The 66,981-nt window shown below is 41.2% G+C and overlaps 2 protein-coding genes across 4 annotated transcripts; both read left to right on the top strand.

Annotated features, from left to right (window-relative positions):
- The first annotated feature begins 23,294 nt into the window (after window positions 1-23,294).
- Window positions 23,295-46,499, top strand: nap1l1 (nucleosome assembly protein 1-like 1). 2 transcript variants are annotated; one of them, XM_085375433.1, is made up of 16 exons: window positions 23,295-23,392; window positions 27,162-27,200; window positions 28,242-28,330; window positions 31,069-31,171; window positions 33,352-33,493; window positions 35,825-35,905; window positions 36,273-36,401; window positions 36,556-36,627; window positions 36,703-36,842; window positions 37,311-37,456; window positions 37,558-37,577; window positions 38,064-38,186; window positions 38,314-38,346; window positions 38,433-38,483; window positions 41,968-42,004; window positions 44,673-46,499. In XM_085375433.1, exons 2-15 carry the CDS (start codon window positions 27,184-27,186, stop codon window positions 41,971-41,973), a joined length of 1,152 nt encoding a protein of 383 aa, XP_085231559.1. In that variant the 5' UTR covers window positions 23,295-23,392; window positions 27,162-27,183; the 3' UTR covers window positions 41,974-42,004; window positions 44,673-46,499. The 2 variants fall into 2 exon arrangements, with proteins under 2 accessions (XP_085231559.1, XP_085231557.1); XM_085375431.1 differs by lacking the exon at window positions 41,968-42,004.
- Window positions 46,500-47,689: 1,190 nt separating this feature from the next.
- On the top strand, window positions 47,690-55,311 carry phlda1 (pleckstrin homology-like domain, family A, member 1). 2 transcript variants are annotated; one of them, XR_014906990.1, is made up of 3 exons: window positions 47,690-48,337; window positions 49,487-49,663; window positions 55,271-55,311. XR_014906990.1 is itself a non-coding variant. In XM_085375434.1 (2 exons), exon 1 carries the CDS (start codon window positions 47,846-47,848, stop codon window positions 48,296-48,298), a length of 453 nt encoding a protein of 150 aa, XP_085231560.1. In that variant the 5' UTR covers window positions 47,690-47,845; the 3' UTR covers window positions 48,299-48,337; window positions 49,487-52,006. The 2 variants fall into 2 exon arrangements, 1 of the variants encoding a protein (XP_085231560.1); XM_085375434.1 differs by lacking the exon at window positions 55,271-55,311 and having other exon boundaries at window positions 49,487-52,006.
- The last annotated feature ends 11,670 nt before the right edge of the window (window positions 55,312-66,981 follow it).

Here is a 66,981-nt window from a genome sequence, read left to right as displayed (position 1 = left end):
ATCAGTGTTAGAATTTAAGAATCTGAATATTATTTTTGATTAATTTTAGCCTTTTTTAGGCAGTGGAGGGCAGAGAGTTTCAGAAGGTGGGTGTCGATACAATAGAGAGAAGTTCCAGACCCCTAAACTATCCGTGTGTCTCGTTTGGGTGGTACGCTATGCAGTATGTGGTGACTGATGATGGGCACTTATCTCACAGGTTGAGGGAAAGATAACAGCAACTCTAAAAGAAAGGAAAAAAGAAGTGTTGGTTTGGAATAGCAGGAACTATTTTTAACGTGGTGGGTGTTGTGGAAACAGATACAAATCCATCGTTAGCAGCTGAATATGTAGGTGCTTGGCTTAAAGGCTGCAAAAATAAATTTAACAACTTCGCATTACTGAAATATCAGCACCACATATTACTGCTGTGTATAGTACATATACAGGGAAGAAGAATCATTTTATCCCAAAAGATTTCTTTTAAAGGACACTATAATACACTTTCATCCATCTGCTGCTGTTTATCTGGGTCTAGTTTGCGGGAGCAGCAGTCTAAGCAGAAACGCAGGCCACCTCATCAGTCTCTTCTGGGGGAACACTTAAGCATTTCCAAGCTAGTTGTTACAACCCGGCTCAAAAGCTGCAACACAAATAAGGAGACGAATACCAGCGTATCTGTGAGAAGAGGTTTTATCTTAAAATGCATAGCAGGTTGGCTAAAATGGCTGGTCCCACCAAGGCAAAGACCAGCGAGCCTTCTTGAAAGCCTGCTTCAGGTATGCTTTTATCCACACCTGACTAGGTGTGATCAATTAGCACCATCTGAACACACTGAGGAGATTAGGGGCTGCAGAGGGGCGTAACACTAGTCAAGAGATATAATCTTTCCAGTGTGGCTTGGGTCTGGCCTGGACTTTCTCCTGGTAGGACATCCCTGAAACACCTCACCCTAGGAGGTCCCAGAAGGCATCCAAGTAAGATGCCTGAACTACCTACCTTGGATGTGGAGGAATGACTCTGAGTTCCTTATAAATGACGCAGCTTCTCTCGCTATCTCCAAGCCAGGTGCTAATTCTTATCCCAAACACTTCTCACGCAGCTGGACATTGTGGCTAGATGAACCCAACAGAACCACACTATCCTCAAAAAAGCAGACACAGGATCCTGGTCTTTCTCAGGTCAAAAATGTAGTCCACAAGAATTCTGTACTTTAGGCCAGTCTGAATCGGTCATTGTGGACATGTAAGCACAACAGCCTCCACCACTCACTGCCATTTCGTACAATATTTACTCCACAGTGATGGCTAAAAGTGAAAAACAAACCATGGGCATCACGTGTCAGTGAGAGCACATGTTGCAAGCTGCTTTGTTGAACGTTGAATATATCAGAGAACATCATTAGCCTTTGTTTGTAGCAGTAATAACAGTGATAAATGTGCTCTCAGGTGTTATCTCTGAAACGATAAGTGATGTTTTTCATAAAAGAAAAGGCCTTGGTGGGCAGCTGTGCCATCTGTGTGAAAACAGTGACTCATTTTTCCCTGTTTGACACTGACCTCACTCACTTCCTGCATTACACAGCTTTATACTTTCCCTTGAAGTTTATTCTTTTTTGTGTTGATTCAAAAATTGCACCTATACTTATGCATTTTTCAGATCCTTTTTCAGGAGCCTTTTTGTGTACTTTACTTAGCCTGATGGCGCACACAACGGCCTGCATGTTTGCAGTGTTCAGCAGCAGCTCTGGATGTAGCGTGAGAATACTCTCTCCCAACCAACCACAACCCACATGCCACTGACAATGACATCGCTCTGCCCGAACCAGCCGATGAAGCGCTTTTCATTGAACATGAGGATTAGAATCCAGTGGTCCCTCGCTTCCTCAGAGGCCCATCCAACTCACACAACACACATAACATCACATAAGATCAGTGGAAAAGCCGTAGACGGATACAGTGTTGCTGTGTATTTTATTTGGCTTAACGTTTCTAAAGAGGGTAAAATTGACTTCCAAGTCAGAATGTTTGGATATATTTCTGTTCCTTCTATTGTGACAGAATTGTGTGTAGTATTAGGTACAGCTAAATGCTTGCTAACAAGTTAACATCCCAGTATTAATGTAGTAGTAGTGCAGTAGTAGCATGCAGAGATTGGATTTTCTGCTGCAGAAGAAGAAAAACAAATCTTCCTCCACTGATTAACAAGACAAACTGGACCAGATGAAAACAAAACTTGTCCTGATTTTGTGCTGCACTGCATGGATATCTTCATTTTTTCCGCTCCTTCTGGGCTCAAGAATTGTAGTTAGAATATTTACAATTCGCTAACAATATATCATCAAATATATAAAGCAAGATATATGGAATTATGTAGCAAAAACAAATTCATAAATAACTCTAAGTCTTATATTTTAGATTCCACAAGGTAGCGACTCTTTGCTTTGTTGATAGTGCTGCAAACCTTCGGCCTTCTCTCAATGAGCTTCATGTTGTAGTCACCTGTCAGGGTTCATTTGTGGCATTTCTTGTCTTCTTAATGGGGTTGGGACCATCAGTTGTGTTGTGCAGAAGTCAGGTTGGTAAACAGCTGACAGTCCTATTTGACAACTGTTAGAATTCATATGATGACCTAGAACCAGTCAGCTAAGTCAAGACAAACGACAGTCCATCATTACTTTAAGAACTGAAGGTCAGTCAGTCGGAAAATTGCTACAACTTTGAACGTGTCCTCATGTGAAGTTGCAAAAACCATCAAACTGGCTCACACGAGGACCGCTCCAGGAAAGGACGACCAAGAGTCGACCTTTCCTGCTGAGGATAAATTCATCCAAGTCACCAGCCTCAGAAATGGCAGGTTCTATCTGTCAAACTCTTTTTTCACTTTCCCCTCATTCCTTGAACAAGACCTCAATATACTTTAACTTTTCCGCTTTGGATAGCAATTAGTTCCCGAACTGGAAGGGGCGCTCCATCTTTCCATATCTGCACCTCAGATTAGAGTCCAGATAAATGCCACACACAGTTCCAGTAGCAGACACATCTCTACACCAACTGTTCAGAGGAGACGAATGTGGTCTTCATAGTCAAATAGCTGCTAAATACTAAGGAAAAGCAACAAGCAGAAGAGATTTGTTTAGATTGGTGGAAATCTGTGCTTTGGTCTGATGAGTCCAAATTTGAGATCTTTGGTTCCACCTGAGGTGTCTTTGTGTGATACAGATATCAATATAAAAATGTTTTGCGTGATTTCACACTTTTTTGCTTACTACATACTTTCATATCTGCTCATAGTTTTGAAGAATTGCAGTGAGAATCTGCAATGTAAATAATCATGAAAATAAAGAAAAGCCATTAAATGAGAATGTGTGTCCAAACTTTTGACTGGTAGTGTATGCATAAAATTAGGCTTCTGGTAGTGCACACGCTTGAAGGATAACGAGCGTCCACAGGGCGAGTGGGAAATTTACACACACACACACACACACACACACACACACATATATATCTATGTATATACACTACTACTACTACTACTACTACTATTGTTCAGCTTGCTGCTTTGGGAGCTGCCATCGTTTTTTGGGGTTATTTTTCATGCTTGTTTGTTTTTTATAACCAAATGTGACTATATTTGGATAAGATGGTATCAAGTAGCGCTAGTTCTGGGTAGCTGACGTGTGACTAAAAGCAGCAGCTACACTTAATTTTACATACAGTTTGTAAGAAGGGGAAAATAGATTTTTTAGGTTTTGTATCAGATTGCATATTTTGTTTTGTTTTTTTTGTTGTTCTTTTACTGTAAAGATTATTTTAACATCTTGGCTGTGGGGACAAACTTTAGCATAAATTTTATATTTTTTGTGTCAGTTTTGTTTTAATTGTTGAGGAACTACAGTTTCACTGACGTTTTCTTCATCCCGAGGTTATTGCTTGTTAAAAAGCAATCCAAATGTAATGATCTAATCTTGGTATGAGTTTTGCTTATATTTTTATCAACACTATAATTACACGATCCATTAATCAGCCACAGCCAGGTTAAAAAAAGCCCAGCTGTTCTTCATTGTTGTTATTGTGTAAGAGGCTATGAATGGATTCATGTGCCTGTGAGGCGGCTTATAGATGAGCCTTGGCACTTCACCGTTCACGGCTAATGGATTCACGAGTGGCTCTAAATAGGCCATGGCACACGAGCAGTCCAATGGCAGCAGCCAGGCCATGAATAATGCATGGAGGTAGATTCAAAAATGACTTTCGGCTTCAAGGTTTTTACTGAAACACTGCTTTTGAAGAAGTAAAGAGGCAGAACTTTTAATGTTTATATAAGAGTTAAAAAATATTTAGATTTTTGTCCAAAGTATTTTCATGTTCTTGTTAAAAATGCCAGATACATTTTGCCATCATCAAATGATTCTTCACTTTACTGTCTTCTTTTATTATTTACACTGATATATGAGGGCTTTTAGCAAGTATCAGTCACCACACCCTCCATTGCTTTTCAAATCAATCATGTTTTCTTCTTACTGGTTTGTCTGTCTTCACACTGCAGCTGAAAATAACCGAGCTGAAATGGCTTAAACCCTTCTCAAGTACATAATATGCATATGCGCGCGCGCACACACACGCGCACACACACTTCAATCATAGCTTGACATTTTAAAATAGCAACATCCATAAGGTCATTTTAATATTCTCAGTCATCCTTGTCGGCTTCACAGATTAATGTCAGTGGAGCAGGGCTTACAGGAGTGACGCCGGCCTCTTATTCCGCTGGCCAGCGATGATGGTGGCAACTTATTGTAGTGACAGTGGTGAATGGGATTACAGAGGAGCTTCATGGCACAAACCAGAGCTCTGGAAGAGAGGCTTTTTCATTTCACTGAAGAGCTATTTTTAAGTGTTGTCAAACCTGCCTGCAAAGAGCGCAGTCCTTTGATGATTATGAAAGCTGTGTTTTTGTAGAGATGACAGTGAAAAAAAAGGGATTTTTTCTGTTGCCATTAGTCAATTTTTCTTTCTTATAAACTCAGAAACATTGGATTGGAAACATTGGACATAATGGCATCTAGTGTCTGATAAAGTCATGCCAGTATGCACAAAAGAGCAGTGAGATCAAACTGGTACAGTGTTAGCAGATAATATCAGCCAACATTTGCTTATTATCGTTAGGCAGGAACAAAGCAACATCAGCATTTCTTGCACTTGTGTCCGGTACAATCATCAAATGTACTACAGCTCTGACCTATACTGTGAAGTTTATTACCTGTTGCCAACAACAGATTCTAATTAAATGCTAATTTCTTTATTATTCATTCAGTAATTGTTAACTTTCTGCATATATTTCAGTGCTGGAGATGTAGTATACAGAAGGTAAGGCTTCTAGGTAGATCAATATTTTATTTCCTTTTAACCCCTGAAAGAATTTAGGTCTTTAGCTGCTAAATGTTAGACTATGTTCATCAGTTAGTCATTATCTTTACTGCTATTTCGGTGTCTCAGTGGGGTTATAAGATGCTTTTGGGGAGAAAAGTGGTAAAAGGACCAGTTCTTATGTAACGCTTTTCTACTCTGAGCATTCGAAGTGCTTTATACAACAACAATAATGTATGAATAACACCGTTGGTGCAAAAACGTTAGTTGCCTGTCAAACTGTGTTACCCTCAGCATTTGTTATAGATTCAGCTAAACAAAAACCACAAAACAACAACCAAAAGATGTGTTTTGTGACACAATTTGTTTCTGTGTTAAGCTGTCATCCTTGTAGTGCATGTAGATATAACACTGGTTTATCATTTTAGTTAAGTGGATTTTTTTTAATGCTTCAATGATTCATATGTCAGTGTTAAGCACTTTAGTAAACAAGCACACAAACAAACACTTTTTCACTGAAAATGAGTGAAAAAGAAGCCAATAAAAGCCTGGAGAACTATTGCTCAACACCACTGTAAACATGAAACACAAGAAAGTCAGTTTCCTTGGAAGCAGTAGTATACACAAGAAATATAGATCATAGACTGAATTTGTCACGGTGGGGTACACCGGTGTGTTTGTGATACAGACCCAAAAGCAGACACTAGAAAGATGAACTGAAGTTTAAAGCAAAGGCAAGACTAAAACCTGAACTGGGATAAACTAAACTCAACATGAACACATTGACATGACCGTGATGTCAATCTGAACGGGCACCTATGAAAACTGTGATTCGAAATATGAACAAGGACTTGATGTCATGATCAGGCTGTGTGGCAGGCAGGAAATAGGACCCAAACGCAAACTCACGGGAAAACAGGACTGAACTCAAAATACAGCTTTATTGCTGACAAAAGATGACAGCGATACAAAATAACATGAAACTAAACTGGGATGTACTAAGGAACTGACTTACGAGGAAACACACGGAGGGGCACACAGTCATGAGGGAGAACGCGACACCGAACTGAGGGAGACGCAGACATAAATACACAGAGGGTTAACGAGGGAAGTGGGAACACACGGGGAACACAGGTGACACTTATAATCATAACAAGACACGGCAGGAGTAAATGCAACACTGACGGGAGACTGTCAAAGTAAAACAGGAAGTACACAGGTTCAGACAGGAGGAGAGAGCACGGGGAGAACACAGACATAACGGGCTGGGGAAAACATGGAATAAAACACAAGGAGAGACGAGGGCTCACATATACACAGAGGGGCACACAGGGGGTAAGAGTCACAAGGGGAAAACACACAAGGAACAACGTAACAGAGAAACCCAGGAAGCATGGCCTAAATAAGGAACAATACACAAATACATGAAAACTAAGAATACTGGGCCACCATGGCCCAGGACCATGACACTTGAACAAACGCATGAAAACAATCCTGAAACCTACTGTGACCTGAGATAAGCAGACAGACCAACACTGAACAGAGGAAGACAGAGGACTTAAATACACCGAAGGGTAATAAGGGAAGTGGAAACACCTGGGAAGACACAGCTGACACAAATAATCATGACGTCACAGGGAAAAGTAAAACTAAGCACAAAGAACATAGAAACAAGACTTTCAAAATAAAACAGGAAACATGAAGAGACATGAACTGGGACACGCAAGCTTGACACAAGAGACAGAGGGACACAGGAGAGCGGCACAAGGGGAACCTATATAGATGAGGAAGCATAGAAAAAACAAACCAGTCTAAAACTCAGCCAAGACAAACTAATAATAGGAATAAGAATACTAGCACATGATTTTAACATAATATTAACACAAGAGATCAACAACACAAAATAACACAAAACACTGGGTCACAGATCCAGCCCCTGACAGAGTTCATTTTTATTTCAAACATATACGTTCACCAACATTTCATAATATCATTCCATGCAGTTGTTTGAAAAGGCAGAAGTGTTTAGCCCTACTTCCTGTTTACATCTTAATTATTTCCTCATCATCTAAATTTGAACAACAAAACTAAAACAATGGTTTCAACTTAGAACATAACATCACAAAAATATTTCCTCATATTCAAATAAAAATATGTTTGATTTACTGATTTGCAAAAGAAAATAAACATCACTTTGACATTTTCTTCATTCTTATACTTATTTGAAATTTCTTTTTTGAGTTTTATTTTAAACTAGTTTATATCACTACTGACCTTTATTTCTTCTTCTAACTCGTTCCAGAATTTAACTCCCGCTATTGAAACAGACATCCTTTTCAATGTTGTTCTTACTCTTTGTAGTTTTAAATTCCACTTCACTCTTAAATTATACCACCCTTCTCACTCTAAGAACCATTTACTTATTTCGATTGGGAGCATCCCTTTCCTTGCCTTATATATTATTTGCACTGTTTTAAACTTCACCAGATCCTGGAATTTTGTAGCTTGCGTCTTAAGAAAGAGTGCATTTGTGTGAGCCCTATACCCCTCCTGATTTATTAGTCTAATAGCCCTTTTCTGCATTATGATTATAGTCTGAATATTACTTTTATATGTATTTCCCCAAACCTCTACACAATAACTCATGTATGGTAATAGTAAAGCACAATATCACATGTACAATGTTTTCCTATCCAGGAATTGTTTTGCTTTCCCCAAGACAGCAATGCCCCGAGCTAACTTTCCCCTCACATGAGTGATGTGTGATTTCCAACAGGCCTCATGATCAGATAGATAGATAGATAGATAGATAGATAGATAGATAGATAGATAGATAGATAGATAGATAGATAGATAGATAGATACTTTTGGGAATTTGGTTTTAAGTGGACATTACATGATCATTACATGTGGCTTTTCTTATTTAGTTTCTGTACCTGTTAGGTTTGTTTGTGCTGCTGCAGAGAATCTGGTGATTATCGTGGTGCAGGCATGAGGCTGTGATGCAACATCAGAATAATGTCCTGAAGATCACAGCTGGAAGCTCTGCACAGACACAAACAGGCAGAGGATGTGACACAGTAGATGTAACCTCTCAGAACATTACCCCCTCTTCCTCGTCCCTGACCTGCACCATGCTGTCAGCCTCCCGTGCCTTATTCACTGATTGTTACCCAACAGGGGTTTATGCCATGTGCTACAAGCTAGTTAAGTATTTATCAAGCTTCTTGTGTAAGCTCCGGATGGCATGCACCTGCCAGTTGCTTCTCTCTCTTCTATATCTCCTGCCAAGCTCGATCTATTTTTCTTCTTATTTGCTGACTATGTGTGTGTTTACAGGATACCCAGATGTCACCACCAGATCTTCCAATTCAGCTGCGGTGTGTGCCGCCGCATGTGTTGAACTCAAGATGTGATATTTCATGATAATGCTTGATTCTGATGCAGCATCATAACTTTAACCTGCCATCCTCTGAGGGATGTGCCACGTTCCTCATAATGTGAGCTTAAGCCCAGCTGTAAATCACCACGGGACAAGTAGAAGCCGAGACAGAAAATCTAACAAGTAGTGATTGAGCTCCTCTGCTGCCACAAGTCAAGGTGGTTTTTATAGCGCTGGTTTGTGATGAAAATCTCGGCTGGCAGATCAAACTGAAATTCCCATTGTGCTCTGTGGTGGTAGATGGGGAGAGCAGGCCAGGATCCAGTCTGTCAAGAGATCAGTGGATTATACCCATCACAAGTCCTGTCAGCAGAGCCATTTGGAGAAGGGGCAGAGCAGTGAGTGAGAAGGTAAAACTCATCCCCAGGGTTCGGCTTTGTCTTATTGATGCAGTATGAGCAAGGTGAGGACTAAGGTTGTCCTATAGGAGCATTTGTAGAGGAATTAAAACTGTCTTGTAAAGATGTGGGCAGCCTGGTTGACCAAAGAAGAGAAAAAAAACAGAACTAAGTTGTTAATGGGCTAGTTTAAGGCTCTACTCAGTGTTTTCACTCACTTTATAACTCTCATACCTCTGTGCATCAATCAGAATTAGGTAATCATGAACGACTGTGTGTCCGTACCTGCAAAATAAGACTAAGTTTTGAGTCATGCCACATTTATTTGCAAAAACACTGTACTTCTCTGTATAGCACTTCCAGAACCAACCTGAGGAGGGCATTAAACAGGCAAAGGAAGCCTACAGGAGGAGGACAGGGGGGTTCTTCACTGATAACAACCCCCACCAAGTGTGGAGTGGCATCCAAGCATTCACCAACTGCAAAGGCCAAAGCCATGCATCCTCCAAAGCAGCCTCAAACTCACTGAGAAGCTAAACACCTTCTTTACTTGGTTTAAGACCACCCCTCCACCTTGATTCAAGTATTTAAAAGGGCACCTTAATCAAGGGATGGACCAATGTTCTGTCTACTATCTTTAGGAACATTGTTACTAGCAGCCTGCCAATAAATAAATAAATAAATAGAATTTCTAATGTTTCCCATTTCTTTCATTGTATCTATAAAATATGCCAACGATACCACAGTCTGACAGCCACTAAATAGTATTTATTTGAAACCCTAATGTATGTCAACACGGTCTTCAGTGTGAAGAACAGATAGCTGTAATAAAACATCTATAGCAGAAGAACAATATCTGAGAGAAATAGGAAAAAAACAGCAAAGACGTGACACAGGACCTAAGAGATGATTCTGGCCTTCCACTCATCCATCTGCTTTTTGCTAAAGCCACATCAGTGATGGTCTCAGTGGTCAAGTAGCTGTCAAGAAGCAATTGTTAAGAAAGGCAACTGGACTAAAAATCAGTGGTAACAGAAAGTGATCAATCCAAATGTAACTTTTTGGTTTAAATTATCATCAATATGTACAGAGGAGGTCTGAAGAGAGGTACAACAGTTAGAGTCTACAGCTGTGTGTAAAGCATGGTAGAGGCTCTATCATGGTTTGGGGCTGCCTTTCTAAATAGAGTTGGGAACACAGAGTACAGTCAGATTTTGATCCACTGTGGAATACCATCTGGAAAGTGTCTGTTTGTCCATGGCTTGACAATGATTCCAAACACACTGGCAATGGAGTAAACACATACTTGGATAATGGAACATCGGTCATGGATTGGCCACCCCAGAGACCGGGGCTCAACATTACTGAAACAGGATTGGATCATCTTGTGAGGTAACAGAACCAAAGCCAACATCCAAAGAAGAGTTTTGTAAAGTCAAGACAGAATTACACGTTACTTGCTTAAGAGAGTTCAGGCTGTGTTGAAGAATAAAGGTGGTCAAACCAAATGTTGACTTTGGGGTTGTGCCATGAAGGGTAAGTGCAGCCAGATGAAACATGCAGACCTACCTGTTTGTGATTAGGGGAGCCGAGAAAAGTAACTGCTAAATGAAGTTTCTGCTTGATAATCTGTGTTTGCATGTATGTTTGAACATGTTTCAATAAATAGGTCCACCTACAGGGAGTGCAGAATTATTAGGCAAGTTGTATTTTTGAGGAATAATGTTATTATTGAACAACAACCATGTTCTCAATGAACCCAAAAAACTCATTAATATCAAAGCTGAATGTTTTTGGAAGTAGTTTTTAGTTTGTTTTTAGTTTGAGCTATTTTAGGGGGATATCTGTGTGTGCAGGTGACTATTACTGTGCATAATTATTAGGCAACTTAACAAAAAACAAATATATACCCATTTCAATTATTTATTTTTACCAGTGAAACCAATATAACATCTCCACATTCACAAATATACATTTCTGACATTCAAAAACAAAACAAAAACAAATCAGCGACCAATATAGCCACCTTTCTTTGCAAGGACACTCAAAAGCCTGCCATCCATGGATTCTGTCAGTGTTTTGATCTGTTCACCATCAACATTGTGTGCAGCAGCAACCACAGCCTCCCAGACACTGTTCAGAGAGGTGTACTGTTTTCCCTCCTTGTAAATCTCACATTTGATGATGGACCACAGGTTCTCAATGGGGTTCAGATCAGGTGAACAAGGAGGCCATGTCATTAGTTTTTCTTCTTTTATACCCTTTCTTGCAGCCACGCTGTGGAGTACTTGGACGCGTGTGATGGAGCATTGTCCTGCATGAAAATCATGTTTTTCTTGAAGGATGCAGACTTCTTCCTGTACCACTGCTTGAAGAAGGTGTCTTCCAGAAACTGGCAGTAGGACTGGGAGTTGAGCTTGACTCCATCCTCAACCCGAAAAGGCCCCACAAGCTCATCTTTGATGATACCAGCCCAAACCAGTACTCCACCTCCACCTTGCTGGCGTCTGAGTCGGACTGGAGCTCTCTGCCCTTTACCAATCCAGCCACGGGCCCATCCATCTGGCCCATCAAGACTCACTCTCATTTCATCAGTCCATAAAACCTTAGAAAAACCAGTCTTGAGATATTTCTTGGCCCAGTCTTGACGTTTCAGCTTGTGTGTCTTGTTCAGTGGTGGTCGTCTTTCAGCCTTTCTTACCTTGGCCATGTCTCTGAGTATTGCACACCTTGTGCTTTTGGGCACTCCAGTGATGTTGCAGCTCTGAAATATGGCCAAACTGGTGGCAAGTGGCATCTTGGCAGCTGCACGCTTGACTTTTCTCAGTTCATGGGCAGTTATTTTGCGCCTTGGTTTTTCCACACGCTTCTTGCGACCCTGTTGACTATTTTGAATGAAACGCTTGATTGTTCGATGATCACGCTTCAGAAGCTTTGCAATTTTGAGACTGCTGCATCCCTCTGCAAGATATCTCACTATTTTTGACTTTTCTGAGCCTGTCAAGTCCTTCTTTTGACCCATTTTGCCAAAGGAAAGGACGTTGCCTAATAATTATGCACACCTGATATAGGGTGTTGATGTCATTAGACCACACCCCTTCTCATTACAGAGACGCACATCACCTAATATGCTTAATTGGTAGTAGGCTTTCGAGCCTATACAGCTTGGAGTAAGACAACATGCATGAAGAGGATGATGTGGACAAAATACTCATTTGCCTAATAATTCTGCACTCCCTGTATTTCCCATTTCCTAGCAAAATATCAAAAAATGAGGGATGGGTCCAGTTTTGCACAGTACTGTAGGCACAAAAGCAACCTGGTTACTGATGAAGGGAAGATCAAAGTTTGGTTAATTGGAGTTTAAATTGACCATAGATATAAACGTGTGACTGGTTGCCTGCTTGTCACAGACTCCTGACCTGTTGAGGGTCTACCCTGCCTTTCGCCTCATGATAGCTGGCATATGTTCCACCTGTTCAATTTATAACCCTAAATAAATGGAAGAAAATGAAGGATCAGTCAAGGTTTGGGTTAAGATACTGAACACGTGTTGTCATATTTACCACGATGTGGTTAAGGTTACAGGCTTTCATGATTAAATGGGAGACCAAACACCTTCTCTGTTGAAGTTCAATGTTTTGTTGACCCATTCATCCACCCCCACCCCAACATAGTGAGTGAGTTTGTCACTCACTTTATCACTAGTCCTAATAGCTCTAGAACTTAGTGAAGTCCTGAGATGAACTATCTCTGACTTTGGTGACCTCTTGGCTTATTATAACACTACCAAATTATGTCGTTTTTAGGTTTTAGACTGTGATACCACCCTGCTATTGTTGAGATTTTGGATTTGGGGGAGATGTGCTCGTTGCCTTTTAGGTGAGCCTCTGCACCCTGTGGTCACACTCTGATCTGTGTGTAAGTTTCTTTGTTGGTTTTTTAGTTCAGGCACAATTCCATTGTTAAACTTGTAAGGTTGAGTCTTAATCTCCATTAATGAACCAAATAAAGTTAATTACTAAGAATAAAATGAAGTTAATTTATTGTCTATGAAGCTTTTAAAAGTTCAACTTTGGCCATATCTACATATTTCAATATGTAGTTTTCAAGGCAAACCTTAATATAATAAAAAATCTGCATGTCCTACAATTCAACCTTTCCTGCCCTTAGTGGGTGGAATTCTTGTGGTGGATGCTTGTCACTCATCTTAATGAGATAAGTGTTCAGTCAGCTTGGCTGTGCCTTGTGGTTTTTGGTATCCATCTGAATAAGTTTGCAGATACTTTGTCCAGATATTATATAGAAAATCTATTTCATTTTTCCAAGAGTCCATTTGTTTTTTTTGTTTTTTTAGCATCCATTAATGAACTATAGGGCTGCTGATATAGGCTGATAACATAGCACCATCTTCATTACCTCCTGCTTGTTCATTCAGCAAATAACAGGTTTTCACCAGGCCAGTAATATCTATTATTGCTGTGGGAAAGAGAGGACGTTGAAAGCTGGGGAAAAGGGAGCTTTTAATTGCCATTAATATTTAAATATGCCTCGTCGAAGGCCATCTCTCCTTACAGCATCCATGAAGACGTCGAGTGACATCTTTGCACTCGATGACAGTGGTGTCATCAGTTCCATCCTGCAGACCAAGAACCATTGAAACTGAGAATTACAACATCTAAAAATAAGTTCTGTTTACCAAGACTGACCTGTGCATAACCCTGTGTCAGGGTTTGTATCCTGAAACGTCCTGAAATTATAATTGTGAAAATGCACTAAAACATGTTGGACTTAGCTTACCTTGATGCCATGGTAACAATAATTAACATGCAGTTAAGGTTGTTTTCTGGGTACAAACCTAATTCAAATACCTCATTTTTGTTCACTACTTGCCAAGACGTCGATATACAGACAGAAACATGGCATACAAAGTCAATTTTTGGCTTATAGTTACAAACTGTGGAGAAATGTTGGAAATGCATACATTTTATATCAGTTTATTTGCCCACAGTTATTTGTAAAGTAGAGTTGTGTTTTAACCATTAGCTGCTGTTCATTTAGAGCGACCTAAATAAGTAATAAGAGGTCATTATTAGCAGCAATGCTGATAACAAGTCAGGTTAAGATAATATTGCTTCGATATTTAATGGATATAGCTGTTATTGTGTTATTTTACCCATTTACCTAACGTCAAGAGATCTTCTGAGCTTTATCATCTGTACACGTGTATGCTTCCACGGCATGTCTTTATCCTGTCTTCCTTCTCTCCCCCCAACCAATCACAGCAGATGGCCCCGCCCCTCCCTGAGCCTGGTTCTGCCGGAGGTTTCTTCCTGTTAAAAGGGAGTTTTTCCTTACAATATAAAGGTCATTGAGCCAATTGTTGTTGTGATTTGGTGCTGTATAGATAAAATGTTATTTAATGGAATTGAACATTGGGTTAATAGAGCTAATAAGCAAGTGTTAGCATGCCAGTACACCAAGAGGCAACCTTCAGTACTAGATGGGTACTGCCGGGGCCCCCATGGTCTAAGGCATCATGACAAGTACAGACCATCATCTCAGCAGATTAATAAAATCAAACTTTTATTTTATTTGTTTGATTTTTATGAACAGCAGTTGTTGCCATCTCTCACTATATACAGTGATATAATGAACATAAAAATAATTAACATAATAAATTAATATACATGTCTGTGTCTTCATACATGATGGAAGTGAACAAGCGCTTCTGGCCTGGCAAAGCTTCCAGTGGGGAGGTTATCTATACAGACTCGATGAGGCATTTTTTCCCCAGGTAAGAAAAATAGAAGGCTGACTCTAAACAGACTGTGAGCAGATGGTGGATTACTGTGTCAAGAATTAGCACTGCTAAATATTACAAATGAGAGTCAACACACACACACTCTCGCAAATAGGCTACTGAGAAAGATGCTAGCTATTGATCAGCTGGGATTTGAGTCTTCCTTTATGATTACTGTGACAGCAGTGCTTATCATTGTGCAATAACACCAGTCTGTGCTTCCCACAGTAATCACTCTGGAGCCAAGTGTTATGTCTACTAGCTGAATGGAAAATTGCAGAGGTGGAATATTCACCCCCACACACTCTCAAGCAGAATGCTTTGCCTGGGTGCTCAAGACTCACAACTAAGGTCCCATTTGCATTTGATGGTCTCATTAAACAGCCCATTAGGAAGCCTTGCTATGCGGACAGGAGACTTTTCGTGGCAATTTGCAGTCTGATGGCCATGGGGTGCGTTCCTGCGCTGCTCTACCAGGTGACCTTGAGAAGTTGATGGCATTTCTCCTCCTGATGAAGCCTTCACAGTTAGCATTTGGGAACAATGTTTAGTCTGAGAGGTTAATATCAGGCTGCACTTTGGACACAATTACAAATTCTGGCTCTGATAATGATGTCATCTAATTAGCATTAATAAATATATTATAAAGCTGCACTACAGCCAGGCTATGACAGTGCTTTTGTACTATCTTCCTCTAGATTCGAGTAATAGCCCAAGTTCTATATTTTAAGTGTGCTTGTGGCAGAATTTGAGTCCCATTGTTAATCCATAATGTTTAGCATGATGCCAGCCACCCTTTGTAGCTATAACAGGTTCTAGTATTCTGGGAAAGCTTTCCACAAGGTTTAGGAGTGTGTTTGTGGGAATCTTTGACCATTCATCCAGAAGCCTATTAATGAGGTCAAGAAGGCATCCAGAAACTTTAAATAATGAAGTTATGAGGACAAAAAAAGCCTGGCTTACAGTCTCTGCTCTAATTCATCCCCAAAGTTATTCTGTATCGGATTTAGGACAAGGACTCTGTGCAGACCAGTCAAGTTCTTCCACATCACACCAAACTCTCTTATCCATGTCTTTAAGGACATTTGCTTTTTACACTGATGTGTATTAGGAACATATTGGAAGAGGAAGGGGCCAGCCCCACACTGTTCCCACAAATTTGGGAGTCCAAAAGAAGTCATGAATGGACTTGTTGCACAGGTGGCATCCTATAACACTGGAATTCACTGAGTTCCTGACAGCGACCCGTTCTTTCACAGATATTTGCTAAACAGTTTGCTTGATTTTTATACACCTGTGTCCATGAGAATAAGTGTAAGCACAGTTAAACGGTCTCTGTGCTGTTTGGGTAATCTAATGCAGAAGTTTTGTACTTGAACTAATCATTTAAAGTAACTACAGATCTCAGATAATTGCAATGAGTTAAAAATGTTTTAAATGAAATATGCTTGCACCAGACAGTTTATTAATTACTTGTGGCAGCAAATATTTAAACAGCCAATCAGCATGCATTTAGTGGACTTAAGGCTTACAGATTAATATCCACTGAGTGGTGGTTCTCTTTCTTGGTGGTGGAGGTGAAAGAGGAATGGTGAGACACATTTATGCTGACAGAAAGGCTACACTCATTACAGTCAATTGATGCCAATGAGCCTACCTGGATGTACAACACATTTAACCCTTAAGGAGGTAGGCAACAGCAGCAGGTGCCACTCCTGTCAGATATGAACAGGAAACTGAAGGTACAGTTGCTATAAAGTCAGCAACACCAGATAATGGAAGACTGGACAAATGTACCAGCCTGGTCTGATACATCTTAATTTGTGCTGTACGAATAGTTCAGTTAGTGGATGGAGTTCTAATCATGTGGTGGATGACCAGTTTTGCACCAAATACTAATCAATGCCTTTATGTTTTACCCAGCTTCTATTGGTTATTTTCATTAGGAAATCATCTTGTGTCATGCATGACTGACCTCCACAGCCACCAGAAAAATGTCATGGTGAGTAGTAGTGAAGGGAAAATGAACACAAAGCGAAGCCTGGAGTCAGGGTCACCTTGTTAGATGCCCTTTGCTCAGGGAGCAGACCATTTTGGTGTGGGTCACTGCTTTCAGCCAATAGCAATTAATTCATGGGAGGAAACGGTTCACATCACAGGCCAACTTGTCAAACTAACTATTCTTTCTCACATAATTAAAGAGAGCTTAATTTTTTCTTATAACCAACTATAGTCCAATACTTTTTTGTACAAAATTCTGTAGAGCAATGCATTAGCAATAGAATGAAAGACAAAAATACAGGGAGAAACTTCAAAAAGCATCACTGTGTCACTTCTAAGAGGCCATAGTAAATAAGCAGCATTTGAGCTGTAAACTGCCTATCTGGGCCAGCACATGTGACAAGACACATGCTGGGAAGCAAAGCAGCGTAGAAGAGTGAGTCAGGCCTATTAAGAGAGCAGTTCTTTAGAGTTTTCTAAGTGGACTAGGTTAAGAAACACACCATATTAATTAGGCAGGTCTCTGAAGTTGTGAGAAATGCCACAGCAGCAGTACTTCAGTCAGTTCTTCTCTTTTTTTAGATCCACTATCATATTGTTAATGACAATTCAACAGAGCTATCAAGTGTTATGTCTATGAAGAGTCCTGCTTTGTGTACACACACTGACAGTGAGCTGACTGTGTGAGGAGGGGAGTGCACACCAGTTAGTTACTGCAAATGCACTCAAGTTGAAAATAAAATTTCCACCAATTCCCCACAGTATTACTAACAGAGGAAGGACACCGTGTGACTGAGAGGAGGCACGCCTGCAAGCTTCGGCAGCTAATTATGCATCAAATGAAGAATAACGTGTTGACAGTGTGCAAAAATTGTGACGTTATTCCTCTCCAATAAGCAGTAATATAATTACTTCTAGCAAGAACAGCACTCTTATCTGGCTCAAGAGTTGAATAGCTTCAGCCCCTATAAAACACTCACAAGTTTCAGAGATGTATAGTATATCTGTAGTTATTAAGTAACTTTTAAAATGAATTGTTAAAAATAAATTACCCAGGTTTTAACTTGGGCCCTATCACACAGGCATAGATACCCGTCAGTGACGTTTATTGGCGGTTGCTAGGGTGAAATTGCTTGCAAAGCCTCCTTGCAGTTGTTGGTAGCCTCGGTCACCAGTCGTTAGGAGACCTGGGTCGCTGACCCAGAGTTTTGAGTTTTCTTTACTATTGTACTTTGATTCTGCCATTATTTATTGTTTCTAGTCTTTTGGTTTCTTTATTAATGTTCTGGTTTCTGTCTGTGTTTCTTAGTTGCTCTGTCTCCCCTGTCTGCTGTGTCCCCTTGTCAAGTCCACGTCTCTGGGTTATGTTTCCTGTTTTACTTTGAAAGTCCGTGTCTCATGTTAATGTATCTGGTTTTGTTTCCCTTGTCTCGTTAGCCCTGATTTGCCACGGCATCTTTTTATGCTTGTCTGGTTAACTTAATGAAGTTTTCTCAGTGAATAAAATCAACTCAATAACTATTATTTTCACGAACTATGTTAGCATCTGTTTGTGTGCAATGCATCCCAAGGTTACAGTGTATATATAGTCCTTACTAAAATAACATTAGAAAAATTAAGCACATCCTCACTTTAAGAAGAAAAGTAGCAGATGGTGTATTCAGGTGTGTCTAAATACAGGGCAATAATCTTTCCAGAAGTGGACATTCTTGCAAATCCAACCCAAGGTAAGATTGTGCAATGCTTAGAAAAACTGCAAAATACCTAAGAGCTACCTCTCAGATTCTGAGGGCCCCAGTTAAACTAGAAAAGGTCTGAACGAATATGGGTTGTTTGGAAAGACTGCTGGGAGAAACAGACAAAAATGCCAAACTTAAGGCTTCAACATTTCAAATAGTACAGTCAGGTTCATCTGCTGGTGCTTTTACTGGAAAAACATGCATTCAAATTCAGAAATGCCACAAATTAAAGTCTTAAGCTGGACCATCCCATGCATAAAGATGCTACTGTGCCCCATCTCTGGTCAAGGTACATGTTATACTTTGGAATAATACTTTTTTGGGGGCAGATCAACCACAGCTATCTTATGGTTCAATCAATCAATCAATCAATCAATCAATCAATCAATCAATCAATCAATCAATCAATCAATCAATCAATCAGCACATTTAAAAAGAACACAGGTTGGCCAAAGTGCTGTACATAGTAAAAAAGTAGATCAAACACACACAAAGAACAAAACAAAACTCAGTCACAATTAAAAGCTAGAGAGTAAAAATGTGGTTGCCTCTAACTCGTGTCTGATGCTGACTTGACTTGCTCAGGTGTGCAGTTCAGCCTGTTTGCCTGTTTTTACTTTTTCTAGAGGAATGATTCTCAACAGCATGTGGTGGGGTCAGTGGTCTATGGGTTTACTTTGTACTGTCTGGATCTGCATGGTGGCTCAAAATCTGATTGTATTTTTCTGCATTAATAATTCTGTCAATTTTAAAAGATCCCCTCAAAATCACTGACTGAAATGCAGACAGACCCTTCACCACATCTGTAGACACTCTCTGCTAAGACCTCTTGTTTATATATATTCTTTGCTGAGATTTTTCCCGATTCTTAATGCCATGACTCTCAGATGCTGTAGAATCTTAGGCCTGCCACTTCTTCTTTTGTCCTCTACTGCACACCCATGATGAGATATGTCAAGTTTTTATCAAGAAGCTCTTTGGGAATCATCTTGTTGGTGCTACAATGCTATTTTATGCCTGTCAAATTCTGTTATTTTTAGTCTTAAAAAAAAAGATTTAACTGAAGAAATGGGAACAAATTATGTGTTTTTGCATCAGGCTGCTAATGACATAAAAATAAAGTCTCGTTGGAAGCAGGATATGAAGAAATGATGGCTGGCTTTTTCACAATACTATATTCCTACTGACTGGGAAAAAATGCTAAAAAATGGTTTGGGTCTTATTGACTGGTGGATATGTCACCAGATAACAGTCAGTGGTGTGAAAAACGATGACAAGAACAGGGCAGTTTCTTTGCAGCAGGCGAAGCTCCCATTTGTTGGAGCAGATTTGCAGTCTGGAGTCCCATATCCACACTCCAGCTAAAAGAGCATGTGGTGATATATTCAAATGTTAGTGAATAATCATTCCTGTACAACATAAAATGGATGAATAAAAATATAATGAAATGTAATTATTGTTTATAGAAATGCTGCTAACAGTGCAATGGAATAAGACATCATGGGTAGCCAGCGGGTCAGCCCCTGTTGGTTGGTTGACTACAGTTTTTAATGATGACCATTTTTTTGACATCAAAGCTCAAAGCTCACTCGCTCGGCTTTATTTACTTTTAAGGCAATAGTAGAATATTTCGTATATAAACATTATGTAGGAGTAGGAACTTAATATTGATTTGTAAATAACTGGACATGAATAACTGTCCCTAGGGTTAGGGTTAACCCTTACCCATAAAATGATACTACAGTATATTTCTAAGCAGCTCATTCTCTAGTCAAGGTTCTCTTTAAAGATATGACACATTTTGGGATCAACATGACAGGAAGCCAGAAATGTAAAAGTGAGGTCAGAGGTCAAAGGTGACATGATATTTGGATGTAAATCATGTCTAATGTTTTAAAAATAAAAGGCATTTCATGAAAGTTTGACTTTATTTGACCTTGAAGTAGAGGTAAGAGGTCCAAAGTAATGTGATATTTAAATTCCCACTATATTCCCTATATGCCTTATGCCTATATGTTGTAATTACAAACTATGGGAGTAAGAATTAAATAGCTTTACATCTAATTTGTATAGAATCATTTTGACCTTCGGATTAATCTGCTGACCTTGAAGGAGAGATAAGAAGTCAAACACTCATAGTTTCTAAGTTTAAGGTTTTTTGTCAATTTTTGACCAATGAATAGTTACGCTGCCCTTGAAGGCCTTGGTGGATGTAAAGCAAATTTTAATGGAGTTTTAACATCACCCCACTCTACAAAGTTTACCAGAATTAATTTAGAACTTTTTGAAATCCCACATTTGCAGACAGAATGAAACACATGCACACAAACACTACCAAAAACACAACCTCTCTGGCAGAAGTAATTGCTAACATTAATGGTGATTACATTCCATTCAGGGAGCAACTTTAAGGCCCCTGGTGTGAACTGTTTGTATAAAACTAGTAACTTAAGACACTGCACAAAACAGGAAAAAGAAAAGTCTTCAGCAGTAACTCAGAAACACAAGACAACAAACTGGGGGGAAAGCAGTCGGCAGGGCAGAAAAATAGAAGGACACACAAGAGGACAAAAACAGAGACACAGGGACAGACACAGAGACAGGAAGGAAAAGCGCAGAAGATGCATAATGTAAGTGACTTTTCAAAAGATGAAGGAAGTCACTGAAAAGAGAGAAGAAACAGAAAACACAAGCAAAGCACAAAACTTGCAAGAAAAAAGTAACACTAGAAATAAAAATGAATTAATATAACAGAAATGGATATAGGTGTCCTTGGGGGGGAAAAGGCTTTTGGTAGGTTTTGACAATAAAAATACACGTGTTTCAAAGTGGGGTTTACCTGGCAGCTCTCACGTGGACCTATAATGTGAAAGCTGGAAAACAATTCCTCTCACTGTTTTTATCTGCTTTCTGTTCCTGTGCTTCTGGCTGGCATGACTCAGGGAAATATTCACTTTTGAGTTTTGTGCCATCAAAGACACATGTGGGAAGGCTTTGTCTTCTGGGAAAGTGTGGAATGAGAGAGATCCGACCTCTGGGCTGGTGCCAGGTATTGCTCAGAGGAGGGTAGAAGCCAAGCAGTGTGCCTGGTGTTAGTAACACTGAGTCCGGTGCTGCCTGATGGATGAATCACAGTGAAATCCTTCCAGTCTTTGCTTCTGGCTTCATTCCGGGTCACTAGGAAGAGGTTTTCTATCCGGCTGTCTCTGTTTTGAGATATGTCATCACTCAAATGTGTGTAGGCTATTTTTTTTAACCGGCGGCATACACTTTCCCTCAAAAACCACCTGATAAATTTTCGCTTATATGGTGGGACATTGATGGACAGAATCACCACTCGACCTAACCCCACTAACTGCATGCCTTTAGACTGTGGGAGGAACCAGAGCACCCAGAGGGAGAACTCACACAGACAAAGGGGAACATGCAAACTCCACACAGGAAGGCCCTGGCCAGATGGTGGATTTGAACCCAGCACCTACTTGCTGCCAGGCAAGAGTGCTAACCATTGCTAACCATTACCTATCTCAGATTTTAAGTCCTCAATCTATAAAAAAAACTTTTTTGGGTGTGCTATTGTTCAGTGTAACAGCGGTGTACACACAGTTCATTTTTAAGCAAACCACCATAAAGTGTGAGTACGTTGTTGGGTCACCATGTAAGTAAAGTAAAAAGTAAGTAACATTTTATTTGCATAACACCTTTCAAGATAAAAACCACAAAGTGCTTCACAGAAAAGCTAAAACATAGCTAGAACAGCTGAAACACACATTAGCATTGAAGTCTGAGAGTTTTTATGACTAAAATAGATACCGCCAACAAAAGGTCCCAAAGTGTGGTTTGTTGTAGTCAAAGTGGCTGGGGATGCTGGTGAAGACATGGTGATTTTGATGCTAATAACAGGGGGAGCACGAATCTTGCTGGGGAAACTGAGAATGAAGATTATGGCAAAAGGACGAGCGTCACAACGTCCATGACGTCCGTGGCACCCAGACTCTGGAATAACCTCCCCGTTCATATTCGCACTGCCGAGTCTATCCAGTCTTTTAAATTACGTCTTAAAACTTATTTTTTTACTTTGGCTTTTGATTCTGTCTAGTTGGCTGTTTTAGCTTGTTGCGCTGTTACCTATTGTTTGTTGTCCTCTTCTATTGTTTGTTTTAACTGTCTCATGTTTTTATTGACAGTGAAGCACTATGGTCAACACTGTTGTTTTTAATATGTGCTATATAAATAAATTTTGATTTGATTTGATGATGAGTGTAATCAGTTCCCCAGGCAGTGATGATGAAGACGACTGCTTGCACGATGAAGGCAATGGAGCTGGTAGCTGCGATCATGACAATCGTGGTATAAGATAATGACTGGAAATGACATGGTGAAGAAGTTTAAGACGCTGATTAAGAGAGAGTTGTGACGATAATGAATGAATGAGGTGATGAAGAGCAGCAACCAGATGATTAGAAGACTATAAGGAGGACTGGAACGATGTTTCCTCATCCTCTGCTTTCCCCCCCTAGGGGCAACCTCACCGCCGCCCCTCCCATGCACAGCGTTGCCTCGGTGATTGCCGGTTTACGTGATGACGTCGGATGTATATGAGCGCAGGCGGCGGGATCTCTCTCCCTTTTACCGCCATCGGAGCGGAGTCTCTTTCTTCCCCGAGACCGCTTCACTGCGTAGCGCCGCTAACCAAACCAGCCTCCGGCTAGACAGCGAAGGTAAGAGACGGGAGTTGGGAATGGCTTCGGCGCTAACGCCCCAAACTTGGTCGTCGTCCCCGAAGTTGAATTTCAGTCCCACTGTATGAGCGAACGGTGGCAAGAGGGTGACAGCGCTGCTTTTGCTAATGCTAGTCAAGTCAGACAGTGGCAGCAGCCATTGAGACTGGCTCCACCATGATGTGTGTTAACGTTACACGCGATTTGGGAAAAAAAAACAATAAAACAGCGTTTATGTTCGTCCGCTTCCACCGGACTGTTTGACCAGTCATTGCATTCGCAGAGAGGACAAAACGCTGGCTAAGTCCGGCACTTGTCGGCGTTTTTCGACATTTGTTGACACGTGTCTCCTTTCTTGTAATTTTGGACTTGACCTTATTTTTATTTTTGTGGAGGATGGGTGGGTGGAGATGGAGGGGGACGGGGGACTGTTCACGAGACTGAGCTTTACTGATAACGGCACGCGGCGTTTGGTTGAATTGGATAGTCGGTTCTATTACATAAGGGGAAGCTGGTTAAAACGGGGTGCTGGAGCGTTGACACCACTTCCTAACTGGCCCATATTTTCTAGTTACAGCACCGTGTCTGTCGAAGCTGTTCCTCCCACTTGCTCTCCCCGAGTAGTGCGCATCGAGCTAGCAGCACGCAAGCTAGCTTTAACTAGCAGCGCACACACAAGAGCTCTTTGATACTAGACTGAGGCAGGCCGGCTAAAGTTGGTCTGTACACTAGCCGGAGTCCGGCTTGTTTTATGTGGGTAAAATGAGTAAACGTTTCAAGAGGTTGGCTGCCAAATGAAGCCGAAATGTGGTTTCAGCAGGCAGGCATCCACCCGGGGCTTTTTGTTAGTCATGAATGGGTCGACATGACTTCAGCATGCAACACGTGGTCGCTGGGCAGGGATAGAAGAAATGGCTATCTTGAGTAAGGGTCTGTCTTTGGGCCAGTTTGATGGTTTTAGGAGAATGTAATCAATTAGCTGCTCCGTGTTGCAATTAGTCTTCTCTAGGGAAGACGTAGGTGGGTTTAAGTTGTCTTTTTTTTCTTTTTTAATGGCAATTACACACCATACAAAGTGGGAGCAGCTTAAATCTTTTTTGTTCAAATGAATCGCCACATATAGCTCTGGAAGCGCTGATGTTGTTATCACTTTTCACAATGAAAAAACAAGTTGAGGTATTTTAGGGACTTAAACAATGAGGCATGCTGTTGATATTGACGCAGGTTGGCCTGGGCAATTTGATAGAAAATGCTCCAGGCTGGTATTATCCTGTGCGTAATATACCCAAGTCTTTGTTTCGTGCATTATAAGTCAACTACCCCAACTAAAAACACTGTCATCTCATTCTGCACAGTGGAAGTTTTTTTTCTTTTCTTTTTTTGTCCTAAGAGCTTTCTCCAGTACTTATCAATAATTTGGAGAAATAGAGAGGTGGTAGGGATGGTGGGTGTCATCCTAGAGTAACAAAGCACATGTGCTTTTATTATTCCTAGACACTTTCAGATTTATTCATTTGTCAGTGTAAACTTAAAAAGTGAAAGCCTAAAAACGTTTCTTGCTATTCCAAAAGTGGCAGACTGCAGGTTTCATTTGAGAAATGGGATGTAATTAAAGTCACAAACCAGCCAACAAGGCAGGCTTCTCCCTAAATCAGTTATCCTCTGCAAGAGGGAAGAAACACATTGATCTGTCATGTGACTTTTCCAAACTAAAAGTGTCACATCAGCTCTGCAGCTGAATAATCTTGGCGTATCGGCTGAATATAGCCCACCTGAGATAAACAGTTATGATATGCTGCTTTGTTGAAATAATTTCCTTGCTCTGTTGAAAGACCTACATAGATTTTTGGTTTCGATTCTAATTTGTCAAAAGTTAAGTGTAATAGATTATAAGCTCCTGGGCTTTAGTTCTTGAAGCCCTGCAGCTGCTAGTGTTACAGGCTAACAAGGGACAGATTTGCCCCTGGGATGACAGTTGAATGTAGTTAATGAGTTGGGACAGCAGCAAGAACATGGCAGTCAGGAAAAGGATTATGGACCTTTTACCATCATCTGCACTCTGCTGAAATGCCGTCGTGTCATTCATGTGTTGCTAGGTCAGTGATGATTCATATAAAATGTGTCTTGTAACATTGTCATGATAAAATAGTGGTAGTCAAAGTCCATTAGACTTTTAAAAAATTGAATAATTGTTTTTTTTTTTTTCTTAATGGGGAAAAAAATACTTTGGCTCATGTGTTCCTCCATGGCACTCAGCTGCCTCTTCAGTGAGTCTCGGGTCCATCCTTTATGGGTTTTAGCAGCAATTGCATGCAAGTCTCATCCTAGAGCTGGTGGAGAACTGGTTCCTGTAGTGCTAAACCAAACTGTACCAGGCTACAGGAGTAGAAAAGGGACTGCTGTCAAGCAGCTAAACTCCCAGCTGGTGGAGTTGGAATATGTCTGTAGGGAGAGGCAACTGAATTGCATCAAGGACCCGCCACCCTAATCAGTCTCTCAGGGGAAGGTGGCCTTGGCTGAGTGGCAAGGGGGTGACTGACTAACAGCCAGGGTTGATCCCATGTAGACTGGGATGGGACTCTTAAAATAAGCATGTGATGGATTTAGACAAATCCTGAGTGTTTAATAAAAATTCTTTGGAAAAAGAAGTTAATTATTTATTTACTAAATTATTTGGGGATGGGCGTGTTATTAGAGATTAGTAAAGTTTAGTAAAGGGTTCCTTTTATATGCATTTTTCATGCATTTCCTCTGGAGTGGAGGGTAGTGCTGTGTGTGCACTATTTTCAGGAGTAGCATTACTTATACAGCCAGTTTAGTTTCATTTGCATCAAAATGGTGAGGCTGCAGTTTTACATTTTTAAAATTATACAATAAAAACTATATCATTTTAGTTTTGTGGTAATAAGAAGGGAAAGGGACTTGATATGAAGTAACTCGAGTTTTTGTGGTTTATTATTAGCGTTCTCTAACAACATTGTGGGGCGCTTATTGCAGAAATTTTTCTATTTATTTTTTTTACTGTGGAGGTGCTCAGTAACATTCCAGTAGCTGTTTAACAACACAATGAAGGACTGTTAAATTTAAACCAGTATCTTTATATTAGCTTAGAAGTTGGTTGTAAACGGTGTTCAACAGAAATCTTAGTGTACTAATTAAAAACATGAATGCACATTAATATCCTCAATGCCCCCGCAGATACCTTTCCTTTCTGCAAGTTCTTAATATTAGTGGACATGCCAGGCTTTTTGTTTTTAAGTATATTACATAAAATTGTTCAGAGTGGTGGTATTCACCCTTTAACTGCTTACTAGAAAAAGATGTGTAAAGGTAGAGATGAGGCTCAACAGACGGATGAACTACTGATAAGAGCCGCATTTTGGTTGTGGTCATTACTCCTGAACTTTCCACTGTGAGAACAGAAGTTGCATAACATAAAGTGTGCTCTAGCTCAATCATGCGTAACCTCATGCATGTGTCTTCGGTGCCCTCTGGTACTTATACAAATTGCACTACACCTTTGTGCGTATGAAATTTCTATTGTCATTAAATGATTTACTCTGGCTCTTGCAGCCAGTTTTTAAACTGAAACTAGTCATTTTGAGCAGGTTGTGTTAATAAGTTGCCATCTCCTAACCTGGTTAGGATAGATGCAGCTTTGCCTTTAGGCTGAACAATTTTGCAAAAAGCCTGTGTAGTGCACCCCTCTGGTAACAATAACATGTAATCCAGGATTTCTAAGCTAACTGGTTCTGTTCTTTCTTTCTAGCATCACTTGAGACTCGGTTAATATGGCAGACATCGACAAGTAAGTACATTATGTGGTGTTGATAACTAAAATTAAACATTGGGCCTCTCTGTCAACTCGTTTTTTGTTTTTTTTTTTCTTTTCTAAGTTGAAGGTGACATTTTTTGTGCTTATAAGGTAAACCTTGAATATACCAAAAGCAGAACCATGGAGAGGTCCAGATTAGTTGCGGTAAAGCCTGACAAAGGGTTTGCTGCAGGTGGGACACCTGTCAAAGCATCCACACCCCAGCCTTTTATTCTAAAATTCCTGTGTCGTTGTTGCAAAAGAGGCAGTGATTTATAGTTGCACACTCATTATGATATGAAATGGGACTTTTTAACATGAAGCCTACAGTAGTTGGACTTGTTTTTGGAGCCAGCTTCATGTGGTCATTGGAGGAACTGCAGTTTCTGGTACTGAGTTTTCAGATTCAGAAAGTGCCCCTCAGGTTAAATCTAAGGGTGCAGTGCAGTAGGAGCTCCTCCACACACCTCTCCAACACCTAGGGTTACTTTTTTTCCCCCTTTAAATGAGTGTTTTACAGGCCACCTTTAAAACATGTATGGCTCTGTAACAATGGCCCAATCGGATGGAAGCTGTCTCTTTGACTCTTAAATTCTTCCACTCTTGGGCATTGATTTTTCACAATAGTCTGCAGCCTGATGGAAGGATGAGACGGGCTAGTGAAGCTGTGTTATGTTCGGTATTGAACTGTGATAGTGCTGCATCTTGAAGTTGGGCATCATGTTTCACTGCTTTGAGCAGCATCATGGGTAAAGGCAGACTCCAGTTTTGTTTACTAGTGAATTTTTCGAGCTGCACCGCATCACTGCTGGCCCTCACTCAGTATCAGGATGATCTTGGGCAAGGTGTGTCAGCATGGCAGTTGGCTCTTCATTGTTAGTCATGCTATTACTGCCACATGTGGCTGGCATAGTGGTCAGTGATCAGCCAAAAGATGGCAGGAGTGTTTGGCCAATCTTAAATGTTCCTTCATAAGTACTGCTTTGTTTTGGCTAACATTTCCACCCTCTGTCCTTCCCCTCTCTCTTTGAGCAGCAAAGATCAGGCTGAGATGGACCCAGCAGATATGGAGGATGTTGAGGAAGTGGAAGAGGAGGAGACGGGAGAAGATGAAAACAGCAAAGGTAAGGCAGTCTCAGTATACTTACAGTCTAGAGTTGAATTGCGCATATTCTGTGGTTTAGGTGAAATGTAGAAGTGGGGGAATGTGGGGTCACATGTGCCCCCCCTCAAAAAAAGCTATTTAGCCAGTGCCAAAGGAATATCAATAGCCAAGTGATAACATTGAGAAGATGGCAATTCAAACACTCAGTATCAGTGGGTGAACAAAGTGGCACATAAACTTGAATACAGCATAATAGACTTAACAGTTGAGAGCTGGGAGCACTGATCCGTTTTATTTTGGGATCTCGATGCTGTTTATGTATTCTTTGATCCTCAATGGTTCTGACGACTCCTCACATATTGGCCTACTCCCGGCTTATTGTGGCTAGATATAGATTGCTGCTTGGGCCTATCTTTTTATAGCTAGTTTGAGCAGTGTTTTAAAAGCCAGACTTGAAAGAAGACTGATTCTGGCTGCCTACGTCTGATCTGTCACAGCGGCCACACTTTAAGGAAGTCTGTACACAAGACCTAGAAGCTGGGGGAGGATTATAAATGCATGAGTAATACATGGTTGCAGCCTGCTGGCGTTAACATGCAGTGTAGACCCTCATTAAGAAATCTTTTGAGATTTCACACATGAGGGCTGTTGTGGAACACCTGTAACTTGGGAATCACAAGCTCTGAACATTTGAGATTTTTAACTGATGTTTGAGATGAATGTAAATCTATTAATTACATGAAGCACCCCACGCCCTGCAGATACTCCTCTGCTTTATTGTAGGGTTTCAGTAATGCTGTAGCTTCAGTTGCACAGGTACTGTGGTGTAGTACAGTTTCTGTAGTGTGTGGATGCACTATAGAGCAGTTCCTGTGGTTGGTAGATTTGGTAATGATTAAAAACAAGTTTTTATTGCTGGTTGTGTAGTAGCGGCACCTTGGTTGAAATTCAGTTACTACTACAGTTGTGCGATATGACCAAAATCTCATCTCCCGATATAAAACATCTGTCGTCCGATAACGATATAAATCACAAAAATGTAACATTTTCTGTAAATTCTGTGAATCTCGGGCAGCTCGACTTGCGTGAAGTGTTTCCAGCTGCGCGTAGCTGGAGTCGAGTGTTTTAGCCGATGCATGAAACGATACATTTTTAGACATGAGTTGTAACGGCGCCGTTTTCTTTGTGAGTATTTATTACACGGCGTGCTGCGGGGAGAAGCCTGTTCTAACGTTTGAGTCTAAGGTTTATTTTTTAGCACCTGGCGGCTCTTTTTTTACTTCTCATCCGTAAACATTCTGCATCTTTCACGTGATTCAGTTTATTTTGAAAAGTCTCAACAGGATCTTGAGCTTTATTGTGAAAGGTTTATGTGGAAAATAAACAAGCGGACATGCGATGGTGTTACCGTCGTTGTTGCATCGACGATGCATAAAAACAGGCGCTTGTCCATCTGTGTGGTTATATTAAATATAAGAGAAAGAGAGAACTTTAAGAAATGAATACAGCCACTACAGGGACATCAGAACCATGAAAAAACATTACCGTAAACAGTTTATTTTGCAACACCACGAAACAAACGATAGCGTAAAATGAAACGATAGATGTTTTTATATCGTCATCCGATATATATCGTTATATCGAGCAGCCCTACCTACAGTCGTTCCAGTAAGCTGAGCCGATAGACTTTGACTTGAGGTTTTGTTTTTTGTTTTTTTTGGTGTCAGTTTAACAACATGGGCAGTTATAGTTGCTCAACTTGCCCCTGCATTTACATAACTTGAGGAATGTGCTACAGCTGCTAGTTAACTTAATTCTGACAGTGCTGCAAATGGGTTTTAACATAATTCAAATCCCCCTCAGTGACCCGGTTTAAGTGTGTATAGCTTTAAAACCTCAAATGTAACAGTTGAAGACTACAGGGGGATCAGTTTGTAAAGGTGTAGTGATGCTTCTCTAAAACAATCTAATGTGGTGGTTTACACACAGCTCAGTGGTTCAGTTTCAGTCAGAGACACAAATCCACTTTCAGGTTTCTTCAGAAAGGTTATCCAGGGTTAAACTATACCAAATAAAAACATGTGGCGCTGCCTGCTGTGGTGACCCCTTGTCACAAGGGGAGCAACATTTGTTTTGTCACTTCATAACAGCCCCCTTCTTGTGTTTTTGGTCTACTACAGAATTCTACATTAAAGCATCTGCTTAAGGAGCTGATTTTGTCTAAATTCAGAGAAGCTTATTTATTTGACTCGGTGCAGCATCCCAGACAGCTCGCTGATTTTTGGCTTGTAACACAAGGAAAATGTCCAGGATGTGCCAGCAGAGAAAAGTGACTTCCAGTCTTTTTAATCTTCTCACCTGCCAGCAGCAATCTGACTGAGCTTTGATAGGTGTGAGCAATGTGTCGGACACTTGGGTTGTACCATCTGTCACCTGTCTGGCTGCACAAAGAGCACTCTTTGACTGCTGAGCATATATGTATATGCAACATTCATAATGCACATAACCAGACATCAACCTCTGTTTCCACACTTTAAAGCATACAACAAGCAAAGTACTTAAGAGCACTCCACCGAGCAGTGATGGAATGGTTACAAAAACAATCGTGAAATTGTTATTGTGCAGCTCCTGATTTGGGTTTCAATTATAAATCAGTATATTTGAGTGTAGTTTTAAGTGAATCCCGCTCAACATCAGTTCTGAGATGATGCTCAAGTTCTGCTCATAGATTTCTTTTCACTGTATGTTTCTCTTCAGCTCGTCAGCTGACTGTCCAGATGATGCAGAATCCACAGATCCTGGCTGCGCTGCAGGAGAGGCTGGATGGTTTGAATGGCTCACCATCAGGGTACATGGAGAGGTGAGGGATGGCTCATTTGTCTTGCCTGAGCAGCACACAGGCAGCTCTGAATTGAGAATAATGTACAGACTTTGTTTTTGTTTTTATATTAAGGTTTTTATGCAAGAGTGGTATTCACTAAATTTTGTTCAGTAGATCCTGCTTTTTTTTTTTTTAAGTCTGGCTGTTGGCAACTGTTGCTGTGGGCTTTCCATCAGTTACAGCAATCACTTCCTTGCAAATAGACAATCAAAAACATCCACCTACAATCTACATGCTTCAGCATACTGATGAGTATCTGAAATGGTGACGACACCTTGTTGAGTAGAAATGCAAATGACTTTGAAGTTGAGGTCAACACCAACGGTGCAGTCAAAACCAGCGAGTCATGAGTTGATGAGCATCTACCGGTGTGACACTACATGGCTCAAGAAATACAACCGGGTTTCAGTGTGAAGCAGGTGGGCTTCTTACATTGAAGTGGGAAGCCTCAGCCCCTGGCGAGGTCAGCTATTATCGTCTCGGATGCGATGAAGGAAGAACGCATGTTGAGTTTCAAACATCACTTTGTAAGGACAGCTGGTTTTAAATTAGGTATGCTGAGGCACATAAAGGTGAGATGTATGGTAATAGGAAAACCCATTTAATGTCTTACAGACCACTTCCAGACTGTAGGCAGTGAAACATTAAACAGAAGTTCAAACAAGACAAAATTGTCTGTTCGTTTTAAAATGCAAAATCCAAAGTCTAGCTCTGCTTTCTCAGTGTAAGTGGCTGTGAGCACCTGGTGTCCTTCATAAAACAGCATACCAGAGAGCCTTTAAAATAAATGCATACAATGATGTTGTGGAAAAAGGACAGTGGGGCACCGCATTTCAGGGCATAGTACTGGCATCAGTTGTAAATAATGAGGGCTGCTTTAGTGGGCGAATAGCTGCACAAAGACTTTATTTTGTGTAGTCACTTGAGTTAACATGGATCAATTTGTTGCCTGAGTCCAGGAAATGTAATCGCAGCTGACGTGAGTCATAGTTAAAACGAAAACAATCCAAGTGGAGGAGATACTTTTAACAAAAACCACACTGAAGGATGCTTGCTGAAACGGCGACAGTTCAGTCAGTGGTTGGGGCTTCTGAGATGCTAGGTTGTGAGCGTCGCTGTGCATCTTGGCTACAGGGCTGAGCCACCCACTGCTCCTCTCTTCAGCAAAACCATCAGCAAGCAGCTCTTTAATCAACATGTCAAGTGTTTGGCAGTCACCACCAAACTCACCGGTTGCATCCCAGCACTTGGGACTCAAACACGCATTCCCCTGCCAGACTAGTGCAGGCATCTCTAATTTACCACACTGCAGAGAAACTTGACTGGGTGCAGTCTCTCTGCACTTCTGAGTCTGGTTAACTGATCATTCAACAGATTCTAAAGATGTAATTAGGATGTTAAAGTTGCAGGGTGTCCAAATGGGACCGCAGAGATGTGCACCTTCAAAAGCAGAAACATGGGGTCTGATGTGAAAGAACAAGCAGAAAGAGCAGATTTGCATTACAGGAGAATTTATTCCACCATCAGATAAATGCACTATATTGAAAGCTAGCTGAATGGAATCGGTAGCATCCTACAAAATAAGTCTGCGATGAGTTGGAAATGAGAAGCATGGATGTGATGAAATGGTTTCATATTCATTTCAGTTTGCGTTTTAAAAATATAAACTGTCTGTCATTAAAAGCAAACATGGAAGTGACCTTGTAAGACATGAGGAGGAACCCCTCTCTCATCTACAGCAAGACCCAGGCCACAAGTTCCCCAAGTGTCCACCAAGTAAATCTGCAAAAGAAACCGACGCTGGTGTTAAATGAAGCAAATCTGAATAAAAGCAGTTCTCAGCATAGTTTTTTTTACTGTTTTTAAAATGTTTTCTTGGAAGGCCATCCTGACTCACTATGGATCCTCTGGGGAGAGTATGTCTGCACTTTGTTGCCATTCTCTAAAGCTCTCTGCAGATTAACTTCTGAAGAGGGGGCCGCTCTTTGCCTCAATCACTTTTTCCCCCCTGTGACTTAAATTTTTTTTGTAAGGGCTAGAAAACGAATGACAATCAAGTATATATATATTTATACTTACATTTTTTATTTGGAGTTTAAATATTACTTTTCAATAACCAGGATTGTCCTCATGTCTTCTGTTCATGTGTCCTCCCTCAGTTTACCAAAGGTCGTAAAGAGACGTGTCAATGCTCTCAAGAACCTGCAGGTCAAATGTGCCCACATTGAAGCGAAGTTCTACGAGGAAGTACATGAGCTGGAAAGAAAGTATGCTGCCCTCTACCAGCCCCTCTTCGACAAAGTATGTTTTTGGTCTTGTGTATGCTTTGTAAAGAAGTCATGGTTTGTCACCACAAAGTAAAACTTACTGCGTATTATGTGTTCCAGTGTGATGCAGCCACTCTTTAGTCACTCACAGTAAGACCAGAAGCCTAATTTTGTATGGCTCTTTCCTTTACAGAGACTTAGGACATAAATGACAATTTAAAAACTCTTTTTAGAATGTATTTATTTATTTTTGTTTTTTTGAAGAACGGTTGAATCACAAATTCTGCTCTTCAGAAGAAACTCTCATAAGCCTACAGGTTGCATATACATTTACCTAAACATTGATTAAATACAAGAATCTGCTGAGCGCTTCCTGAGGGCCAAAGCGCTCGATTTGAACAAGACTTGCAGCTCTCACGTTGTAACTGGACATGAGTAGGTTTAGACCTGCATTGATACTGATGTGTTTGACGCTTTCTCCTTGAGCGTCATTTGTCTCGAGTGCACACTTTCTTGAATCTGTGAAGCTACATCAGGATTTAGAAGCAGCTCAGGGAACTTGGAGCTTGCATAGAAAACGTATGGCTCTGGTCTGCTGTTTGAGCACACTCCATGTGTGTCAGTGTATCTATAGTAACCATAGCTCTTTCATCATTCTTCCATCTGTGGTGGAGCCAAGAAAGCAGCTTTTCTCAGATATGCTGCAAACCTTTGATAATCTGGGACCAGAATTTTTCTGGGAAATGAAATGAGTTGTTTTCTCAACTATAAAAATAGTTCCTCTTAAATGTTAACTGATAGTCAAGTAAATGCTTTAAGCTGACTTGTGTTGAAAGGTTTGCTTTGTGTTGCATCAGAAGGTGATGAAAGAAGAGGTTGTAAAAAGCCCCTTTATGGATTTGGATCACACTGTTGTACTGCGTGTAACATAAGTGCACGATCTAGGGCTGCTCGATTATGGCAAAAATGATAATCACGATTATTTTCACTGAAATTGAGATCACGATTATTTGACGATATTTATTTAACCCTTTAAGACCTACTATAGAACCAAGTCCACCAGAGCTTATATTATTTTTATTTATTTTTTTTACATGCTGTAGTGCCATTTGTGGGAGCATTTCAAGTTGCTATACATCAATACAACTGTTATAGCCCATATTTTAATAATATGTATGCATTAAGTCCATAGTAATTACATAAATTGCAAAAAAGTGCAATAAACTAAAAAAAATTGAAAATTGCTTTTGTTTTGTTTACATATATTTCTACTTGGAGAAATTTAAGAGGTTTATCCCTCAAAACTTTAAATACAATAAAGTTGCAAAAAATAGTTTCCCACCACGGGAAATTTACTTTGAGTGTCTTCATAGTTTTATTTTGGAGATACAGCAATTTTTATATACTGCAGGAAAAACAAAAAACAATCCTATGATGCAAATTTGCAAAGAAAACAGCATGTGCATCATTTCACTGTGGGAAGTGTTACGAACAGCTGATAGGAACGGCAAAGCGTGTTTCTGGAATATTATGCTTTTGTTCCTGCAAGAGCTTTTTATGCAGTTTTTGCAAAGCTATATGTGGAACGAAACTGTGACCGAGGACAAGCTGATGGCATCAGATGTAAGTACAACTCCTCCGGTTTCATATGCAAAACAAATTATTGCGCTAGCTTACACGGTTCAGGTTCTACAGGGATTTAAAAATAGTTACGCAAAACGGAGCGTGCTGCTCTGACCGGCTTTAAAGGGTTAACAATGACTTTAAAAAAATAATATAAAATAGTGTGCAACACCACTGAAGTTTTTTTTTTTTTTTTTTTTTAACTCTTTTCAACCAACGGCAGTCACTCTCCAAATAACTTCTGCTTAGCTTTCCGAGCTTCCCTCGGGTCCTCTTAATCAGCAGTCTCCACCCTTTTTTGCGCCACGGACGGTTTATGCCCGACAATATTTTCACGGACCGGCCTTTAAGGTGTTGCGGATAAATGAGGGAGGGGCTAATAATCGGCTCAGTCATTTTTAATGATCGTTAAAAGCCCAGATCGTAATCGTGATTAAAATTCGATTAATTGGGCAGCCCTAGCACGATCCTTCACCTTTGCAGTGAGGACTGCTTTCAAGCTGCTGTTCTGGGTGTTTCTGATGTCACTAATGCAGTGTTAAAGGCACCTTTTCCTGTAAAGTAACACTGTTTGAAATGACTACTTTGCCATTTGAATCCAGAGATCGCTTGTTCTCATACAACTCACAGAATGCAGGATTTGTTTATTTTGTAAGAACTGATTTGCTGTGGTATAACTTGCAGTATAAAATAAATGCATGTGTAAATATGTAATTCAGATGGTTCTCTCGTTTCCTCACAGAGAAGTGACATAGTGAAAGCAGCTTATGAGCCCACAGATGAGGAATGTGAATGGAAAGCGGATGAAGAGGAAGAGCTGACGGTACGTAAGCAGGGACAAATGACAAATACACCTGCATGCTTACTGTACAAATACTTGGCTTTCTGCATTTTTCTGCTTTCACATTTCATACGTGGACCAAATTGTCTTCCCAAAGTGACAGCACAGCATCCAACCATCACTGATTTCAGACAACTGCTTTTCAGAGTGGATTAAATCTGTACTATGGTGCTGCATGTGAAGCTAGGTTTTTTTTTTTTTGTTTTGTTTTGTTTTTTTTAACATCCCCTTTTGGTCATTACTGTTCAGTGCTGTGTGGTTGTATATGTGGACGGGGCATAAAATGTTTTGGTTTGTTTATTCACCAAACACACATACAAATACTTAAAAGAAAACCTCTTTTAACCAGGATGAGATGAAGGAGAAGGCCAAGTTGGAGGAAGAGAAGAAGGATGAGGAAAAAGAAGACCCCAAAGGCATTCCTGAATTCTGGTTAACGGTTTTCAAAAATGTGGATCTGCTCAGTGACATGCTGCAGGTATGTTTACGCACACAGAAAATGGGTCACAGACAGCGACTACTTCTCTAATTCAATAATCAGGGTTTGCTTCCACCTCCTGGCCAATAGCTGTATAGGCTGGCTCGTGTGGTTTTCTGTGTTTGCTTCTAAACCACTTCTTCCCTCCCCTCAGGAACATGATGAACCCATCCTTAAGCATTTACAAGACATTAAAGTAAAATTCTCAGATCCAGGACAGCCAATGGTAAGTGTGCTTCTCATACTTTAAATGGCTAAAACCAGTCTGACTGTTTGCTCATCAGCCTCTTGTGTTCACCAGAGCTTCACATTAGAGTTCCAGTTTGAGCCAAACGACTTCTTCACAAACACAGTGTTGACAAAAACCTACAAGATGAGGTCAGAGCCCGATGAGAACGACCCCTTCTCCTTCGATGGGCCAGAGATCATGAGCTGCACAGGGTGAGTGTCGGCGATTCTTTTTTTTTTTCTTTTCAGGTTTTTGTTTTCTAAGCAACTTTTGATGCACATAATGAAATGCTGCCAAAGAGCTTATCATTTCTTCAGTTTTGCACCTCAGCTGTCACAGGCTGATGGAGTGGTGCTGTTGAGTGGGCAACGTGGCAGCTTGTGAACTGACATAGGACTTTGAAAGTCATACCATAGGTGCACCGACCAAATATCTGAGATGAGTCTGAACTCTGTGACCTCGAGGTCACAATTTATAAATCAAATGTATACCAAACTCGTATTAACTTGGAGGTTGTGGGTGAGCACTGGTGGCCACCAGTATTGCTCTCCAACCAGAGAGGCAGAGGATAATTGAAAGTCCTTACTGGATAATTCGTACATCCCAGATGTTTTTTAGATTTGACACTTCAAATGCTGCCTCCTGACCTTGTTTCCATTGCTCCTTGTTTTTGACAACAGCTGCACGATTGAATGGACAAAGGGCAAGAACGTCACATTGAAAACAATCAAAAAGAAACAAAAGCACAAGGGCCGTGGCACGGTCAGGACGGTCACCAAAACGGTCCCCAACGACTCCTTTTTCAACTTCTTCACCCCACCAGAGGGTAAGAGTGACATGGCAGAGAAGTTGACCGTTGCTATACAGAGTTTGCTCCAGTCTGAGTTTGTTTGCATTGTTTCATTTTGATCTGTGCTTTCTTTGCAGTCCCAGAAAATGGCGAGTTGGTAAGTTGGTGCTTTTACATACCATTTCACCTGGGATGTCTTTTGATATTAACTTGAACTTCTTTATATGAGACGCACACTTCCATTAACCTCAAACATCATGTAGTGACTTAAAAACATGATTTGGTGACCCAGATAAGTAACTACAGTCAAGGTTGCCAGAGGGGCTGGTCTGTGAATCTTAATATTGAGTAATACTAGAAGCAAAGCCACTACAGTTTGGCAACAAACTGTTTTCTCAACTTTTGATTTTGACAAAATTCAAATTTTATCACACACTAACTCCAGCTGCATCTTGGCACATCTTAAAGGCAAACCTTAGTGCCTGACAGGCCAGAGGATTTGTAATCAGTTTTGTACCCATTCTTCCCTCCAAGGAGGAAACGCACTTCAGATGCCATTTGTATAGAAATGCTGAATCAGGGGCAGCTCTGGTTGCTTTCTCACTTTGTTCAGGAAATGCATGAATAAACTGTCTGATTTCAGGATGAGGATTCGGAAGCCATTCTGGCTGCTGACTTTGAAATTGGCCACTTCATCCGCGAACGTATCGTACCCCGAGCGGTGCTGTATTTCACAGGAGAGGCCATAGAGGATGATGACGATGATGTGAGTGTGGGCATTTGATATCTTGGGTGGGGTTACAAAGTGATTGAGTTGTAAGAATTAATTCAACTTAGATAAGCATTTTAATTTGGCATGATCCTGGCTCTTAACAAATGTTTTTCTTTTACAGTATGATGAAGAGGGAGAGGAGGCAGATGATGAGGTAAAACCACCAAAAAACTACCACAGGCCACTAAAGCTTACATTTTGGAAGTTGTAGACTGAAGTTGCCCTGTGCTGTGTGTTCAGGAAGGTGAAGAGGAGGCTGACGAGGAGAACGACCCCGACTATGATCCCAAGGTGAGAGAACATGTCTGTAAAGATCTCTGGTGCTGTGAGAAAAGACCTTACTCAGCAGTTCTCAACTTTGATGGCTCAGGATTTTCTTACTTAAGGCGATGGATAGCTTCACGAGTCACTGCGTTCAGAATCTTTCTGCATAATTTTCTGTCACCTGAGGATCCTGAGCTGCAGGTGGAGAACAGCTGATTTCAACATACAGAATACATACTGTCAACAAATGCATCTCATTTTACACCAGCTTTAATTTGCTTCAGCTTCTGTTCTGTTGTGACCTTGGTTTGGTTCTCTGGTTAAGACAGAAAATGCATCCAGTTGATATTTTGTCTTTTCAGCGCTCCATTTTCCGCTTGACTTTTACAAGTTGTTGAAATTTGAATGCTGCATGTTGTTGTTGTTAAAGCTAAAGTAACACAGATACAGTATGCCAGAAACAAAAGGACACAAGGAAAAAAAAAAGTCCTTCAAGTTTGTACAGAATTTTAGCCAATAGGCTTTCTGCCACATTTGGACACGATTTTACCTCATTTTATGGTAACTGCCCAGAAACGTATCAAAATCTATCTGCCAGTAAGCAATTTATCTTCATTCATTTATCTTTACTTCATCACCTAATGAACAAATTCATCTGGAAACCACGTCAATCTTAGTCTAAACCAGGGGTCGGCAACCCTAGGCACGGCACGCGAAGGGTTTACTGATGGCACGACCATAGCTGGACTGGCCAGATTTTTGGTGGAGGCCAGCAGGTGGATGAGGGAAGGAGAGGCAGGAGGAGGAGAGACCCGAGGCGGCCGCCGGTCTGAGTGTCAGGTGAACTGAAATTATGACCTGCAGTCTATCTGGGTCAGATATAAACCAAGTTTAGGTGCAGTTTATTTTTGTTGTGCTGACTTTTTACAGTCAGTTACAATAACTCGTACTGCGTGCTAGCTAGCATGATGGAGTTTCTATACAGCTGGGTGGGTGCTGTGATGTTACTGATAGTGAACTTTATTTTATTCATAAGGTTAGTTAGTAGAGTTGCCAACCGTCCCGTAAAAAGACAGAATCGTCCTGCATTCAGAGAAATTATTATGCGTTTCGTGTTGAGCTGAGAAGAGACGCAGTTTGTCCCGGACTTCAGCTACAATGAAAAAGACACAAAGCTGGATTTATTCTGTCGTTACGCTTCAGCTGCTTCTTCTCTCATTCTCTCTCATGAATGAGTTGAAGTTATGAGCTGTTTCTGAGAGCTAAATAACACCAGGATCCCTTTCTAAGTAGCTGACAGCTGGTAACTGTGCAGGGGCGGATCTAGGAAAGTTTTGCCAGGGGGCAGGTAGGGCATTAACAGGGAAAGGGGGGCACAAAGAAATACTTTCTTATTCTCATTTAAAATGTCTCGCTGTTATTAAATAATTATCTGAAGCTTACAACCAAAGTGTTTATCTGATGTAAAATGTATAGAAATCATACATATACCAACAAGACTGTACATCACTGTCACAGCAGCATTTGTTTTCATTCAAAGGCTTTATGGCTTTAATACCTGGTGGGCCGGTCTTTAGTCAAGCCTGGGCTGTGTTTTTGTCCCAGTCCAGCCCTGAGCACGACACGCAGTGAATTAATCTGAGAAGGTGCATCAAAAAATAAATGGCTGGGCCAGCGGGGCACATCGCAAATTAGCTCGCATAGACACATTAGTTGTGTCGCTTCTTAATGACGGTATCTTAGCTAACAACCCCAACTACCAGATTCAACTTGTATTTGGCTAAAAATAACTTAGAGGGACGTTGTTAGCTTTCCACATTCCGACACTTCAAAAGCTTCAGGAGCTGTCCGCTCAGCACAGCATCAGCACCACGGAGATACACGGATACATCCGTAGACTCGAGACACAATGCATTTTTGGGACTTTCAGGCGTTTGGACCAATGTTTTCTTTTCTGAACAAACCAGAAATCTTTAATGAGCAGCTGGATTTGTCTCGCATTAACTGGCTGAGGTAATGCCAGTTAATGCAACATCGAAGCAGCTGGAATCCACAGCTGTGCGTGTTCATGGAGCTGCATGTTTACCTGCTGGACATCACTACCTGACAAGCTTAACTGTCTTCAGAACATTGCAGAGGCCTTATTGACAGTATTTGGCTCTACATATCTGTGTGAGCAGATTTTCTCTCACATGAGTGTCCTCAGGTAGCTGTCCGCTGGACACCCGGAGACCTGTGTGTCTGAGTGGGAGACCAGAGATCACATTAACATGTCTCTGTATTAACAAACATGCCAAATTGGCCCAGTTTATTTTTCTTGTTGTTGTGAGGAGACCATAAATAGCGTTTGTATTTTCTGTTGTACAGTTCATTTGCTGTTATGGATAAAAAGTGTCTTTTTTTGTTTTTATTGTGTAACTTCATAGAGTGTTATTAAATTTATTCTTAATGCAATCATATGGCACACTGACTTCTGAGGAATTTTTAAATGGCACTCGCCATCAGAAAGGTTGCCGACCCCTGGTCTAAACCTTAGACTGGATATAAAACATTAATTTAAGTCACAAATGACTGCAATATTAAAGTCATCAATCAAGTTAAAGTAGGTGCTTTTCTCCCCCCTCACCCAGAGCTGCCGAGGCTGCCTACGTCCCAGGATTCCAAATTTACTGTAACCTGAACACACCAGCTGTGTTTATTGTGACAGTCCAATTACTACTATGTATCTTTACTACATTATGGTTACTCAGCAGGTTACTCAATGAGCCAGACCACTTTGTAAAGTATTGTGACTGAGAGCCAGGGGTCCTTCATCACCTGTCAGCAAACATTCACTGCATTAGAAATAAACTTGAAAATGCATGGAATGTAAAGACAACATTATACAGTATTTATCAGTTTAACATTGCTTGAACCACCCGTCATGGTCAGCAGCTTTTAATGGGCCAGAAATTCTGTGCCCATCTTTAACCATTTGAATAGAAGTGGGCATGCACACACCAAATGAAGTGCAAATCTGATGAGATTTGGCCTAGTCCCCCCGAGACACAAAATAACAGGTTGTCTCCTGCGGGGCTCTTTGTTCACTGAGATTCTCTGCATCCTTCTTGATGAAGGTAATGCAGCTGGAAAAAACTGAGTAAACAAAAGCACTGGAAACGGCAGCAAGATGCATGAACGTCTGTGATCAATGGACTCAAAGTGTCCTTTTGTAGGTAGTCATATTTGTACGGTTGGGTTTTTGAGGGGTTACCTGCATGACCTTGCGTGTTGACTCATTTGGCCTGAGACTAGTAACTTTGAATTACACCAAACTGAAGAAGCTGAGTTTGACACCACAGCATGTAAACAAGCATGAGCTCTGCTGCTGCTTTGCTCAACTAAAACATCTGACATTCTGTATTCTGCGAGTTTGGCTTTTTCTTTTTTTTCCTCCTATTCATTGATGTGTCTTCATCACCTGTCACTTTGGCATATTTTGTCAGCTACTCTTTAAATTTTTCCTCACTAGGTTTAAGTGGTGACTGTAGAAAAATAACCCTATCCTGGTAGGTACAGCTCATTAATTGTCAGCTTTTCCACCATCACACCCCCACCACCCTCCACCCCCACACCTTTTGATTTTGGGTTATGGCTTTTCCATCTTTGTCTCTCTCCACCCTTCCTCGGCTGCTGTGTTAACACTATCCTGACTTACTAACTCACTGGTTTGGCTTTTTTATTTTTTCTTTCATGAAGTTTAACCCATATTAGAGCTCTGCATTTGCACCTGTATCATTTCTGTATGTTGAAGCGAGCCCAACCTTCTTTGTTTTGTCCCCACCATGTTGAACTCTTCCCATGCACAAACACAGGCTAGTTCATCAGGGTGATGATTTGTTTGGCAAAAATGTCCTTTTTGTTTATGTGTGAGTTCCCATTTAAATGTCATTGGTCTGTTCGTCCATGAACGTCCTTTGTTTTCCTTCATGACCTCTGTTCATCTACATGCCCCCAATACAGGGCTGCTGTGATGTCTTAATGTCTGGTTAAATGGCTCTCAAATGTCCCCAAAAGTGCTTTTAATTCTAAAGGGCCTGTTACGATCCATTAGAAACTGGAGTTCTGGTAGTATATGGAGAAAGAAGCTCAGATGCTGCAGCAGTGGTGTTGGTTACAGACAGGGCATTCGTTTTTTGAATGTGTACTTTGAGTCGCTCATTAAAAGCCACATGTGTTGAACGGTGGCAGCAACGACCTCACTCTGTAGTAATGTGTGGCATCAGGCCATGAAGAGCAGCCTTGAACAGCTGCAGCGTGCCATCATCACCTCTGCAAGTGTGTAATGTCCAAGGATGTCCCACCCTGAGTGTGCCGGGGGCTTAATGATCCTCTGTGTGGTTTTAAACCTTAAGTTGCCCCAGTGTTTCATTTATTTGGCAGCTAATTGATTTGATCTGAAGTCCTTGAGTTTATGTTTAAAGTGTCGACATTTGTTATTTTGAAAGGGCTAATGGAAAATGGGCTCCTATGGCAGATGTTTGGGTCTCTCCCAAGTTTGTACTGTGGATACGGAGTCCCATTATTCAACTTTGCTGGTTTAAAAAAATATATACCCCAGCCATTGTTAATTTAATTAACCAGCGGAGATTCTGAAGCTAAATTTTCAGTCACTGAATCTCTGGCAGTTAGCTGGTTGGATGTTGGTATATCAGCCTCTAATCAACAAGTTACACAGAAATGTCTGATTTCTTTTTTTTGTTTTAGTGAACAATCATTATTATTTTGTCCTCCACAGGACTCATTATGAGATTATCTCACACAGTGATGGAGGCCTCGAAACTCCAGTATTTGTCTGCATTTGTTGAAGATTACTAAGCGAGTTTCTTTCCTCACCATAAGTCAAACTGAGGACAGCAGATTGTTCTGTTGACACACCCCATCAAGAAGATCCACCAGCTCGTCTTAAAATGAGATCTATCATGTCGTTAATGTTTCAGAGAGATCTGAAAGTTGTCATTTCCTAAGGCACCAAGATACATTTCGGCGTTCTCAAACGGCAACATTTAAGTCTCAGAAAAATGAGCAAACTGTTTATCTCATGAGGAATTACCTTTACCTGTCATTCCTGGTTGCTCAGAATGCATCAAGTAGACGAGTAGAAATGTGTTTACTGGATGAATGTGCTGATAAATGGAACAGAATAATCCTTTAATCCTTTGGCACAGCTGACAATAAGAGAATCAAAGTGTATTCTATGATGTTGGAAACCCTTCACACTGATTTCTGAAGTGCTTAGTAACATGCGAGTGCTGAAAGATGTCTGAGGGTGCTTTAAGAGTTGCATAAGATTGACATGCTCCTGGTAGATGCCAACTAATGTGCGTTAAAGCAGGAACCGTAATATTGCTGAAACTAGCATGTTAGGCTGGCATGTTGGGGATGCTGGCAGCTGATGGTTTTTGTGCAGTAGAGGCTGGTGGGTGGGGAAGTGGTCCTTACTCAGACATGAGCGCACAGCCCCCTGAAGTTTCCCAGTCACGACTGCAGTAAAGTAAAAATGACAGGAACCTCCTAGCTGTGTAAAAGAAACTTGCAATACCTACAGCTCGCTCAGGGCACTATAAAACTCCAAGCCATCCACATCGGGCTTTATTTTATCCATTTAAGCACTTTATCTCCCTCACACCTGTGGTCAGCTTAGCTTTCATCATGAGTGCTCTTACACTTACACTCCAGAAGAAAAACTTGAAATGGCCATCTAAGGTTTGTCACTATTTTGCCTCATGCTGATACAAAGACATATGGGGAAAGATTTATATGAAGCACTTAAAGGTCACAAGTTGCATATGATAATTAGAAAAAAATGTTAGCTTAGCAGAGCCAGCCTACTGCTAAGCTAACCTGCTGCTGGAGCTTCCCACGGGAGTGCACTCGATCCTCTGAAAGTCATGTCACTTTCAAATGGTCTCACCAGCACCCTAAAGAATCCCTGGCCTGATGTTTATTTGCATCAATACTGTTTAACAAAAAGTATTTTCATACTGCTGTCTGTCTAATGTGAATGTGTCAGTCATCACATCCTTGTCATTTCTGTTGCATTTAAAAATAGCTGAGGTGAGAAGTTTGAGTTTGTAGCTGCTTGAGTGGTGGAGTGGCGTGACTGCGTACGTGCCGTTTGAATGAGTCCGTATGGAGCGGCCTTCATCTTAACACCCACCATCCTGTTTCTTACAGAAGGATGCAGCCCCCCCAGCTGAGTGCAAGCAGCAGTGAAGCCTGACCCGGCTGCCTCGAGGATCAACTGCACTGTAACAGCTTCTCAAAAGAAGAAATATATAAATAAAAAAAATAAAAAAATAGTTACTTACCGCCTTATAATGTTTTGTATTTTTCTTGGTAGAGAACTTGGAGAAAAAAAGGTTTCAAGATTTTTGTTACAAAAACTCATGGTAATATACTGGGAGCAGTGTGGCTCGATATACATAGTATTTTACTAGACCTGTTTTCCCCTCTCTTCCTTCTCTGTACAATAGTTAGACTGCAGGAAGATAACCTCCCTCAAAAAGCATGAACTTGTTTCTTCACTGCTAAACTAGTTTGGGTTCTTGTGAAGTCTTTTGTTGTATTTGCTCTTAGACAACAGCTGTGGTTTAGACTGGCATTGCGGCGACACCAATCTATATATCCTCTCCTCCAAGCTAAATTCCAGGTTGTCCCAGTGATTTATTTTAGCTTTTGTTTTCTAAACTCTTAGCGGGGACTTGAGCACTTAAAAGAGAACTCACAAAGCACTGTAGCATTTCCAGACAGGATGGATGTGTTAGCTGCACCTGAGTGTCCAGTCCAGTTTATTCTGTGGGATCCACAGTTGCCACCCCCTCACCTGACTTTTCTTTTTCCCACTCCCCCACAATTTCTTTGGGAATTCCTGTGCCACCTGTGCTCCACTGCTTTCCGCTTAAACATTCCGGTAAACGGACTGGCTGGCCCCATTAGTGAACCTCTTAAAGAGTCTGCCATTCTTCCTCCGGACGGACTGTTAAAATGATATCAAAACTGACGTTTGCAGTGACTTCTTCGCTCCTGTGGCTCTCTACAGCTGACTCTCGAACATTCCTTATCTTAAGAAAACTCTGGAAGGTGGGGTGAGACAGTTTGTCAGGATGGCGTAGTAACCTCACGCTTCAGGCTCCTCGAAGGCTCGCAGTAGTGTGGCTGTCGTCTTTTTCTATAGCACTTTGTTACTTGTGTGGTGTACCAGTGGTGTCCTGTCCAATTATTCAATGTGAGCAGCCCTTTGACTCCTCCCACCCCATACCTGGGGGGATGTGAGAGGGGGTGCTGCTGTAGCCCCGCTCTGCAGAGTTCAAGTTGTGCTATTTGGTTTAAAGTGCATTACCGTTGTTGTCGAGGGAGGCACACTAGTCCCATTCAGGGAAGCTTTATAGGAACAGTGTTGGGCAGATGTAGCACGGTGGATGACAAGGGGAGGGGTGGAGTGTCAAGATTGGGCTCACCTCACTTTTTCCCTCTTCGGTTTGTTCACCCCCATCATGTAACCAATTCATGTCGCATGTGAACCTGAGCCCAGTAGCTGAGGTCACGGTTCATTTTTATCACTGTGAAAGAAATGGGGGAGTGTGATAAGGCCATTGTGTTGGCTCATGACCCACCACCCTGCCCACCCAAACCTGCTTCCTTTGTTACCCAGAATGCCTTGGAAAAGGTTGTCGGAGCAATACTTAAAGCCAGGAGAGGAACTGAAATGTAACAGCAGCCTTGCTCCCCCCAGTCCTTTAGCGTCTCTCCCCCCCCCCCTTCTCTCCCCTCGGTTGTGAGAACAGCCATCTGTTGGTTGTCATTGGGGCATCATCATGTCCACTGTGGAGATCCAGGGTACTTGGCATTTTGCAGGGAGTGTCCAGATCATGTTCATTGGAAATGGACTGACTGGATTTCTGTGGGGGCGTCCTTCTGAGCAGCTGTTGTCAAGGCAAAATGCTATGCTACAAAATACTAATGTACTCAATAACTGTACGTGTATGTTCATGAATAAATTGGTTAAACATGTATGTGATGGCTGACTTTTTCTCTCTCTCCTCCCCATCAAGTTTTTGTTTGTAGAATATTTCAATCTGTCACATCAACACAATGCTTTGCTTGTTATCACCCGGAAACTACAGCATGGTTATTAGGTTGCCATCAAAGTATATTTGCATGCCCTGACACTTATTTTTAAACTTGTAGTCGTGCATCATAAAATATCACAAATGGTCCTGACAAAGTGTTGTGTTTAAAATAAGCGTTCCAATTTAAACTGTCTTATGCACGTGAGTCGGCTTCATTTACTGCCTTGAATATACCTGTTCTTTGGGAAAGTGACTTGTATTTCCTTCATTTATCCTGTTAAAGTCTCATTGACATGAAAAAATGTCTTTTGTCAAAACAGATTTGGCCAAGAGTGTCAGAAATTCTGAATAACAAATATCACAGCAGTTTTATAAATGTCATTTAAGGGACCAAAAAAGAACTGGACTGGTTATAATGAAGCCATCATACTTGAAAAGCAGGTGATTTCTTTGTGTTATAAATAACCCACTCATTATGATTACCAACAAAACACACTGAATAAAAAAAAAAAAAACACAAGCCCCAGAAATTACTTTTCAAACTACACTGGGAATGTGGCCTATGAAGTGCTTGTTCCAGCAGATGGCGCAGTTGTGCAACATTTGAAACCATGTCCCCCGGGGAGTGCGGTTTGTAATAGAAACTGAACATGAGCACACAGAACCCCACACAAGAACCAAAAGGTCAATTGAATGGAGAGTGAAGGGCAGCAGTAGTGATGCAAATGAAAACTGAGTGCATGTAAAGCAGGCTGCAGGTGCTTACTGTCACTGTGATTCACTTGGAGGGCAGTGAATCTGAATGACTGACTACAATAATTTGCCTGCGTTTCAGTCTAGGCGGTGTTACAGTGTTTATGCATGAAGGCGAAATCTCAGCTCTGCGCAGTGCAACTTAAAGCACCTCTGATGCGTCTGCACATACTGGCAGACTTTCAATCTCTTCTTCCATACTAAACTGAAAATACTGACGTTATCAGTACTCTGCTTTGTGCTCATCCCAGGAGGCTGGATGTTACTCAGGGGGGCGGTGCACCTCTTCAGACCCCTCCCGCCCCCAACCCACTTCTCTCTCTCTCACACACACACATATACACACACAACACACAAACACCGCAAGCAGACAGGCAGGCTGGCAGCCTTCTCACTACAGCCAGCGCTTCTTGGAGCCGCAGTCACAAGCAGCATCCCATGCCTTTCACCTGCTTGGGAGTAAAACACGCGTCCAGTCCGTGAAGCAGCCACGAAGGGCAGGAGCACCGAGGCGTCCGGGTAAACATGCTGGAAAACGGGAGGAAAGTGTTCAAGGAGGGTCTGCTGGAGAAACGGAGCGACGGGCTGCTGCAGCTCTGGAAGAAGAAACACTGCGTCCTGACCGAGGACGGCGTGCTGCTGCTGCCGCCCAAGCAACACGACCACCAGCAGCATCACGGCGGCGGCGGGGACGCGGGCAAAGTCAAGGAGCTCCACTTCGCCAACATGAAGACTGTGGACTGCGTGGAGCGGAAGGGTAAATACGTGTACTTCACGGTGGTCATGACGGAGGGGAAGGAGATCGACTTCAGGTGCCCGCAAGACGAGGGCTGGAACGCGGAGATCACTCTGCAGATGGTCCAGTACAAGAACCGGCAGGCGATCCTGGCCGTCAAGTCCACCCGGCAGAAGCAGCAGCTGCTCGTGGTGCAGATGCCCGGACAAAAGACCGTGCGCAGCTCTCCGAACGTAGCGTGACCTGCGGCGAGTCCCGCAGACACTGGTGCACGATTTGCGGTAAGACAGCTACAGGAGAAAGCGGTGGAGGGGGCTCCCCCGGGTCCGCGGACCACCCGGGGGTACCCTTTAAATTAAAAAGCGTTTATCTTCTGGATGTTTGAACCAAGAGCAGGGACGCGTGTTTTACTGTCAGTGGTCCAACTAATCCCACGAAACCAGGATTTATTTTGGTGAAACAAAAAAGTTTAGGAGCCCCCCGCGCGCTTTAGGCTTCCTTGTACCCCCCCTCGTGGAGGTGAATTCGCTCGCAAGTAAAGAGACTTCGACGGCAGGTTTGACATTTTATAAAAGGGTTTCTCACCAAAACCTACCTTTCGCTCTGATAACCGTAAAATGAAATGATGCCCCTGACATAATCACTTACAGTTAAGTAATTCCGACAATTCACTTCATCCATACATAACCGAAAGACTCGTGTGCGATTTAAAATAGTAGTCCATCTGTCTAAATCTAAATTTAAGCTAACTTTAAACTGGTGTAAAGATTCATGCACTAAAGTTTAAGTAAAGCTGAAGTGAAACATCGCGTGCCAAATTACGCGTAGATATGCGCAGACTTTGCAGGCGTATTCGTGAAGGTGCGCGCGCACATGACGTGAAGCCCACAAATGCGTCTTAAAGTGTTCTGTAGGAGCAGCTGGACGGAGCACGTGCAGCTTTTGGTCCAGTCAAACACTCAAAGCCAGCCTGAACCAACACAGATGTTTGTTTTTCCCAATTCACGGTGAAAAATAATCCGCATCAATTACAAATATGGCACAAACCCTCTTACTGAAGAGTCATTAGAGTGCATTATCTTTAGTTTAAACCCAAACCGCTGTTAAAACACATTCACTGGTTTTGTAAGAGGAATAGATTTCAAAAGCGATCCTTCCCCCACAGTAAATGTCCATAGATCAGGATTTTGCTGTTCTGTGGTCTTAATTAAGTGCACTGCAGAGGAGGAGACTGAGGACATTATTTGGAGATTATAGCATTTGCTGATGCTAATACTGTTAGACTATGTGACAGCAGAAAAACTCAGCAGAAATATGACTTTTTGTATATTTTGCTATTTGTGTTTATTTCTTTCTTTTCCATGCAAAAGCATAATGATATAAATAATGCATACACGCGCAATAGCCTGACTAACTGATTGCATCTGCAGGTTAACTCAGCTGGTGGATGAATCTGAACCCGAGGTGCATCTCTCCCTGCCGCTTCCCCACCGAGCCTCCATTCTCCAGGAGAACCCCTCTTCCATGCGGTGGTTTCCACAGACCTGCGCCTCGCCCTTTTTCAGTACAGAGACTTGTTTCACAAAAGACTCATGGACAAAAAGCATGTGAGAAAAAAAGAGCTGTGTTCTACCATGCGATGGGTTTATCTCTTATTTATTAGAAGTGTATATATATATTTTCTATAAAAATGTTACATTGTTGATAAATGGAAGAGGAAGGAGTGGCTTTGCGGTTCATAGCCTACAAGGCCATTGGAAATAAGCTTGCATATGTATTAGGATGGATATCGTAGGTTAGCCAAACCAGTTCACTATTAGTAGAATGTGTCACTGTCCATTGTTTTATTTTTCAACTGAACCAAAGACTCATTTCAAAACAATTCTTTTTCGCTTGTGCAGTGTTATAACTCACAATACTGAAGATCTGTAGGGAGTCTATAAGCTGATATACCTGCTCAGTATATACAAACATTATTTTCCGCTCTTCATTTGTATAGCGGCAGTATATGGGAGTGTTTTACGGTGTAAATCGATCGTAATTTTGTTTTTGTTTTTTTGCTGCATTCATAGATACAGAAGTTGTCTGATATCTTTGCTTTATGTGAGTCTTAAAACTAAAGAAGATGCTAGCTTATCACACTCAGCTGGTTTTCAGTGGTTACAGAGCAGAGCTTAGTAACAGCAGAAGATTATTAGTGCAAAGTAAAGTGGATGTGTGTGAGTTACAACACCAGTTTGCAGAATCTGAGCTGCAATCTGAGACAGGTTCAGTGGTTGTGCTAAATCTTTTCTGGCATGGCTGAAACAGAGAAGGAAAACTTAAAGAAACAGCAGACAGTCCCAACGTTCTCAGAGTTGTGTGGAATCAGAGATTGTAAAGCTTCTGTTTTTGAGTTTTACTGTCCTGTTAGGGGCCAAGCGAGTCTTTGCAGAGAGCTCATGTGGCTTTTAAGTTATATTAAGTTTCTTACCAACTTCTGAAATTTCAGGTTCATAGGAAATCCAAGTCCTTATTACTTGGCGTATTAAGTGACTACATAAGCATGATTGGGTTAACAGTATTACTATAGTGATTGTAGTATGTCTGTATGGACCCTACCTCCTCCTTCAGGGGCGGGCCGATCTGAACGAAACTTTGCACAGACACTCATACAGAGATTATTGACATTTATACATAAAAAAAGACCTATTTTAAATGCCAGCTCTTTTGATTTCCATATTCATAGTCTCCCCAAATGCAATGTTACCTTCTCCACTTGCAATTGGTTTCATGTGTCACGTTAAACCTACTTGGCCCGTGTAAAACTTAATGGTCATCAGAATTTGATTCTTTTAGAAACTTTGTAACTGAAAGAATCAACTAGTAAAAACTAGTAAAGCGCTATACAAATACAGACCATTTACCATTTTACCATTTGTTCAAATCACTGCTAAAGACGGAGAAATTGAAAAAAGTGCTGCAGGTCCAGATTTTGAGTTGTTCACTGTGATACTTACTATCAGTAAGTAATGTATCAACAAGCATTGTAGTTGTACAAATGTTTCTCTAATGTCCATGTTGCACAACAAAATATTGTGGCATTTAGACCTGATAGGTTTTGTTTTCCCAGTTAGCTGTATTTTGATAGGAGTTTGTGAATTTAAGCTAGCCAGCCATCCAAGTAAAGCTAAAGCACCGTCATTCGCTGTGCTAACAGACATTTATCATGACCACTGAGATTCTTTCTGTCTCTGTAGCAGCTCTGCCTCTGAGAAATGTTTGTAAAACCACAACACTCGTTTGCAAAGTTTTAATAGGCATGACATACTTTTCATGTGAAAGCAAACAGACCGATAATACTTTGAAACGGTGTGGTACATGGCAACATTTACAGGGACATGCTGGGTAATGGGCTCAGAAATGTCCTTGATTGGTTTTCACGATGGAGGAATATCGTGCTGTCAGGAAACATTTTATCTCACTGTGGCTCATGTCGTTTCCTGTTAGCTGGCAGTTTCCCTCTGCTATCCCCACTTGCCAGCGTATCACCGGCAGACCAGCACATGTCTCCGTGTTGTTGTCATCTCCCACACAGGGTCACAGCTTTGCCCTTTATCTAATGCAACTGGTGTGATGCTTCTCTGACATTCCTTCCTGTTGCCATCATTACACACAGTTATAGCTGTGCCCTTTGTAGCCACTGTTCAATTTCTTATTTCAACGTGAGATCTATTTTCATACCTCGATACAAGATACATTCCATTAAAAAAAACAAAAAAGCAAGAAAAAACCAAACCAAACTCAGTCTGTTGTCTCCTGTGCTTTCTTCTCCTGTAGCGGCAGATGAATGTCAGCCCTGCAGGGACTTTTCCGTGACCTGTTTAACTAGCTGCTGCTCTGTCCGTCTCCAGCCTTTCAGTGCTTTACAACCCCTGAACCTCTCACCCCATGTTTCCTGCTCTAAAAGTAGAAACCACAGAGAGAATTGGGTTTCACTGGCAGTTGTCGTTGCTCAGATAAACTGAGCGTGTAATGTCAAAAGCGCACGTGGCTCCAGCTCCTCCTCTGTTCAAAGCAGAGTTAATTTCATTAAACATGGTGCATGTGACAGGCAGCACTCTCTCCAACACAGGAATGCTGGACTACTCTGTGTGAACCATGTCCTTCATTACCTGTTCTACTTAATGTTCTTATCAAACAGAGCAGAGGCTCTAAGGTGAAGGCTAAGTATGTTTTTATTTCCTTGATGATCAGTGCTACAAGCTGTGACAACAGCAGTACAGGCAGAATGGTTGCGTAATTATCAGTAAGTTTGTGACATTAGCCCACTGGTCATACCAGGACAAGTTTGGAACAGCAAAAATACTTAAGTTAAAAGGTTCTGTTGCTTCTGAGCCGAACTTGTACTTTCGTTGTTGTTTTTGGCAATTTACACATTATTCTGAACACCAACTTTGAACAAGAAGAGATAGAAAAGGGTAACAAACTCAGTGTTTGGCACTACTTATGGATACAGTTTTGAAAATACTCAGTTTGCTGAAGGAAAGAATAAAGTTTAACAAGTATCCAGAATGATCTTTCTAGTTAAAGAGATCGCATTGTTCATTTCCATCCAGTAACACGTTAATTCCAGAGTTTTACTGCTAACAATAAGTGCATCACAGTCAATGTTTTCTTCTTAACCTAACAAAAGTGGTTAGCTTCTGTGTTCATTTGTAGCTCTGTGTTCAGACTGTCCTACAAAGCAGAGAAAGGATCAACAAGGATACGATTACAGTTCTTGCTGTTGTTGGAGACCGTCCAACATGGCAGCCGGCCCCTCTGAACTAGCCGCGGCAGCTGCTCTTCAAACATTACTTAAGAAGCCTCTGTAGTTCCGTCTTGGCATGTAGGATGAGCGCTAACTCATTCCTCACCATCAGCAGCTCTCTTTGATCTGGAGTATGATGTGGGGGACTTGGTTTTCACGATGGAGGAATATCGTGCCACATATAGGTGCATGTGGCTGCGAGTGATTTAGGAAGAGCATCTAATCCAAACTTGTGGGGTCCCTTCGGGATACTCCGCTGCCATTGTTCCACCACCGGGCTACTCACAGGAAAGGACAATTAAAAAAAAAAAAAAAGGTTTCTTCTGTATCCAGCCTATTTATCAAGATGCTCACTCAATATCTCCAAACAAGAAGCTGATTCAAAACAAGACTATTTTGGGCGACTGGATTCTGGCTTATCCTTTATATGTCAAGTCCAGAAGTTAAAAGTTGACTGTGATATAAATTGAATCAGTATATCAGTGTCACATTTTAATACCTTCACCAGAGTTCTCTGTATTCTGTATTTTCCTACAGGTATCCCGCACAGACAAATTTGGGAATAATGAATAATTTCAGTTGTGACAAAAGGGCACGAAACAGAACAAAATCACACACATTGTACTGAAACTTGAAGCTCATCTTTGGTGCTGATGGAAGTTAATTCCACAGTGAGCGATTTCATAAGACCCTTTTGGATGAATAATACAAGTTTTAAGGTGTTGCACAAGCAATGCAATAAACAATGCAGCATAACAATTTAAGAATGAAGAGAGTAAGACACTAAACTAGCTCGTTGAAAGTCTTTATATGTTAAAAAAAGAACAGCTAATAGGATTTAAAGGTAGAAACTAAGCCAGCAAGTCTAAGATATTCAGGTCTATTTCCCAGACTTGAAGTTCACAGACAAATATATATATGTTTAAAGGTTGGTTTCATGTCCGACCACCTGCACAGGTTAAGATGGATGAAGACAGTGCAGGATTTTGTATGTTACATTTGAATGGAGCCTGCTTGCTTCAGGTGATGCTGTGATGAAGTTCAGCTGGCAGACATGCCTAGAAGTCTTTATCCCCTTCCCTTCTATAGTATAAACATGTAAAAAGAGCATAAACTCATCACTTAGTGTGTCTGTGTGTCCTTATCTGTTGCATTTAGTTTGTGTTGGATTTTCTGCCTACAACGCTTCAAGTCTTAAAAGTACATTCTTTACGAGATCCCTTCCAAAGCTGAGTCTTATATATTGCATTTGGAGCAGGTACACTCTGGCCCGGGATCTTTAAGCAGACCATTTGTATGTATGCCACAATACTGGCACTCAAATGGTGCATAAAAATTGTCAGGCCTTGTTGATTTTATAGTAGTGAATTCATGTGTCCATAAATTGCAGAATATTCCGGGTAACCAGCAACCTTCCCTGGATCCACTATTATATGATTAGGCTAAATGACTTTGTGAGAACTGCAGTATATGAGTGCCTCGGGCAGTCGTTGATCCTCAGACTGCATATCACTCATGTACAGTAGCTTATACGCTTGTTGAGAAAGTCGATTTAATTTAACCTAAGCTATAGTTCAGGTTAGCTTAGTATAACTTAGTATTCTAAACTGGTGTGACCACTTAAGTTGTTACAAATTTGCTACATTGTCTGTGTTTTACTTTAGCAGACAGTCGGGCGTTGTCTGCTCCTGCCACCAACTCTGTAAGGAAACACAGTTCCAGGAGAGTAAAAGCTGTGGAGCTGTGTTTCTGACCACCAGATGAATTTACGTCTATTAGTAAACTTGTTTCCTCCATAATGTTCTTTAGCTGTATTTGCTATTATCTTACTGGAAGTGGTGGCACTGGTTCCTGTCCACAAAAAGAGTAAGTCACTTGTCACACACTCTTCCGATTCTTTTAGAGGGTTGCCAATCAATATATGCCAGTCAGTGGTTTTCTTTACTCCCATTGGTTGTGGCTTCAATCGCAGTTCCTAGCTGAAGGTAGTTTGACTCAGTACCTGTTTAGTTTGTGTCACGAACGATTATGTAACCTGTTTTTGCTACAAGTCACTGAGGCTACATTCACACGTACACGGGTATTTTTGAAAACTGAGATTTTCCCTTTTCGTTTTAAAAAAAATATCCCGTCCACACGTGCAGTTTTGAAAAAATATCTCCGTTTTTTACCATGTAAACGCTAAAAACAAAATGTTGGCCAATCAGACGTCCAGGAGCCTAGGAGGGAAAGAGTAAACAGGGTTTTGTACCCTCACAAAACCTTAGGCAACTTTTCAGAAGTACTTAAGTACCAGCTCACCTCCACCGCTGCCTCTTGTGCCCCGTCCAAAAATGAGGGGTCCTCGGTGATGAAAAAAGGATTATGAATAGGCTCACACCGGGGGACTCTTTTTTTCATTCTTCTTCTTTTTTTGTTTTAGTTTCTGGGTTTTCTTGCCCGCGATGGCCTAGGATGCTGTGCAGCTTGTTGGAGTTTCCGTGCCTGTGCTCATCCGCTCCTTGAGCCCACTCTTCCCAGGGGAAACGAGGGTGCACCCTGTCGCCTGCTGGGACTGCTCCCCGATTTTGGCTCAACTTCCTGAACAGATTAACAGGCCAGACTGGAACTGTCCATCTTGGGGTTACTATAATGTTCAGCTAAATGATATGCTGCAGCTATACAAAGATATGCAACATGGATACAATAATCTCATTTCATTTGCAAATTGAGGAGTGTGGATTTGCATGCAGTCATCATGTTTGTTAGACTTTGCACAGCAGGCGTCTGAAACACCTCTGACACCTTCATACTTTAATACATAGAGTATATTTTTCCCTTTGATTGTTAGTTTTTAAGGATTTTTTTTCTTTATGCTCAGCAGTTATGAAAAGGTGAGGTCAGCAGACCAGGCAACCTCTGATTATACATTTATGAGCCACACATCCTGCCACTGGACCAGCAAACCAGTTTTCTTCCTCATGTAGTAACTATGCCCCGCCTTCATATAACATTTTGATTTTGCTAATGTGCCTCTGTTATCTGACGCACACAGCATACTTTAACTCACTGTTTATACAGTGTGCAGAAATATGGCATGGTTTTTACAAGTGACAGCATTTCACGAGCAGTATTGTGCTTTTCTTCATAAGCAGTCTGAGAGTCAAATGCTCTACTGCTTTACGCTTGCTCTGAACATTTCCTGGTTTGTTTTGCTTTTATTCTGATATTTGTTTGCTTGATCATAGAAAAAGGTTTGGTCCACAAGTGTTGTTAACCACTGTCTAAAAGCCATAATCATCCTTAGCTGCCACTCTTATTGTGCTACATCAACGTCGTATCACGGCTCGTGTAGCAGCCGCTCAGATTGCTTCGTTATTCAAAGTGGCGAAGCGATAACAGGTACACAAAGAAAGGCCCATTATTCTGGGACATCTGGCGTCAGCCCGACTCCACGGGCTTTGTCAGACGGGGAAACAGCTCATCAGCGGAGAGAACGGAGTGCAGATTGTCCACACAGTAGCTGTTTTATTTTCTCCCTGCTGTGTGGGTGGAAGATAGATAGGTGTAAGACTGCTATACGGTGCTTTGTTCATGCTGCACGTTACAATCAGAGCCAACTTGTTTGAGCTTTTGTCTGTATTCCTGATGGACTGCACACCAGCGAGTGCTCCACTCAAGTTGCTGTTTTTTTTTTGTTGGTTTAATCTAAGTTTCATTATTCTGTAGTCGGAACGCAAAATAAATGCTGCCATATTTTAGACCTTCATTTGAACTATTGAGCATTTTTAAACCATTATGCTTCATGTGATTAGCTATTAGCCGGCTGTGCAGTGTGGTAAAGCCATATAAAGAATCCAGGAATACTGAACCATCTGTTTAGTAGTACATAAACTGTGTGTTTTATAATTTCTATGTAAATGACCCAAATGGAAAGAAAAAAATAATAATTATAATGAGCAAGGCAAGCTGGCTCTTTGAGAAAGTATTTCAGCTTGTCAGTTTGCCCATTTCATTCCATGTGTGTATGTGTGGGCACAGACTGGAGTTTCAGTTATGCAAACATGTCTCCAGGCAAAAGTGCCGTGGAATATAAAATCATCGCTGGGCTTCTCTGTGATTCATAGACACTGTGACGTGTTTGTATTCCTTATAGCCTCTTTGCTTGAGTTATATCACAGATTTTCCTGTTAGAGAATGTTAGGTTAAGATAAAAGAGAAATAAGCAGCAACCTTTGGGGCTGAGAAGTGAAGCCAACATTGAAGTGTTTGAAATAGCTGTTGCTCTAGTGGCTACTTGAGGTTGGCTCCAAAGGCAATCAATCCCCGTTAAAACGTCGCACGGTTACCTCCTGATCCAAAACAAACAAACAGTTTTTGCATCTATGCATTATTTTAACAAAGTTGCTAAACTGAAAAGAAGCATGCACCATGGCCAAGATATATTTCTTCAATGCCCAAACTTCAAAATGTGACTTATCAAGGCAAGTTTCATCAAAGCAGAGGAAACAGCTGAGTCCAGCATTTTCAGACAAACTGCAGTTTTGTAATATTTGCCTTTTCAGTGCTGCCAGTTTGAGTTGTGATATTCAGGCTGTGAAAAATATGTGCGGCAACAAAATGAATATTTATTATTTTGCTTTTACATCTCAATACAGTGTTTCATTGATTGCTCCAAACTAGAACTGTGAGCTGGTTACAGATGAGGACAGAATCATTAGCCTGCTTTCCGTGTAAAATGTGAAATTCATTTAAAAAGTGCTGTTCAACAGAGCAGGACGTTTTGAGCTCTGCTTTTCCAAACATCTTGATTTTATTTCACATGCTTATATTTTACTTTTATTTTATTTTGCGGAAAGAAACAAAATGATCCACCCCACAGGACGTCACGGGACTCTCCAGGTTGTCCTTGGCATACTTCAGCCTCCCCCAAAGGTGTCTCATCTGGAGAAGTGGATTTTTTGGCAGTCCATTCCCGTGCTGGGTTCTGGTGAACATCTTTGTGACACTACAAAGTCACTCACTACTGTCTTGGCAGTTATTCCGGGGTCTTTAGAGACTTCTCTCACTAGTTTTCCTTCCAGAGTCTTTGAAGTCTTTCCTTTCCTACCTCTGCCAAGCTTGTTCTAAACTGTATGGCTTTCTTTGAATTTCAACTAGGAACACTTGAAGCCCTTTTCCACTAGTACCTACTCCTGCCGAGTACTAAAAACTACTACCTAATGGAAAACCCTAAAAACTGAGTCAAGTTGAGGCGAGCGAGCCAAGTAAGTGCTAGGACAACAATGGAGTAAATGCATCTTTTAATTTTGCGGGTGTTTTTGGGTTGCTGTCATCAGCTTGATTCTCTTGTTGATTCACTTTTTTGTAACTTGCATGTGATGGTGCCAAATATTTCTTTTGAAAATCAAAGTGTTTTGGAAATCCAGAGGGTGTAAAGGAGTTATTATTTTTTAATATTTAACACCGTGCCTTTATCTCTGCTTTTATGTTTGCTACTCAAATACACCTTTTCTCTGTGTCGCAAAAAGGAACTCCCAAAAGCCACGCTGCTTTGCAACAGTTTAGTGGCCTTTCATGCGATCAATAAAAAAAGCATGAATTTTAGATTAGAATTGAATAATGACACGGCACATTGAATAATTAAAGCCAGAAGGAAGTAGATTTTCTTTATCGACTCAGACAAATGTAATTTCTAAAATTCAACACAGTCAGGTGACCGTTAATGCACCTGTGGGTCTTTTTCTATTCAAACTCGTGCTGCTCTGTTTTCAAGCCTGTTTCTTTTATATTTGGACCAAAATGCATTTTCAGTCATTGCACCTTGTTAGATGTTGACATGCCCTCTAAAAAAAGTAAATACTGTGTCCTTAAATAGGAAAAGATGGTGTTTTTTTGCTCCAGCCCTGGGTGGTGTTGGTGTAATTCAAACTGTTCTTTACTCTGTGTATGTGTTGAGTCTGGAGCGTCTGTAGATTTGGCTTTGCTACCTGTCTCTGCACTTCAACCCTCTCCGTACTTGCTGGCTTTAGTCCTACATGACCTCCCACACACAGCAGCACCTGTTGCCAAACCACCCAGCAGAGGCAGAGCTGGTCAGCTGGCTCAGCTCTCCTTTCTCAGTGATTAGAGAAGAAAGTTGGTGATAAGAGTAGAAATGTCACCTTGGTCCTTCTTCCTGCTAAAAAACTCCATAAAATCCTGAGTGAGGGTTTACAGACACAGAGATGTGTTGGCTGTAAAACCGAACTTTATGAGATCAAATTTTTTATGACCAACCGACCTTTGGGAGTTACAGAAATCACAGAACTTGCAGTTTAGCTTCAGCACAGATCTGTCTCATCAAAGCCATTTTGTAAGAGGGCTACAAAATCAGTATTTCAGTTTAGTGAGTTGAAAAAGCAGATTCCAACCGGCTCCTGAATTAGGTTAATCAGTGTGGCCCTTATGCAATTAAGGGGGAAAAAGTACAAAATAATCACCCCAATCAAAATGTGAAGAAGGAAACTATCCACAGAAAGCAAAACTGTGATATGCGTGTAAGTGCTGCTGAGGCCATGGGCTGTGACTAGAGGAACTGCAGCTTTTGTCACTTTGGTGCTGGCTTTATTTTTCGGCTCCTGGGCTGCTCCTTGGCCATGACTGAGTGGATGTTAGGGGAAGGGAAAAAAAACGAGAAACATAGTGAGATATTTTTACTGACACATCTAGGTCAACACACTGACTTACCAGAGTCTCATGGTGATATTTATCAAATGAACTGAAGTTAACTAACCTGTTGACCTTCTCCCCACACATATTTAAATCCTTTGTAAGCGCTGCGTCATACAGACTGGTTTAAATACAAACTCCGTCCCAAACTCCACCAACTGGGACTTAACTCCTCTCTGTGCAACTGGATTGTGGACTTCCTCACTAACCGTAGACAGAGTGTCAGAGTGGGTAAGAACACCTCTTCTACCCTTGTGGTCAACACATCAGGGGTGTGTTCTGAGCCCTCTGCTATACACTCTCTTCACCCATGACTGTATTTCCTCCTGCGCGTCCAATCTCATTGTTAAGTTTGCAGATGACACTACAGTGCTCGGACTTATATCCAACAATGATGAGACAAACTATAGGACAGAGGTGCAACAACTAGAGTCATGGTGCCACGACAATAACTTGGTCTTAAACACCAAAAAGACCAAGGAGATCATTGTAGATTTCCGGAAGAGGGGTCATAACAACCATCTGCCTCTCTTCATTGGCAGTGAGGCGGTGGAGAGGGTGAGCAGTTTTAAATTCTTGGGGGTAACTGACCGAGGACCTGTCCTGGGGCAACCATATCACCTCAGTTGTACGGAAGGCCCAACAGCGCCTCTACTACCTGAGGAGACTGCGGAGCGCACACATTCCCAGATCTCTGATGTTGAACTTCTACAACTGTGCCATCAGCAGCGTTCTGACGTATGGATTTCTAGTGTGGTTCCCCAGCTGCACCAAGGCCGATCAGCAAGCACTCCAGCGGGTGGTGAAAGAAGCTGGCAGAATTATTGGAACAAGTCTGCCAGAGATCAGTAATATCTTCCCCACTCGCTGTCTGAGGAGGGTGCACAGTATCCTGCGGGACCAACATCACCCTGCGCGCCACCTTTTCCATCTGCTGCCCTCAGGGAGAAGGTACAGGTCTATACAGGCCAGAACATCCAGACTGGCCAACAGCCTGTATCCACAGGCTGTGAGGCTCCTGAACTCTCTGCCCCCCTCTCACGGACAATAACCATATCCAACTTCTTAATAGCAATGAACTGGTCTGCATTGGTGCATCATATCTTTATTCTCTTCCCCCTCCTGCCCCCCCCCCCCCTCTTTCTTAAATAGATAACTATCATATCTGATATCATATCTCACAGTACAATAATATTGAATGGGTTGCATTGTTGTATTTTGTCATGTTTCTCAGGTCTTTGTCTGAATTTCTACGAACATTATTGCTAAGGATTGTCTTATTGCATTGGAGTCACACTGGGTTAAATATGTACACTTGGGTTTTAAGGGGTATTTATTATTTTCTTCTTTTTTTTGGGTTGTATGGAAGCCCCAAACGCAATTTCATTGTTCTTGACAATGACAATAAATAAATAAATACTAAATACTAAATAAAAGAGCGTTACAAAACTTTTCATCCCTAAATCTGCATGAATGAAGATTTATTGAACCACACTGATATGAAATCATGTCATTTCAGGACTATTGCAGTAATAAAGAAAATACAATCACTTGGTACATGTTTGGTCTTGTCTGTCTCTTCTTCTTTTGTTGGCTGCTTTTTTCACACAGGCAGGTTTTTGACATATTGAAATATAGAAAGTCCAAAATGTTTGCAGATCTGAACAACAAAAAACCGTCATAAGTAGACACACAGCACTGAGGAAGGGCAAAGGGCAGGGGGCACTCAGACAACATAAACACAAGGTAATAAGACTAGTGGAAAACAAATTAAATGCAATACAAGGCACACAAGATCAGAGATGATCAAAATAAAACTAGAAGCAGCTTACACTGAGAGGAGAGGACTGGAGGAACATAGTGAAAAGAGCACAAATAACAGAGAGCAAGAGAAAAACACGATACACACAAAACCCAAAAGAAATCACAAACCCATACAACTTTAAACTCGGGGTTCAAGACCCGGGGCCATGACACTCCCTCTCTTGTCCCTGAACCTGGCTCTGCTGGAGGTTTCATCCTGTTAAAAGGTAGTTTTTCCTTCCCACTGTTTCCCAGTGACTACTTATAGGGCTTTGACTGTTGAGGTTTACCTAAAGCACCTTGAGGTGACTGTTATTGCAAATGGCTGCTTATATAGGAGAACTGAATTGAACTGATAGAAGTAGAATGGAGTAGAGCTGAACAGCAAGTGTCATATTATAGAGTGTGCTCTTTTATTTTTAATAGTATAGCAAAACTCTCAAAATATGTTTTTTGCATCGTCTTTGTGTGTGTTTTGTCCAGTACTGTGCGTACATGGGTGAGAAGAATGAAGTAAATCCTTCTGAAAATTATAGTGTTTTTCTTCCCTTTTAGCTGAGTGGTAACGAAAACACGAGGTCTACAAAACAGCGATCAAATGTATCTATGTGACATTTATGTCCTCTAATGTAGGCAGGAGGCCAGTTGGGTGCGCGCGCGCGCGCACACACACACACACACACACACACACACACACACACACACACACACACACACACACAGTATCCATTCCTTTATCAGAATGAATATGCAGCTGGTGTAAGCTTTAGACTCATGTATGCAAATATACACCAACAGTCTGTTTGACAGGGAAAAACACACACACACACACACACACACACACACACACACACACACACACACACACACACACAGGTTATACCGTGTCTGCCTATGATAACAGCAGTCCAGCAGCTGAGCTGACTCAACCTTCCTTGCACCATCAAGGTCAGCGATAGGCCTGCAACAGCAGGCACAGCTGTGTCTCAGCCAATGACGTACCTCCTTTGTTTGTGTGAAAAGCACAGTTCCTTTTTTGCATGAGATAATGTTGTTGTTATACTGGGATTATCTTCTGCCAGTAGCCAAATGGCAGTTTCTGAATAATGTAAACTGAGACACCAAAGCACTTTGCAGGTAAATTAATCTGGGAATATATGTTGGCCAGAACCAGTTTGGCAACTAAAGATACAACGTTTTCATGATTACAACGGCAGGATTTATTTTTATAGATATTGGCAGTAGCTGTTAATCAAATAATCAAATACTTTTTGCGGTTCATGCACCGTGAAGAACCATGAAATTGCTCTAAACAAAACTGGAGACAAGTGAACAGACATGTTTCTGTTTCAAACACTATACGATCAGGTAAAGAAGAAGGTGAAGCTGGGCCCCATCAATGTCCTGCCTTCATTAAAATCCCTCTCAGTGCTTGAGATGCACTTTAATGCATTGGTTATATAGAATCTTATTCTAACACACAGCAGTTGGTATGATTTCCCTAATATGACTTTCGTATCTTCACCTTGAGCACTAATAGTGGCTCGTGGTAGATCTAAGGAGGAAATGTGCGAGTGCTGTGATGCTGTTTACTTCAGTGGGAGGAATTCCCACTCGCAAAAAGTGCGCAAGATGTGAGCATCCAACCATGGGATTAAAAGACACTTTAATCTGCTTAACCCCCCTCATACCGTTATCTGTGCCAGTTTTAACAGATGTTAAAGGTGTGTGTGCGCGTTATGCTGCATGCTATGCTGTCATCAATAAATGCCACAACACTCCTATGTTATGAAGAAAAAGCTCTAAGATGAGCACTGATGTTAGATACCAACTAGTCCATGTAGCGTGGTCGTCAGGCATCCATAACCGGGATTACTCTCATTCATATTATTTGATAAGTCTGGCATCAGCAGGTCTCCTTCTTTGCAGCAGAGCAGTGAGCACAGAGCCAACATGCACCATCTTTCAGATCAGCCCGTCTTATGTGTGCCTCTGAGCCTCATTTTCTATTTGATTTAGCCCCGTTTTTAATGAATGCAACCAACCATCAAACTGAAATGACTTTTGACTGTCCTCATAATGGTGCACCGGTTAATTCACCATCGTCTTTCGGGGGCTACTAGCTTGGCTGTGTTGCAGCGAGATTTCTGTTAATTTTCAAAACTGTCTGTTTATTTTTTTGTTTATTTTTTAAATTCAGACATGTTTTTAAAGTAGGCTCAAAAGTAGAAGGCTTGGGCAACATTACCTTAGCTTTACTTCACAAACAACAACAAATCCTAAGTCAGAAAACAGTAGGTCACAACCAGTGTTGGGTTATTACAGGAAAAAAGTAATGTATTAGACCTTATCTAGTGCAGTAAATTAGGAATTTGTTACACTACTTGTTACATTACTTTCTTGTTACAGTGCAAAATGACCTGAAACGCACTGTCACATAAGTAGCAGTTAGCAATATAAATAGGCTACAGTCCCCCACACCAACACAATCCCTATCCTAATAAGGACACGTGTACAATCTTTTATTTTTCACACATTTTCACACAAAGCTGACACTAAATCACCACAATGACTCTGCTGTAGAAAAATGTACAGACCTGCATGATTCTGGGTTCTCATCTAGCTTTGCCTTAGCATGGGATCTATGCAGATGCTTGAAAAGAGCTGAAGTTGTAATAGCAGGTTTATGTTTTTTACATCCTGGACACAGTTTCACCATCGCATTCTTACCCTTTTGTGCAATAAAAATAAGCGTGCCCGTATCGCCACTCCACAAAGCTGTGACCGCTCCATCATGTTCCTCCATCTGCACATTAACTTAAATCAGCTGACTGGTGCAACAGGAAGAAAAAAAACATATTTGTTGATTTTTTTTCCTTTTTATCCACCTGGTGTGCGGATAACTGAAGAAACTTTGCAACACAAGTAGTAAAGTACCTGTCAAATTGAATACAGTTATACATTACAATATAGCATGACTGAGAAACGTAATATGATTACAGGTACCCATAGTTGTCCACCTTCATCAGTCTATAATCTACCTTATCAGTTAGTTTTCGTAAAGAAAGTGCGTGCACATGCACTGGCCAGGTCTGCATCATAATATAAACAGTCTGCTTCTACTTGAGTCTATCAGGTAACATTAGTATTTGCTACCGTGCGGTGGTGCTCCACTAACACGCTGAAAATACTTTTTTGCAGCGATACATAGCCTGTTTGCAAGTGCTCCCTGAGATGTCACCTTGTTGGAAAGCAAATGTTCTTTTTGTACTGTGCTTGGAAGGTTTGTTAGTAAAGTTGGCAGCTAGAAGTGTACTTTGGATACAAAAAGTGGTTCAGACCTGTATGTCACCGTAAAGCTTTGTTAAATCTGTGGAGATTTTAACGTTAGCTTAAATCGCATCTTATTTTTTGTGACTCCTGGTGGGACTGTGAGTTTTTTGTTTTTCAAAGATGTAAACACAGAACAAGACACAGGAGATTAGGGGTAATTTTAGGGTGTACCAACAGTAGTCGACTTGACATTTGCCAAATCTGTATGAATACCCAACCGTTTGTCCTTAAAAAGCAACAACATTTTCCACTCAATCCTCTCCAATTACAGCTAATCTTTATTGCTTTTCCTGGCAGGAGGCCCCCCTGTGTGTTACATATCGTCATGATAAACACAGACATTGTTCAGTCTCCAGGAATGCGAATAAGCGGTGACGCACACTGTGAATCAGCACCCAAGCTGATACAAAAGTAGTCTGACTGTGGCTTTTCACAGCACACAGGTAGGCTTGTAATGTGTGTGTATGTGTGTGTGTGTAATGAGACTGATGCTTTTGATACTACCTTGTGTATATTTCAAGGCTAAACAATGTGGTGAAAGAAAACAGCCCCAGGACAAAGTTTCCTTTTGTTCCAGTGACTGTTTGTTGTCTTTTGTTATGGATTCTCTAATAAAAAAATATGATGGTAATGAATACTGATATTTTCATATGAATAAGAATAAACTGAAGTTGATGTAATCTTTTAAGTCTTAGAGTCTTATTAAAGCACGTTATAACATGGTATAGAGTCTTGTCACCAACTTATATTAATTGCACTTATTGCGCTGAGTTGTATTGTTTGAGTGGGAATGTAAAATGTGAAGGAATGTTTTACAACAAATTCTATGTTGGAAATGTCAGCTTGTCCTGTTTACCAATAAATTTGAGCTACAGTCACTTTTAATTTGACCGTCCACCACTGGAGATCTGTGACAAAGTGGGTGAGAAGACCATTTGTCTACATTCTTAGTTAACATTCTTGTTTTGATTTAACCATATTTCACATGTAATCTGCAATAGGCAAACATCTACTATCCCGGGTTTATGTTCTGCACTTTTACAGATTATATAATATAACATCTTGGTTTAAATCAATTCATACAAGTTTGTTAAGTTAACATGTTATTTATTTCAACTGTTAATTTGTATTGTTTGAACTTACCTTTACCTACCTGTCTTCCAGAAGCAAAAGGAGGAAATGTAGTTCTACTTCCTGCTTTATACCTTCTGGGTTCATCTGAGGTCACAGGAAGAGACCAAGGGCAGGAGGGGAAGAATTCTTATAATTTAATAAAGTTGATTTTAAAGGGTTTATAAAGAAATAGATTTAATGTTGTGATATGTATTGATTACACCAGAGTTTATGTTGCCAGTCAAGAGGAGTAGTAGAGGATGAATATAATCATGTTCATCTCACCTACCTACTGAATGGAATAGTCCAGAGGAGAAAGTGTTTGATTAAGGGGACTATTTAAGCAGACGAACTCAGGTGTTTCAGAAGAAGGGTTCAGGTCAGTGTAGCTGTGTGCAGTTTGACCTTAATTTCCGTTGATTTAAGTTCAGTTATGTTTATTTTAATTGAGTTAATTATAGAGTTGAGTTTCTTATTTGTTTCTTTGTAAATATTCTTGGGCCACAGAATGGTGAATAAATCACTTGCTACACTGGACAGCATCAGTCTCCTGCACTTCTTTGACCGCTTAAGTCGAGTCTTACCACATTTGGTGGCAGCAGCAGTGGGATTCCAGGCCAATTAAGGAGTGGAGAAGATGTCTACCCGAGCAAAGAGAGGGCATGTTCCAGAATGTGAAGCAGATGATTTACAAGATGGCAGCGACCAACAAGGGGCAATAAGTGGCCATATTTCTGGACAAGAGAATGTGGCTGAATTGTCCAAACTTTTGCAAACTCTGATGCAACAGCAGGCTGAACGCGATGCTAAACTGGAGCAAGAGCACAAGCGCCAGGATGATAGATGGAGGCAAATCCGGCATCAGTTTGCCCAGCTTCAACAGCAGATGCAGCATGGCAATCTAGAGCATCAGTTACTTGAAGTACAAGCATCTACATCGGCTTCTTCGAGAGCACCTACTCCAGAACCATCTGCCAGCACACAAGAATCAAATAGGCTTGACTTGGAGCCGGCACATCAACGCAGTGAGGCACAGCTTTCAACACTGGTGAGACATTCAGGCTGGAAGGGGCCAAAAATGCAACCTTACAATGAAGGTGAGGACATTGAACATTATTTAATCACCTTTGAAAGAATTGCTCATGCTTGCCAGTGGCCGCGAGATGAGTGGGCTCTTCACCTAGCACCACTGCT

Source organism: Diplotaxodon limnothrissa, linkage group LG17 (genome assembly GCF_057381915.1).
Source record: "Diplotaxodon limnothrissa isolate DT_005_m linkage group LG17, D_limnothrissa_male_GT1.1, whole genome shotgun sequence".
NCBI lineage: Eukaryota > Metazoa > Chordata > Actinopteri > Cichliformes > Cichlidae > Diplotaxodon > Diplotaxodon limnothrissa.
Note: the sequence above shows the minus strand (reverse complement) of the source record. Positions and strands in the feature narration are given on the sequence as shown.

Coding starts and splice junctions, on each gene's coding strand:
- nap1l1 (XM_085375431.1), top strand. Junction 36,628..36,702: donor CAGATCCAGGACAGCCAATG/GTAAGTGTGCTT, acceptor TGTGTTCACCAG/AGCTTCACATTAGAGTTCCA. Junction 37,578..38,063: donor TCCCAGAAAATGGCGAGTTG/GTAAGTTGGTGC, acceptor GTCTGATTTCAG/GATGAGGATTCGGAAGCCAT.
- phlda1 (XM_085375434.1), top strand. CDS start 47,846: ATGCTGGAAAACGGGAGGAAAGTGTTCAAGGAGGGTCTGCTGGAGAAA.